The sequence below is a fragment of the Micropterus dolomieu genome, linkage group LG02 (assembly GCF_021292245.1).
Source record: "Micropterus dolomieu isolate WLL.071019.BEF.003 ecotype Adirondacks linkage group LG02, ASM2129224v1, whole genome shotgun sequence".
Classification (NCBI taxonomy): domain Eukaryota; kingdom Metazoa; phylum Chordata; class Actinopteri; order Centrarchiformes; family Centrarchidae; genus Micropterus; species Micropterus dolomieu.
In genome coordinates, this window is record NC_060151.1 from 17694618 (window position 1) to 17766706 (window position 72089).

The 72089-nt window shown below is 42.3% G+C and overlaps 4 protein-coding genes across 7 annotated transcripts in view; 1 reads left to right on the forward strand and 3 right to left on the reverse strand.

Annotated features, from left to right (window-relative positions):
- The window catches only part of LOC123957000 (adenylate cyclase type 9-like), a 32431-nt gene extending 4463 nt beyond the window's left edge, over positions 1 to 27968 (reverse strand). For both annotated transcript variants that reach the window (XM_046029597.1, XM_046029589.1), the window contains exons 1-10: positions 24616 to 27968; positions 6161 to 6333; positions 4443 to 4556; positions 3744 to 4000; positions 3499 to 3601; positions 2555 to 2763; positions 1077 to 1236; positions 649 to 791; positions 435 to 458; positions 1 to 143 (exon numbers count right to left, since the gene is read on the reverse strand). The exon at positions 1 to 143 is cut by the window's left edge. In XM_046029597.1, the coding sequence (XP_045885553.1) occupies positions 1 to 143; positions 435 to 458; positions 649 to 791; positions 1077 to 1236; positions 2555 to 2763; positions 3499 to 3601; positions 3744 to 4000; positions 4443 to 4556; positions 6161 to 6333; positions 24616 to 26425 (3136 nt within the window). In that variant the 5' untranslated portion in view covers positions 26426 to 27968. The remainder of the gene's footprint in view (positions 144 to 434; positions 459 to 648; positions 792 to 1076; positions 1237 to 2554; positions 2764 to 3498; positions 3602 to 3743; positions 4001 to 4442; positions 4557 to 6160; positions 6334 to 24615) is intronic.
- A 3769-nt stretch (positions 27969 to 31737) lies between these two features.
- On the reverse strand, positions 31738 to 46102 carry srl (sarcalumenin). 2 transcript variants are annotated; one of them, XM_046029618.1, is made up of 6 exons: positions 45926 to 46102; positions 37327 to 37425; positions 36815 to 36910; positions 34543 to 34659; positions 33400 to 33633; positions 31738 to 33296 (listed from the first exon to the last, which is right to left on the reverse strand). In XM_046029618.1, the coding sequence occupies exons 1-6, from the start codon at positions 46053 to 46055 to the stop codon at positions 32485 to 32487; spliced, it is 1488 nt and encodes a 495-aa protein (XP_045885574.1). In that variant the 5' UTR covers positions 46056 to 46102; the 3' UTR covers positions 31738 to 32484. The 2 variants fall into 2 exon arrangements, with proteins under 2 accessions (XP_045885574.1, XP_045885564.1); XM_046029608.1 differs by having other exon boundaries at positions 45914 to 46102.
- A 3103-nt stretch (positions 46103 to 49205) lies between these two features.
- tfap4 (transcription factor AP-4 (activating enhancer binding protein 4)) lies at positions 49206 to 59377 on the reverse strand. The gene is made up of 8 exons (XM_046043054.1): positions 59362 to 59377; positions 57954 to 58074; positions 54782 to 54947; positions 54573 to 54671; positions 54274 to 54444; positions 54005 to 54154; positions 52422 to 52589; positions 49206 to 52281 (listed from the first exon to the last, which is right to left on the reverse strand). The coding sequence occupies exons 2-8, from the start codon at positions 58040 to 58042 to the stop codon at positions 52123 to 52125; spliced, it is 1002 nt and encodes a 333-aa protein (XP_045899010.1). The 5' UTR covers positions 58043 to 58074; positions 59362 to 59377; the 3' UTR covers positions 49206 to 52122.
- A 3911-nt stretch (positions 59378 to 63288) lies between these two features.
- The window catches only part of glis2b (GLIS family zinc finger 2b), a 23479-nt gene continuing 14678 nt past the window's right edge, over positions 63289 to 72089 (forward strand). For both annotated transcript variants that reach the window (XM_046038588.1, XM_046038604.1), the window contains exon 1: positions 63289 to 64132. The gene's annotated coding sequence lies outside the window, so the exon portion shown is untranslated. The remainder of the gene's footprint in view (positions 64133 to 72089) is intronic.

A 72089-nucleotide genomic window follows, 5' to 3' on the forward strand; every position in this document is an offset into this window, starting at 1 on the left:
ACCAGACCAGGAGAAGAAGCAGGAAAAAGGCCACGCAGGCCTCAGGGCCCAGTAGGTCCTGTGGGTTGGGCTGTGGATCTGGGTCTGCTTGGCTGTCAGACATGACAGTAGAGCTGTTGCTGTTATTGTTCTGGCCTCCCGACCTGGTTTAGAGAGAGATAATGAAATGCAGGAAAATAGTTAAACAGAAGGTTAGACTAAATATTATGAGTCTGAAAATATATTTGCAGCTTCTATTGCGGTAAATAAACACCACAACTATGGAAGCATTTGGCAAGTTGCTTGCACATAACAAAATTGTCAACTGTGCATCATGCAGGCAACATACAAGAGTGGTTACTAGCAACTGTCTAACAAAAAGAAGTAAAGTGATTAGTCAATGAGCAGGTACAATTTATTAAGGAATAATTACTGACAGTAATCATCCCACTTACCAAGAAAACAGACTCTTAGCGGCACTGGAAGAGATGAACACAAATAGCACAAATTAATGCAAGTTCATCTAGAAATCCCACACTTTCAAACACTGACGTAATATTTTCTTAAAATTCTAAGGAGTAACCCAGTGTCACCACATTGTCTCTACACTATTACTGAACATGCATTTCATTTAAATCTTTGGACAATCTTCTCTTCAGTATTCCATACCTGCAGGGGGAGCTGAAGAGCAAGGCAAGCAGTGCTAGTCCCACCAAAGTTGCTAGAGTTGAGCGCATCCAGTAGCTGAGTTGGCAGAAGTTGCAGTACTGAATTATAGCTATGATGACTGCACAGCAGATGAACATGGTGAACTGGGGAAAATATGGGGCACATGGAGTCGTTAGTCAAAAGAGCCCATGAGATTATCACATAAATTACACTGACTGTAAACTATATTAACATACTATACAACTAAAGACATATGCTGAACATAATTCAGTCAGAGATGGAAAGCATGGTAGCACAATAGATGAGGTGCTCTACTGGTCAGAAGCAAAACTCACCTCTTACAGTACAGAATTTTAATGAGAGGGAATAAATTTCAACACTCGTGATCCATTTCTAAACATAGAAGAAATATCACATTTAAAGTCAACCTGGACGGAGAGATGCATGTCACAGGGTACGTGGGAGAAGACGGCCACAGTGGGCAGGGACACCAGGAATGCTCCTATAAAGTGACGCGCTATCCAGCCTGAAACCGCTCTCATCAGCACCTGAGTGCAATTCAGCACACTGTCCAGGTAGAAAGCCATACTGGGGAGGAAAAACAGGAAGCTGTGATTTATATACAGATCATTACGATGTATTAAAAATAATGTCAATTAAGTGTTTATCTGATACTTGAGTGTCCCTGATCCCAACCTGAATAATAAATTGATTCCAGCCTTGGAGTGTATTCACAAAGCTTCTCAGTACATGAACACAAACGTAGGGTCAGTTTAAATTTAATATCAGGGTACCAACAATTTATTCAATTTATTCAATTTATTTATTGTCGCTCCGAGACCTGGTCAGGTTGTTCTCACTGAGGGGATCACTTGGAGGTAGGAAAAACAATAAGACAACAATAACAATATATTTTAACTATATACCATTCCAAAACTGAGCAACTCTCTTTCCCTCTCCTCTCCCCTGTACCTCGCATACTAGTAAGATGTGCTCCGTTCGATTGTTTTCCTGGAAAAATCTTTCTCCTTACAGATTACACAAGTCTCATTCAGCTCCACAAAAAAATAATTAATAGTCAATTTCTCTTAAAACTATTTTTCGTCCAGACAGTTTCTAAGCCTCTATTCTTTATTCTTCTTATATTAAGAAGGACATTTGTAAATCACAGTGCAGTTTGTCACAGCTGAACTGTTAAAGTTGCACAGTTAGGAGCAGCTTGCTAAATGTCAAATGTGAAGTAAACTGACAGTTTTATGCTGTGTTTTGCCTTTAAATGAAGTTACTCTAAAATAAAACAGGAAAAAATTAAAAACAGAGAAAAAAAAGATTTGGTGCCCAGATGTAACGATAAATTCTAATCATGTGGAGGGTCCTCTGACATCGTCTCGGAGGGTAGATCTGGGCCATTAGTTTAAGTTCATCTGTGACTCCTGTTATATTTTGGTGTTTGTTCTATGTGTTTTGTTTTTCCCTTGTGGCATGTGTGTATGTATGTGTATGGGCGTGGTCATCATCTCTGGGCAGCTGGTTCATCTTCACACCCCCTGGCAATCATCTCATTAAGCCTCCTGAAATATTCCTGGTCTCCAGTCAGTTAGTGCAAGATTATTTCTGTCTTTACTGTGCTGTGTAACATACTGTCAGCCAACTTAGCTTCTAGTGTTTCTTGTGTCTTTTGCTAATGTGTCTTTGCCAGTGTCTCCCACACTTTGAGCCACACCACTCTGCACCAACTCAAACCACCATTTCTCTGCCACACTCTCCACTCCTGTGCCACACTTCCCAAATCCCTCAGCATTATTTTGTTATTAAATGACCGTTTCTCCAGCTCCCATTCTTGGGTCACTGCAAAACTCAAACCTAACATTCAGACCTGTAGGCTACTATATATTCAACATCTCACCGTATAGCAAACAGCAGAGCAACAGCCTCCAACAAGGTGGCCACAGCTGTCAGAATGACTGCTGGTGTGGACAGATTCTGCTGGGTGACAAGTGGTCGAAGGAAACAGGCCAGTGAGAGAGCCAGAAACACTAAACAGCAGAGCAGCATGTCCAGAAAAGAACTGAATGTTGGACTGGCAAAAGTCTGAACTGCTGCTTGGGTTTCCACCTGGGAGGGAAAGAGAGACAGACAGAGGTATGTTAATAAACATACAAGTAAGTAGTAATTAAGAAGGTTTTTCAACCTAACTAAGGAGCAGCTGCATAACTGCACAATCAACAACCATTTAGGATGAGTTGAAAATGAATTCTCCAGCAATCAACAATGATTTAATTATTGATATAAGACTCCACTGAAATCTATCCTAATTACCATGTCAATGACTCAGACACTAGACTTAGAGATATAGCAAGAGTTGCAGCCATCAGAGATGCACATCTGAGGTTACACCAGCAGAGGACCTCACAACCTAATACAAAAGTACTTTCGAGGTCCTGCAGTGATTTCTCTTTGCCGCAGTCCTGAGCAGTCTGGTCATAACACAGGAATAAGAGGCTTCCCAGAGAAAACACAGACACACAGAAAAACTTAAACAGGGAGACAGAAATGAACACACACACACACACACACACACACACACACACACACACACACACACACACGTAGATTTCACGCTCGCAGATAGAGACAGCAGAGATTGGATGACTGGAGCCATGAAAATGCACTGTTGTAAAACTCTGAACAAATGTCAGATCACAGTCACACCAAAGACAACTACGTTAAGCTCATAGCATTCATGGATAAAGTGAAAAATAAACAGACGTCGGTATATGCATGAACATCCATTAAACACAAAATAACCATTTATGCCATGCACAATAAAAAGCTCTAACACACACACACCTCCTCCTGATAGCTTATCCGGTAAGCAGACTCCAGGCTCTTCTCCAGGAAGGTAAGGCTCAGCTTGTTTATGGGAGGTCTGTAGAAATAGTCCTTCATAAGGCTGTCACAGAAAAAAAGTCAGTAGAATGTTCATTTTACATCAGCTTTTTTACCATTGGCTGAAAAATTCACATTAACAACTGAGATTGACAGTTTAAATATTACAGATTTGTTTAATGTATTTATTCTTAGGTCATTCTAACCTGTCCTCTTTGATAACATCCACAAAGTGAGCATCGCTCCTCTCCCTGAAGTTCTTGGAGCGTAGTGGGATGAGCGCTGAGTGGTCCATGCCCATGGCTCCTCCGCTCCACGTCTTCTTCTCCTTCTCCTGCAGCATCTCACACAGTGACGTCTGGCTGTTGTTCAAGGCTTCCAGCTGAGGACTGAGGAGGCCGTTCAGAGCCTTGGGGCCGCGGCCTGCAGAAACCACTGGGGAACACTTTAGATTTGAAGATTCCTAAGGCAAGGAGAGGGGAGAGAGAAGACCTGAAGTTCTAAAACAAAGCTGTGTCTTTGCTTTGGAAATAGGTCAGCAATAATGAATAAATATAAAGCTGAAGAGTATGCTACAGTCACAGCAATTTAAATGCATGTGTCTTTGGCACATGCCCCAGATAGTTCATGGAGTAGAACTCCATGAACTATCTGGGGTTCATGGAGTTCTACTTCTTTGAACTACTTTTGAGTCCTTCTTTTTGCCGCTGGCCCTGAGTGAATGTAACCAGAGTTGGTTCACCATGCCCTGATACGTGATGAAAAAAAAAACTACATAAATATCCTATACTGGACAACACATTAATAGTGCCAAGCTCTTGGTTAAACTGAAAACTCAAAACATGTATCATTTTAGATTAACTATTTAAAGTCTCATCTGTTTCCAGTAACAACAACAGGCTAACCTTGCTGCTGCTGTTGGTCTTTTGATCGTCATGACAGCCATTGTGCACTGGTCCTTCCTCCAGAACCTGATCCTCCCCTGGTACCAGGACCACACTGCAGGATAGACAGGGAGACTGAGGGGATGGAGTATGGAGGACGATGCAAGATATGGGGGCAGGAAAGATAAAAGAGACTTAATAAATTGCGAGATACAGATCAAGGAAAGGATATGAGCAGATAAAAACATGAAAAGATGGCAGAGGTCTAGAGCAAGAGTCTTGGGGATAATAAAATGACAAAACACATACATCAGCTGTGATCCCAACAGCATTAGGGTAGCAAAAACACAAAGCTTGTGACCTAAACTCGGGATGCAGTTATCATAATTTTTGTTATTGGCTTACTATTATTTATTTCAGTGAGTACAATGGTAACAAGAGAAACGGAAAAGGATATGGAGAGTAAACAAGAGGAGGTCTACACAAGCTCAAGGTCTTTATTTTCATCCCACTCATCCTCTTGAAAGAGAATGGAAAGTGTGAGTATGAGAAAAAGATCTGTGTGATAGTTAAGCTGTGTTATGAACAACACTGACATGGGCAAGGTACACTGTATTGAGAAGCCAAAACACACACACACACACACACACACACACACACACACCATATATAATTAGAAACACACAGTGAAAGCACATAGTGTTACACCTACATGCTACATTAAACGAGCAAGCATTTATGACCACGCCTGCCCTATGAATGCTTTCGCACATTCAAATGTCATTAACCTTTTTTTAACGATCCCTGAGTGTGATTCTTCAGCGTGACCGTAGCTGTACTTGTACCTCGCAGAAGTGTAGGAATCATAAGTCTTAGGCAGAAAGACTCGAAAGGGGCTTCCCGTCTCTCTGCTTTAGTTAACTCATTACCATACAAAGGACCCCCACTGATTCTCTTCCCTCAAGTCATCGTCCTCTGACTGTTTATGTCCCCAAGCTCCCCACCACCATCACCATCTAGCCTGGCAGAGAGCTAAAAGGTCTGTGCAGGGACCATGGGGAAGAAGAAGGAGGATTAATTGGGGTGAATTTAAAGCATGTATAAGGGAATAATGTGTTGCACAGTTTTGGTGAGTCCATGACCCAGTGGCACAAAATACAAATAAACTAAAGAGGCCACACTGGATGGACATGATCTGGGTTGATGAGATGAACATGATGATGGGTCAGTAGACTGCCTACTGGGGAGAACACCTTTTCTCACTGTCCAATTATTAAGATATTCTTGTTTTGGTGTCAGATTCTTTGTGATAAGGATTTAATGAGGCCTGAGGTGCTACACAAATCCATGTATGTGAGCACAGGAACGAAGGTACACGCAAAGTGAAGAGGGAAATCAACAATGATGTTCTAACCTTGCAATGTACCCAAGGTAAAAACCATGCAAAAACAGAACAAATTCAGATGCCTGGTAATGACAGGGTTGAAAAACTCTACTTTTGTTTTTCACTTCCTCCACTTGAGACATTCCTTGCATGTAAAAAAATGAAAAATATGTGTTAAAGCTTCTAATACACCCACATAAACAAAACTACACAGAGAGCAAGCAGATGAACATCAAAGAGGCTGTAGCAGAACGTGTTCTTCCTCAGGCAATATAGATATGCAGTTAAAATTCTTACTTCCTCCCCAGTATGGCTGATGTTTCATATAATTTCCCCAGAGATAGCGTGCGCTAACCTTGACACTGTCCGGAGGCAAGGTGCAAGCTGAAGGGGCCCCATCAGGTGTGTGCACCCTGGAAGTCGGGCACCGAGGATCTGCATGCTCAGGCCCAGCCAACCCTGACTGAGAGCAGCTACAGTGAGAGTGAGGCTCCACCTTCCTGCCAGAGATCAGGTAGGTCTTCAGGCCTGAAGAGACAGAAAGAGAAAGAGAGGAGGATGTGACTGGCAGATCAGTTCTTACTCTCAGATGAAACTGAAACAGGCCTAAATTGGGTTTATTCATTCCAGTGTGGATGAAGGTATTGGTGGTTGTGGAGTTCTTTTAGGATTCAGCAGAGGCTCAGTACCCGGCAGGATGCATAACCTCAGTAAATTATATTAGCAGGTTCGTGCATGAAACTAGAATCAAGAGGAGAAGCCGTGAATATCAATCTCTCCTAGTTGAAAAAGCCAAGGACATGAACATAAGTCATTCTCTTTCCTCTAAACATATAAATCGATATGATGTGTGCACATTTGTGGATTTTGTATATTCTTTCTCTTGTCTAGAATCAGACACGTGAGGCAGAGAGAAAGGGGTGTGCTAAAGAGACTAACACCACGACATGATGAGCTAACACTTCTTCAAGGTCCACAAATCCATTTTGCCCAATGTCATTTCTTTTGTACCTTCCTTGTCACACCTATTTCTCTGCCCCTCCTCTGTAGCCTGAGGAAGAATTTCTGTATAGAAGAGCTCACATATATTGCTTTTAATCTGTTTCCTCTGTAATTAGATAATTACTTTTTCATATTATGTATCTTGAAGGGGCACATGCATCTCTGTGTGAACTTGAATGAATGCGGGGTGCCCATGACCATGAGAGTAACAGTTTCAGACACAACAGGCCAGGGCCAAATATTTGAACACCTGCGTCCTCCCACTTCTATCAACATGTTATCATTTCCATTACTCCTATAAGGCATGTGTGTGTGTTTGTACAACCTTTATCCCAAAATTCTGCCTTCTCAAATGACTAGTTTGCCCAAAACGTGGCAAGGCATTTCACTTGCTTTACAACATTGTAGGATGCCTTAAAATGCACAAGCCTGTGCATTTCACACTCTCAGTACGATTTCTTCTCTCTTTTTCACAGACACAGACCCCTGGGTCTCCAGGATACTCCCACAGAGCAAATTTGAATCACCATCGCCAGACATATGGCCCACTTCCTGTGTGGGTTTTTGTTGCCAACTTTGTCACTCAGACAGATAACCAAGGAGTCCATAGGGTTTGTGACTGAACTCCTGTTCATACCCCCCTCTGCAGCAGAGGTCGTTATGACAAGCTACAAGCACAATAACAGGTATCTGTGTGTGTGTATGTGTGTGTGTCTCAGCAGCATAGGTAAGTACGTGTGACTGTTTGCTTAGCCACATAATTCAACTGTCAGTGAAGACACAACCTATGGCTCTAAGTATTGTCTGCCCTAAGTACTTCAGACAGACCTGCCACCACCTCACCTGTGCTGAGCCACCCTGGGGCTACACTCTCTGACACAAACACACACACACACACACACACGTACACCGTCTCATTTGCAACAATACACATACACACAAAACGTATGGGACTAAAACTGAGATAAGCAGCTCAAGAAGCACACACAAAATAAGAAAACATGCACACAAAGAAGCAGATGTAAACACAATTGCAATTATGAGATGCTTGCAAAAAACACCTCCTCCAACCACCTACACACACTGTCAGACACATATACACACAGCAAGCGGAGGTGTAGATGGACGGCCTCACTGTAGCTGGGTCGATAGCCAGGTGGATGGGGATTCAGAGATGGGAAACGAGGGCGGTAAACAGCAGTAACAAAGAACTAATTCCCCGCACCAGTGATGCAGAATGGCATTGCAGCAAGGAGAGGCAGCAGAAAACTGAGGGGAGCTTTTGACTGCCTCTGAGAATGTGTGAGTGTGACTGTGTGTCAAAGGCAGATCCAGGGACACAAACACACACACACACACACACACACACACAACATGCACACACTGCGTTGACTGATGTCATTAGTTTGCTAATCAAATCCTTCCTTGCCTCCCACCATGACTTCTGCTTCTGCACATGGGTCAACAGGGTTACTTTTCCTCCCCCCACCCTCTTGCTTTCTCTTCTCTTCATCTGTCTTTCTGTCAATATCTCTAAAGAAAAACTTACTCCCCACAATACACAGCGTTTTCCCAACCTGCGTAAATACCACAGGTAAGTTTATCTTGATATGATGTATGTAAGGCATCAAAGAAATGTCAAACAATTTCTCATTTACCTCCGACTGTGGGTAAAGTATTTGCGTGGCTTCTTGTTTGTTCACTGAGATTTCTACAAGCCAGATTGAGAGCATCTGAGTAACATCCGTTTTGGGCTGAAACGCACAAAACTACTGAAGTATGTGAGTCACACCATATTATTTATTAATATATTTAGAGACACGATTAATGCAAATCCTATAGCTGTTGTAAAAGTAATGGTGCCTGCTGAGTAATAATAAAACTGTATAAGATGGCAACCAAGCCAAATCCACCTAAACAGAAATCACTGGACCATTCAGCCTCTATTCCCCAAAACTGTAACAGCCAATTAAAGATAATGAAGTGTTTCAAGCCAGATAAAATGCGCACCATCACATTATGAGAGAGAAACGGTGAAAAGGCAGAGAGAGCGGAGAAGATTTGATAGTTGATGAAAGAATAATGATCCAATATTTACATGGATATAAAACTGGATAAGAGGCGAACACAACAGTAAAAAAAGTGCCTCATAACACAAAAATAAAACTCTCAAAACTGAAGGAAAAAATGGCAAGTTGAGAGCTAAAGGAGGTGACAAGAGATCAGCTGTGGCCAGCCTTCTCTATCGCGTCATGTTAGGCTTTGACTTAGAACAAAATAAATGCACTCCTGGCTTGATTTCAGACGTTTCCACGCTCTCCCCCGTTGTCAGATAGAAGCGGAGAAGCAGTGAGTCATGCTTAAAGACAGAAATCCATTACCATCCCTTTCACAGGTTCATGTGGATATATGTTAGATTGATCACATCTTGTAGTCAGACAGCTTGTTTCGGGGAAACACTTCAAATGGCAGGGTTCTGATAGCCAGAGAGTAGCGAGATGAATTGACTGCAGGAGCTTGCAGTGGTGCACAGCATGATTTCTGTGTGTGTTTGTTTGTATGAGGGGTTATATGAGTTCAAGTGTCTGCAGATGTTTGTGCGGCTGCTCCTGGCCATTCTAGGACAATCTCTCGTCTTTCAACCGTTTGGCAGTTGAAAGTGCAGTGTTGTCAGGCAGTAAACTGTGGCTCCGATAAACTTGCTGGCTCCGCTATCCACTTCAACAGGGTCCAACATCATCAGACTACAGCAGTGCTCTAAAGACCTTGTGGCAGGGAAAAAGGTCAGGAAACTTAACATGTGTGTTCCGATTGACGTCTCTTGTTTCTTTCCAGGTGAGTGTGTGTGATCTGTTTGATGATGTGATACAGGTTCATGCGTGTGAGGCCTCTCTCCACCTCTGATGACCCTGGACTAATTGAAGAGCATCATTAGTGAAAGCCTCTGAGCCTTACAGGACTTGAAGTGTCCTGTCCTGTCCTATCAGCTGACAGGGAACAGTAGATAACCTTTCCCCATGAGAGCCCAGTCACATTACCTCCCTCTCCAAGCCACTTTGTTGAGGACAGAGGAGGGTGACATGAGAAAAGCACTTTGCAAACAAATAACAGCGTCACCTCTACTCCCTTCCTTTCGCCCTCTCATTGCACGCCCAAACTCTCTGGGACAATGGCCATCCCTGAAACCCTCTTTGCATGATGCTAAGAGGGGATCAGTGCAGAGGTTGCGAGTGTCGCAAAAGAGGTGGATGCAACGCACAAGTGACAGTAGTGGTCACTTCAGACACTGCTAATATAACCATCCATCGGCCCTGAGCAAAGAGAAGGACATTTAGCTGGAATGCAAATGACCAGGTACAAAGAAGCCTGGCTGCTACGCACCCTTAGACTCTTCTATATACAACAAAGCACACAAAAAGGGAATAAAGAATGGAAGGCCAAATTGATATTCAAAAAATGAATTTGTTTTACGCAAAATAAGAAGAGAAAAAAATAGATAAACTGAGTTTAAAAAAGCACATGAATGCTAAAGGTAAAGTAGGCATAAATTTGAAACCTTTTGTCGTTTATCTCAAAGCAACACCTTTCCTTTTAAACTCCATTTGCAACTCAAGCGGGACTGGGAATCCAATGCCGCTTTCCCATGGAGGTTTACTGAAAGCAGAACACAGAGGACAACGGAGAGGTGACAATGGAAAGGGAAGGAGGGTTGGCAGATATGCTCGTATCAGCACACACACACAAACAAACAAACACAAACATATCATGTGCTTTATCTTCAGATAATGACAGATTGGCCCTCCAGGGCCAGGTATCAGAGCAGGAGGGCAGTGGAGCAGGTGGCGGAGAGAAACTAGCACTGCTAGGCTGGGCAGCTCTCCATGCCAGCTGGCACTGCAAGTTAGCAGCCCCCTCCTTCTCCCTCCACTGCGTCTCCACCCTGGGATATACTGTACATCCTGTCCCTGTCGTGAGGAAGAGGGCAGGAGGAACAGGAGGAAACCTGTCCAGAATGACAGGTTGTTTAGGAGGACTTCATTACTGCAGCATGGTTCGTAGAGGAGAGGAGGAAGAGGCAGAGATTGCAGAGAGGACAATTATAGTAAGAGAAAGACTGGACTAAGAAAGAAGCGTTGGCTAGATTGAGTGTGTGAGTTGGTCGGTGGTGGTGGTGGAATGAAACATTTTTGTATGTGTTTGCTGTGAGTGAACCCATTCAGTCAGAAAACATGAAAGAAACTTTATGCATTTTTCATAAGGAATCACAGAGGGACTCGCACTGTCATTTCTGACAGTAGAGGAGAAGCAGAGCGTTTGCATGTGGCTCATAAGCTGAGGACGGGTGGTATTGTTGGAGGGGAAGCACTGACCTTCCTTTATAGAGCTGATCACTTCCTCTGAGCCCAGGTTACTCCTTAGGAATTAAAGGGCATGCAATTAGGCCATTGTTGGCTAAATTGCAAATCCATGAGTAGGACTACTTTATGGGAGCAGTGCACATTGCTTCTTTTTCAATGTCATGGAACTGGGACCCCCAGCAAGGGGTTGCAAGATGATTAACTTAAGAGGAAAGCAGTGAAAAAAGCATTTAGATGTTTTTAAATTGGACTATTTTTCTTGTAGGTTCCTGATTGATTGTTATGTTTTGGGACTCAAACATTATTTTATAAAACAAAGGGGATGGATGTGTTTTGTGGAACTCAATCAGAACTGGTGGACATTTAACTGATGAGGATGGGTCGCATGGGGTATGACTGTTTTTTGTTTTTATGGGGGCAGAAGGGTTTGGAACCACTAGAGAGCATGGCTTCCTGCACATTGAGCATATAAGACACACATGTATTACTTTAACATTTTAAGCCTAATTAAAATGCCAGAACCCAAGTAACTTAACATTTTCAAGTCCCACACACTGGAACAAACAAGGTGTTATAGACTGGATATAACTAAAGCCATGCCTACTATGTACACAGCCATTGAAATGTAGCTAAACCTTCTTCTCTGCTTACACACAAACACACTGTCCCAGCACAACAAGCCATACTGAGGTCTCTCTTCCCGTTGCAATTAACAAAGTCCGTCAGTATCCTTCCCCTCTTTCTGCCCCTCAATATTGTAAACAAGGGTAGGTCTAAAACAAAAGTTCCATATTTGGCCGGTGTTTTTTTTCCTGGCTTCAATCCGGCCCCATCGCGGCTCACTCAAAACGACAATAGAAACACTTGACATCTCTCCAAAGTCTTTAACTCTCGCTTGGCTGTGCCTGTCTCTTATATACACTGCACTCGTTTTGTATTCTGTGCCTCCCATCCCTCCATCCTTGACAGTCCCAGGCTGCCATGGTCTGCTGGCAGAACAATAGATACAGTTGACATCCCTCCAAAATCTTTAAACCTCCCCTCATCCTTTGCTCAGTGGCCTGTATTTTCACCATGTTCTGTCAATCACTGTAACTCACTGTCTGCCTTCCTCTCCCCCTCTCTCTCTCTGTCCCAAATTCAACTATCCTCCCTGCTCTTTTGTGTCCAAGCCGATACCCATTTTCTTCATCACCATATAGGCTTTTAAGGGCTCTTCTCTGCAAAGAATTGCCATGGCTGACATCATCCCAAAAGCTCAAACTCACTTTCCATCTAATTTTTTTATACCATCTTCCTCTCCCCTGTCAAACGCTTCTCCCTTGCATGCTCCCCTGAATGTTAATGCCCCGACTCTTTTCATCACTCTCATAATAGTGACCATATGGCTCCTTCTACAATGCAGCACATATGTCCGATCTGCAAAAATATCCGTATGACCAAGACTCTAGCACTTGACTTGACCTTTTTCTTCCATCACAAAACCAGTAAAGAAATTTGCCACCAACATTTTCCTGAATCAGTTGTTTTTTTAAAATAGAAATGAGATCACCCTCATTCAATCTTTCACTGGTGTTAATAAGTAAAAGTCCAAATGAGTGTGAACTCCTTTGGAGGTGAAGCACAGCTTGAAATCCTGAGGCAGGACTTATCGAACTGTGCTATGGAAAATGAAAAAGGGCATTACAATTATGATCAAAATCCCTTCTAAAAATGTACTTTTATAATTTATATTATGTCCTATTTATTTCCTTTATACATTCCTCTTTTCATGACCTTGTGATGCTCTTTCTTCTCCTTCAGCACTGACATTTTTTAGGAGATTATGTGTAATACACTTTTAAATATAGAGTGAGATATGTATGATTATTAAACACTACAAAGAGACATCTTTTAAGGGACAGTTTTTTTCTCACTGAAATTTGATTTCATGACATGCTGAATTATCTTGACATGAGGTGCTATTGACCCACAGCTATGAGCAGCACTCCCCTAATGATTACGGTGAACGAGTTTGTAAATGATCGAAGCAAACAGCCAACAGAGACAAACATCTCCCTCTCTCATGTTCCAACTTTTTATCATATTACAATTTCATACCACAGAATTTGCTAACTCAACATTTTGAGTAATGGCATCTTCACTGGGGGTTTATGAGGAAAATGTGCTGGATCTTCTCCTGAAGGCTGCTCCTCTCCCTGAGGAATCTTTATCTAAAGCAGGCTAATGATACAGCAGGGTGTAATGAGGTCTCTAACTACAAGCTCAGATTCCAACACAGAAACCTGTGAATGATATTCTGCCAGACAGAGACACAAGCTGTGTGTTTGCTGATGGTTGTTTGCACCGTTGACCTCCATCCTCTTAAAAAGCAGAATTGACAGGTTCATTAAATCTCATGGTCAAGTACAGAAAGGAGGCCTGGAAACCATTTGATATGCAGCCTGTTGAGATAAGCCTTGCTGTAATGTTTGTTGATGAAGGTGTCATTTACAAAACAGCGGAGGCAGCACTCTGACTCAACAGTTACAGAATGAGACAAGAGCAAGATGGAGGGTAGAAAGACAAAAAAACTAAACAAAAAGGGAGACCGAAAGGAGAAGTGGCACAAAGACCGACAAATCAGTGATAAAAGGATGTGGAATGGCCTCTGCTGGGAATATATCAGCCACACACACATACACTCAATAAGTCAGGAATGGCCTTTAGGAAGGACAGAATGAGGGATTCCTGGGGCTATAAAGTATGTGATGGAGGAGCAGCTGACAGCTGAAGGGGACACAGGAGGGATGTCCCACACTGAAGCCAACAGAAGGAGCTAAACGAGCAACACCAGCAATACACTAAAGCCTAGCTGATATTACCTTGTGGCAGACAGATTGGTATATGTTTATATGTCAGCCAATAAGTAACAAGAAACTCCATTAGAGAAATGCCAGATGAAGATATTTTAGGTAATTTGTAAATAGTGTCACCAGTACATTTATCCAATAGAGGACATATATTATATATGTATTATATATTGGTCAAAATATCATCTGATATTTAAAAAAAAAAAAACCCCGACAATATGACATCTGTATCAGCCCCAAACAATCTGGTCAAGGTATACAACACACTAGGGTGCAAACATCATTTTCATTTCACTTTTAATCTAGCAATAGATTGATAGTTAGTCAATTTTGTAATTTGGTCAAACAATTACAAAACTAATAAGTGCTTCTCACCAGTAACCAAGACTGATTGCTTTATGTCTGACAGATGCCTGATGATTATGTGACAGACAAAGGCAAGCAAAACCTTAAATGTAACCTGCAAATTGTTGGTATGTTTAGTTTAGTTATCCCAGTCTTGGCAATGAATTAACAAAACTGTCATGAATTAAGTTTCTGTTTATTTATCTTGTCTATGAAGATTCTCAGTCATCCAGGTCATAGTTATCCAACGAAGGTTAAAATCAAGGGCAACTGGACTTGGTTGAAGATACTGGAAGACGTTTCGTCCCTCATCCAAAGGACTTCTTCAGTTCTGACTGACTGGCAGGGAAACTCAGCTATTTAACCTCAGTGGGGTCGTTGGCCCGGGTCATCGATACCGCTGGTTCGTTAGTGTTCCTTGTTGCTGTGACGACAGTCGTTACAGTCGTTAAGACTACCTGTGGCCAAGACTGAACGACCATCGTTGATATCTTCTTTATTTATCTTCTGACTGAATAATAGTTTACTAATAGTAACTACACATAGTAATAGTAACTACACATACACACAAACACAGTCACTTCCTCATGCATTTATTGGGCCACCTAAGAACAAATTATTCATTATTTAAACTGATTTTAAAAATGACAGGGAGATTAAAGATTGAGTTATATATAAGTATAAATAACGCACAACAGAAAAGACCATAGGAAAGTGAATAGGAGACGGTCTGTTGAGAGACAAAGAAAATGACTGTTGTGTCTTGCTATGCAGGAGAAATATAGGAAGAGGGTGTGAGAGATCAGCATTTTAAAATAGAGGGTTCCTCATTCTTAAAGTAGGAGAGAGTTAAAATTGGCCTTAGAAACTCCATTTTACAGCCTGCACTGCTAATAATAAAATACTGCATGCATTTATAACATAACAGACACACATATACACTTTTCACACACAATTCATGGGGGGGGGGAACACACTTTTACTGTACATCACACACACACTCAGTCAAAGTGTGCAGACTGAGAGCAGTAGGCTTCAGGGTAGACTTGCTCCCCGTCATGTTCTCTCATTCATAATTCACACAGCCATTTATCACACACACACACGCGCACACACACCCGCTGTCCACACCGAGTCATAACAGCCCAACATAGACAGGGTGCGGTTGCACGTGTGAGCATTTACTGTAGCCTACTTGAACGGAAACAGCAAAAAGTGAATGTGTGTAAGTGAGGGGTGCAAAGAGGTTATTGTGCAGGTTACCTTAAGAGAGAGCTTTATCTGTCAGTGTCATTAAAGGCTAGTGTGTGCCAGTTAGGAGAATTGCTGGCATTTTCTGTACTCTTGATCACAAAGGAAAAAAAGCTTAGGACTGCATCAACAACTCATGATAGCAATTTATCACCCAAGCATCTGCACGACGGGAGAGCAAGCTTAGCCCCATGCACAGCTCCGCTCAGACTATACCAGTAAAGATCCAAACATACAGCGAGACAGCAATGGCAAGAGAAAGGCACACATAGATGCTTTCACATTACCTTTACTTTGTAAAAGGTTTACAAATCCTTGAGAGTCAGAATGTGTGCAATCTGTGTAGGTGTTCTTTAGAGATGCAGCGGTGAAGAATTGCTGCACATGTTTACCTTATTCCTGCTGGGCCTGCACCTAAATAGGCCTTGCTTGGCTTTTACAACAACATGAAAGGCACAGCTTTAGCTGAATAAAGTAAATTTGGCCCCTTTATACCAGTTCCAGCACCAGTCCTTCCATATAAAAAGAGCCTCCAGTTTCAAGCTGACCCTTTCCCCTTTCAATAGGCCGTTGCTATGGAAATTAGCCTTGGCAGGCCCAGGGTGCGGGGCTGGAGTAAGTGCTTGTGTTTTGCTGCAGATGGGAAACCTTTCCCGTGCTGAGGCTGGTGTTATGACTGTGAGCCAGGTGGAGCCACACAAAAGCCCTGAACAGGTCGAACCTGAAGGGGCAACTCCATCCATCTCCCTGCTACACTTTCTATTCATAACCCCTTTCTTAAATTCATAAACCCTTTCCATTTTTTCATCTTTCTCTAAAGGATTTTCTTTTTCCTTTTCTTTTTTTTACAGTCTGCAGAAGGGGATTTTATGTTTGCAGGAAGATATACAAGCAGATCTCCCAAATACATTTGCACACAAATCCGAGTATTTGATAACAGACTGGCTTGCTGTATGCAAAGAAGGAGAGAGCAGCACGATTCCTTTACAAATTCTGGCTGCGTAGAATTTTTTTTGACATTATACCAAAGCATATCAAGATGGCATGATATTACTGTGTCTCTCATACTGTAAATATGATTTTTGTTCCCTATAGTAGTTAAAAGAGTCCTATTCTACTTATTATCATATTTGCATGCTTCTTCTATTCAGAAGCCTGATAAACAGTGTAAATGCAAATACTGCAAGGAAAACTCTGTGCTAACTGTGCACTTTAGTTTGATAATAAGAAACAATGATCAATCAACAATGAAACAGCAGATCAACACGTCCTCCACCCTCCATTACCTCTTTGAGTTAGTTGCTAATTATACGAGAAAGTAAATATCTGTCCCCACCTCCACACAACAGACCAATGCATTACCCCATCAGTTTAATGATAGCTAATGGAGAAACAGAAACATTCCCATTTCACCATACCAGATGCCCAGCAGGAATAAGTGGACAGGTTGTTTGTGTTAAACGATTGTAAAGGCCTTATAAGACTATATTCTTTTCAAACACTTAGAACTAGGTCTACCAATTGTTTGTAGACCTATTGCATCACGGTTATTTTCATTATCAATATATCTGTTGATTGTTGTTTTTTTTTATTAATTCTTTAATCATTTATATTATGAAATGCCAGAGAGTAGCAAAACATTTCAGTCCTTTACGATCCCAGAGTCCAAGGCGATGTCTCGTTTCTGTCTGACCAATTCTTTAATTTTGCTCGGCTACAATGGTCTAATAAGTTCAGTAAAATGTAGTACTTTATGGCATTTATCACATTCAAAAAATCTGGGACAGTCTACTGTACATTTACTATTGTTCTCACCAAACTATTGTTATTAAAAGACTACAAGATCACAATGTTACAATAATGACCTCTGCCTGCAATATCACAATATTATCAGTTGACGCTGACTCTGCTGCAGTGGTGCTGACTTTGTAAAAAACTGTTTTGTAAGCAGCGGGAATACCTTCATCCTACAACGACTAGGAGGTCACCTGAAGATTATCCTTTGTTCACACTGCCATTGATATTGATTTGTGTGCTTACCTTACTAAACAAAAAAAGAGACTTCCTAACAAATTGAGACTGTGTGTACTTGACACAGACACACACACACAGCATGTTGTGTAGCATGTTCTACTCCACATGCAACATGTGTTGTGTTTGTACTACATGCTCAGCCGTGTCAGCTGCTGGTGTGTGGCTCCTTATCAGACAGACCATGGTGGCGCTGATATCAGGCTCTCTCATCCACCTCGCCCTGGGTCATCTCTGTCAGAGTAGATAGAGCCAGGACACTTCACCAGCGAGCCACTAGGACAGCTGTCCCCTATAGGGGGACTGGGAGGTTTACAGGGTCCGCGGACACTTGTCAGGATTAAGTGGAGCACAACAGGATACATAGTTCAGAGGAAAATCTCTATTGGATGAATATCATGCCTTATCTCAAAACTGAAAAAAGAAATGAGGTTGAAACTCAGTTTTAGAAAGCTTGAAATCTAATAATTGAAATTTAAAAAGTTTTGCAAGATTGAAACTACGTTTTAAAGGCTTATATGAGGTCTCTAAATGCAGTCCATTTGTTTACAGTATAAGTAGCATACCTAGTTCCATGAAGGTATTATTGGGGCAAAACAACCGAGAAGCTGTGGCAGTGAAATTTGTAGACAAAAAATACTTGGAGTTGCAAACTTGTAGATTTTTTTCTTTCCCATATACACAACAGTTACACTTTCTCAAAGTTGCACTCTCTCTTGATTTCAGGTGGACAAATTCTTTGCTATGGATCACGAATTAAGAAACTCATAAGCACACATTTTTGCGAAAATTGGCCGGACCCAGACCTATACACAGCCTCTGAGACCGACGAAGGCCAGTTTGACAACAGTCAGCAATAATAGGTTTCACCAAAATCAGTGAATAAAGCAATAAAGTTGTGTTTTTTACAGTAATCAGGGAGGCCAAGCCCCCTAAAACAATTTTGAAACTCTGAAAATGCGTTGCAGAAACACTATATAAAGAGTGCTGCAGTTGTGAACTTAAATACAAAATTATGTTTGCAGAGATTTTACATGTTCTTTCAGCCTTTCAAAACATTATGCAAGCCATCAAAACTTAGATTCAACCTTACAAAACCTTTAATATTAGATTTCAATTTTTCAAACACTGAGATTCAACCTTTCTGAGCTTTCTGTCAGTTTCGAGAATATGGCATGATCTTCCCATAAATCTCCAACAGTATCAGTCCAATAGAAAGCTCACTGGGTTGTGCAGATGAGATTATTTTAGCAGCCCTAATATGCTTTCTGTTTTTCTGCTCTTGATCCAGAAACTCATTACACCCCCTGAGTAAAATCTTTTATTGCTTGCTGGGTCGAAGTAGCAACCACTACCTTTGCTTCACCGCCCTCCTGAACGAGTACAGGTAGTCCAATCCTGCTGAGTAACTGTGCGACACAGCAGATAATCTAAATGACTGCAGCTATAAAATCCAGCTAATCACTACATCGTAGACCTTCACTGACCTTGCCACAATGGCCTCATGTCTGCAGAGCATGACAAGGGATCCTGAAGCTTTGCAGACTTGCTCAATACGATAAGGCCAAAGATGATTAATGACGAGATTGTGTTGCTGCAGGCTACAATGCCATGCTGTGCTGAACCATAACACGCAGCACAGGGCTATATTGAACATTGCAGTGTGGTGTATTATGCCATTACTCTCTCGGCAGGGCTGTAATCTACCATGCAGAGCCAAGGTGTTCTAGGCAGGGCTCAGTCACTGCTATACAATATAGCAGCTTAGAGTCCCTCTGGCTGTTTTTTCCCCCCTGACAGCCTCTGAAGAGGCACATTCCCCTCCCAGATATCAGATGAAAAGACTGCTAAAGAACGCAGTATGCTGCATAACAGTTATCCCTGCATCTATTAACCATTGGTTTTATAAACCATCCCTACAGCTGCCACCACAGCCTAACCATGCTCCAACTGTATTTCTGGCCGTCCTTAACCCTTCCTAGTACTAAGCCGCTCGACTCAGAGCCCTCCACTTCACTATCAACCCCCCGTCTTTCAACATTATGGTCGAATGCTGTGTGTGCATACTGATATGGACTCAAGAGGCTAGACGAAAATTATGCCAGGTATTTTGATAGTTGGCAGGGGGAGAAGACAGCTGTGTACATATTAGGGTGAAAAAGCCAATCTGTTTAACTTTTTGTCAAGTACAGCAGTGTGTAGACTGACAGCACGGGCAAACACACACGCAGTACTTTAGGTGTGAAATCCAGAGGCTTAAATGTGCACAGCCTCCCTTTCTCTGCATGTGGTTCACACTAGAGCTCAATGCTGTGGTCCAGTTACATGGTGGCTTAACGAAGTAGTGGTTAGGCAATGCTGCTGCAGTTCTGCTCTTTAGTAGCACCATCCATTGGACCAAAAACCGAGTCTCAGGGGCCAGAACAGGACCACAGTTAAAGGCTGTTCACTGATTTCCATGTCTAGTTCTCTCTCGCCTTAATTTCTCCACCCCTGCTTCTATTCATGTAACCTCAAAACCAGCCCCATTTATCGTGATCAAGGTCACAGGTAGCAGCCATTAGAAGTAATTCTCCATTGAGCCTCAGGCAAATACTGTACACTTTGCTGACTGACAGTACATCCCTATGGAATGGCATTCAAAGGGTAAGAGAAGGGATGTGTGAGTGTGACTGTGTACACACTCACACATCACAGTGTGTGTACATGTCCCAAAAAGCACAACTGGCTCTCCCAAAAATTAATACCTGCTGCAGAACTGTAATAGGGTCAGAGTGAAGGGGACACAGGACATTCATCACCAGCACAATTTGCAGCCAAGTTCTGCTCTGTGCTCAAAATCAATCCAAATGTAGCTAATCAATTATTGTTCTGAAGGCTTAAAGGTGGACAAGGAATTGAGGCAAATTAATATCAAGAACCAGAAAATCTCCTATTTAATAGCCACCACAACCCCTGGCCTCTCTTTGATTCTCTTTGATGTCGCATGACATGAAAATCTCTCTCTTTGCTTCATCATAAATAAACACAGCCGTGACAGGCTCATTATAGGCAATCAATATCATTCGGTGTGATAAAAACGGCTTGCTGGCAGACGGCTGATGTGTTCGTGGTCGGGATAACACCAGGCCAATGTGGGAAGATAAGATGATGGAGAATTACTAACATTAATCACTTTAGCCAAGGAGATGATCCAGTCTTGCTTTATTAGAAATCTCCCACAGGGTAAAGGGAGGAGACAGCAGGTCGCGAAGGGATATACTGTACACAGCTGCCCAGCACGGCTTTGCTCAGCAGTTAAGTTAGCAAAGGTCATGCTCACAATTTCAAACTGAACCTGAGAACATGCCTTACCTTGAGGTGGCTGGTTATTCAGAACCTGGTACATAATGAGTATTAGTGGAAAGGGGCTGTGCAATTTTACAAAAGAGCTGTCAGAAGCTCAAATTAATGAAAGTGTTCTTTAGATCTTCAAAGTGGAGCAGCTAATGTTCATTTGGTTAATTTGTCTTGTGTTTTTACTCATTTAAACTGAGTCACAGCAACAGCCTGGAAGATTCACAGCAGGAGAGAGGAGGGAAGATGCATACAAAACAGCTAGCCGCTAACTGTGTCTGTGTCTGTTTGGTGCAGCACAGGTAGTGTATAGTGGGTTTATAAAGCTCAAAACAGCTGTTGTGTGGCAGAAAATTACTATATGTGAGCGGTGAGAGTGAACCAAAAACAGTTAAGTTGCAGGCAGGATAGCTAAACAATGAGCTGAAACTATCAAGCTCTGTAAAGCAGAGGAGAACTGCAGATTCAAGTCAATTCTCTGTAGATTCATCACTAGGAGCAACCTTGTTTTCATTTTGTCATTTGATACATTGTTTTTGTAAAAAGATAGATTATGGCCACTGTAATGGTTGCCACTAAGCCACTGAAGCTGTCTAGGCGAAGATACTGTAAGCAACTGTAATACTATTGTAGTGTTGCAGATTTAACTGGTAATGCCTCTAATTTTCTCCATTCTTTTAGTAACACATACAGCCCCACAAAACCTTTAATTTCCCTTGGAAACGAACGCTGCTTGAAAGAGAGAAGAACCATCTCTGGCTCTGTATGGTCATCAACAGAAAGATAATAGGGCCACTCTGACAGTCTGGCAGGTGCCATCATTCTGCATTAAGCACAAAAGAAGGACATAGACAGGGATTTTACAGGAAAATGGAGGCAAATATAGCTCCCATTTCCAGTAAGGAAAATGCACAACACAACCAGATCTTGCCTCATGTGCAGCCCCTTGACAAACACACAACAAGAACGTCGTACAGAGAGTGTTGTGGGTTGGTGTGGGCTCAGATCAATTCAGTAAATCCTTCAAATAGGCTATGTTGTGGTTTATGATAGGACTGCAACTAACCATATCCCTTATTCTGCAGATTATTTTCTTAATTAATCATTTAATCATCTATATATCTATATATACAAATGTAACAAATAAGGATAAATTTAATCAAGTAATCAATTGGCAGAAAATCAATCAGAGGTTATTTTGATGATCAATTAATCATTTAAGCAATTTTTTAAGCAGAACTACAATTCTCTGGTTGGTACATCTTTCAGGGGTTTTTTTTTGTTTGTTTGTTTTTTGTTTTTTTTTTACAATTAACAGAAAATAATTAGCACATTGATAATGATAAAAAGTTGTTTGTTATTCTTTATGCTAACTAGCGGTGAAATAATAAATTGGTTAATCATCAGACCATTTATCAACAAATTTGAAAGTGACAAAATGTATCCACTATTATTAAACATTCACTGATCCTAGCTTCTTAGAAGTGAGATTGCTACTGCTTTTCTATGTCCTTATATCCTTGTAAATAAAATATTTTGGGGTTTTGGACTGTTGGTCGGACAAAACAATCGATCTGAAAACATCATCTTTGGCCCTGGAAAACTGTAGCAGGTATTCTTTCACTATTTTGTGATTCTATAGACAAAATAATAAATGATTTAGAAGAATGATTGTCAGATTAAGTGGTAATGAAAATAAGTTGAGAAATTAAGTTGATTAGTTGAGAGTTGTCAAACTGTCTTACTTAACCTTGAACACCAGCTACTGCCCACTGGAATGTAAATAGACTCACATGTCCATTTGTTGCTAAAACCACAGTCCTTGGGACAGTGATGAGGAGCCAACAGGATGCGGCTGTAACACTCAACTGGCCACATGTGGCTGCACCCCATGTGAACCTTTGCTACAATGAGCCACAAATAGCTTACAACTACACAGTGGTAAGATATAAGTAAAAATAACACGTGCACTTGCAGGATGAGACAGAAAACTTGACTCTATAGGCTCAGTCTGAAGTTACAGTGGAACTATAAAAACACTCATGAGCCAAAATCTATTTGTGAGAAATTGAAACATCACAGTAACTCCAAAAGGACATCAAAAATACATAGGAGACAGCTGCGCAACAATCAGTGGCAAGGTCAGAACAATTTACTTCTGAGTCAGGCAACAGGGACCAGTCGCAGCAATGATCCATGCCTGGCTGCAATGTTACCCAAGTGATTAACGCAGACAGTGAAGGGAATTTTACAGCACCGGAGAACAACTCTCTCCTGACAGCCAGCTCTCTCACTGGCACAGCAGATCTAGAGAGAGAGGATAAATCTTAGGAGGGGAACTGTGATGGAGGCAAGAAAGGAGTGGAGGAGAAAGAGGGGGGTGATAACACTGTAGGTAACACATTTATCCTCTCAATAAAAAAAAGGCACGAGTGAAAGTCACTCATTAATCTAACAGATGAGGGTGAAATACACTCATGTGGGCTGGTAAACAAGAGGCACTTTTGCTCAATCTTGTTTCTTGACTGCTCACAGCACTGATTTTCAAGTTGAAACAATGGAAATCTGAGTCATATAGGTATAACGTGTTTTGTATTGCTTGTATGCACAAAATATCAACGTTCATATTAATACCTCCCTAAAATGCGCTGGACAAAGTATGACAGTCTCCAAGGAAGCACATTCTGCATCTACTGAAACAAAAATAAACCTAAAATGCTAATTCAGAAGGGCAGATGAACGCCATCTGCCATCCCGTAGTCAGAAACTGTCACTTCACTTACAGTGGGTGATAATGGATCAGCAAGCGTTAAATGATGAAAAGAGCCATTAAGCCAACATTTAGTTACACTGGAGTGATTTGCATAAACATATCAAATAAAAAGCTACAGTCAAGCAGTTTAGAGGCAAGGAAAAAAGAGAACAAGATGGCGAAGTGAAGATAAAGTTGCAGGCAAATCTTTATTAGAGAAGGTGACAGTTGTATTAAGTTGTAAAGCAATCCCTGGGGTTCAGAGCGAGGTTAAGAGAACAGGACACACTGAGGATGTCTGGAAGGCAATGTGATTGAACAAGAGAACAAAGAGTGGGTAGAGACGGGGTGGAGGGGAGGATGGGAAAGAAGATGGTGTCCCTCTGTGAACAGTCACATAATATCAACACCACAGAGGGCACTTATAACAAACTCAAACTCCTGCCATCTGGTCCTGGGTACGATACATGATGCTAAAACCCAGTGTCGACCTTGACCTATGCACATGTTACCCCTGCCACTGTTTTGATCCACCTAGGGAGTGAACTGCTGATATGCTGGCATAAGTAGGCATTTCCTCTAGGGATGGCTGAGAGGCATTATACAACATACACACTACCCAAATAATGCCTTGGAATGTTTGTGGGCTCATGGGGGAATAATTGCAGCCAATTTGTAGCAACTGCTGCTGGCCTTGGAGTTATATTATTCTTGTAAGGAAACAACAACAACAGGTCTATCTTTTTCATACTGCAAACCAAAATTTCAAAAAAGAGCTATAGACATAAAATAAAACTGCAAAAAGCAGCAACATTTACTCAACTCACTCACATTTACTCTACATCTCATGATCATTCATACCATATTTTCACAGAGAACCTACCTTTGAGCTGATCAGCCACCACACTCTGTCCTATTCTCTCAATGACTTGTCCGCTTTCATGCTGGTAGCGGTCATCTAGGAAGTTGGCAGTGGCCTGTGACAGGTGGACCTTCCCAGCCACGCCCAGCTGCTCCATTAGGTTGGCCAGGTTCACGTCGTTTGACCAAACATCAAACTTGAAGCGTTTCATGCCCAGTATACCACACAGTACAGTGCCCGTGTGGACTCCCACCCTCATGTTGACCATCTCCCTCTTCTCCTGGCAGAACTGTTCAATAGCCTGAATCATCCCGAGGCCCATCTCCACACAGCAGTAGGCATGGTCTGATCTTGGTTCAGGACAACCAGCCACACAGTAGTAACAGTCTCCTAGAGTACTGATCTTTTCACAGCCAGTGAGCTCACAAAGTCGATCAAAACGTCCAAATAAATCATTTAGAAGCCCAACGAGGGCATGAGCAGACTTGTTGGCAGACATTTTTGTGAAGCCCACAATGTCTGCGAAGAGGATGCTGACGGGCTCCATCCGTTTCATGTTGAAGGGTCTGAAGATGATCTGGCCTCGAGGGATGGAGGTTTTCTTGCGCTTATTGTTTTTAGGGCTGGAGATGACGGCTGCTGCACCACTGGTGGAGTATCGTTTTACAGAACTATCACCTATCTCCTCATCGCCCTGCTTCATTAGCTCATCAGCCACGATTCGGGGCATAACAGAGTGGATCATTCGCTCCTTCAAGGCTTTCTCCACCTCCAGGTCTTTGCCATGCATGATAGCTTGTCCCACTTTAAGGAAGGTGCTGCGTGACCGGACCTCAGACATGATGAATAGGTGGATGCCAATGGCATGGGCACAGAGGTGGAGCAGGGCTTTGGCTGGGCCCAGCCAACTTAATGTATCCCAGTCTGATTGAGAGGCTAAGTTCCAGCTATCGCCTACCTGTGTCAAATGCAGCCAGCCCACACTCTCAAAAAAGACAGAGTAGAGAAACCCGAGCAGGAGAGAAGCATAAAGGCGAACGTGGAGAACACTGTATAGCAACAGAAGAACCTCTATACAGAGGGAGAAGGTGCCTACAGGAGAAAGACAGGGGGACCAATTGCTACCTCCCACAAGCTTATCAGACAGGTTATATGTGGGTCCCATGCCACTGAATTCCTCCACATCTAGTGCGGGTGTGGGACTTTCCAGGTCCCTGAAGCTTGACGTCTGGATCTGGGGGGCCAGGGTCAGGATGAAGGTTACAAGGATGAGCAGCAGGGATGCCTGGTTGTAGCAGCGAGAATAGAGCTTAGTAAAAGTTAAGAGGAAGAGAAGGAGGCAGAAAACAAGGAAAGCCGCGGTGGGAAGAAGAAAGGCAGTCCTGTCACAGCGGGAAGGGTTGGCAGCAAAGTACAATCCCCACAGGAGGCCAGCAGTAACCAGGTAAAAGAGCACATAGCGGAAGCGCCGTTGGGTCTGAGGGAAACACCGTTCCCTGCAGGCCTCTTCCAAGATTGAAGAGTCAAACTTTGGGTCCCAGAAATGACCAGCAGATCTTTCAAAAAGCTGAGGCATCTTCTTCTGTGTGCGAAAGCTCTTAACCGCTGGCCTCCTGACTCCAGACTCTCCGGAGCTGCAGCTGGAGGAGATGCTGTACTTGCAGTGCTTGGATCCCCCAACAAAGCCTCCCCCGATTGAACCCAGCGGTCCGCCTCCATGCTTGTGTTTGCCACTACTGCCAATCCTCACTGAGACACCGCCATCTCCACTTGAGTCACAGCTCACTTCTGTGTTGTGAGGCAGCAGTTGTTGATGTTGGGGGGACGCCATGCTGCTTTTTAATCTATCCAAATTCAAAGACTTTGCAGAAGGGACAGTTAGACAAAAAGTAAGGCAAAGTATGTGGCCACAGTATAACACCTAGGGCAATGACTGTTAACTCTTAAGAATGAAAAAGGAGAGAACAAACAAAAACCTTGTCAGAAATTCCACTCAGTTAGCAGATTTTGAATAGTTCATTATTGTCCCTCTTGACGTCAGTCCCTGCATTCCTCTACATTCCCGTCTGTTTTGACACACTTGAGACTGCAAGGTTCACTCACTGCGTGCTCTGTTCCAGTCCACACAACACTGTTTCCCCCATTTGAAAAATACTTGGGAAAACTAAGAAAATTACAAAATACATGTGCATAAAGAGAAAAGATGAAAAAGAAACACCACAGAAGTGAAGAAATTGTTTTAAAGGGTTCTTCAGAAGTTCTGGTCACTGCATGTGGAATATCCAATCCAGTAAAAATGTGTTTTGGAGTTTTAATGTTGTTGTGTGTCAACACCGTTCCACTGGGAATATACACTAACACCTCCTGAACTGCACCACGTTTTGTTTACAGGGTTGAGTAGAACTTCATCCAAAACACTTCCTCTGCTGTGCTTGCTTTGACTCAGCTCTGCTGTTTGCGGTCTTGATCGAAAGCGCTAGCTTTGAATTTTAAGGCGCAGCTCAACTCCACATTACTGCCTTAAGAACGTTATTTATACCCACATGCTCCTTACCTCAGGGCCTAATCGTAACTATTTCCGTTGACAGAGCCCAGTCCTTTCCTGACTTTTTATATACTCCGGAGTCTCCACCACCGCTACGTCTCCTAACAAGAGAGGGTATGGTGTGCGCGGAGGTCTGCAATAGACAAATGCATAAGAGGTGGTGCGCAGTACCTGATTAACTGATTGTTTTTATTGCAAGAGCTTTGCTTTCTCGTGCGTAAACGCGCTCCTCCAGTGCTACCAAACAGTCACGGTTCATTGTTGATTGGTATTGCTTTGGTATCCAGAGTCACACCAAAAGTCGCCAATTCATCGTCACAGAGCGCCCCAAGAAAATAGCCAGATTGTCCGGATGTCCTGACCATGCCGGTTCCTGGTTGTAGCTTATTCTGTGTCTCCCGGACATCTGAGAAAAAGAAAATGCATCCCCCAGCAGACTACATGAATTATGAATCCTTGTTTTTGTCTTAAGTAAAGTTTGCTCACGGCAGCTCGCCTGCCACCCTCTCTAAATCGCAGACGACGAAAGCCCGGAGAGAGTCAGTAATTAAAAGATCTCCACCTCCGCTCCACGACCCCCTCCCCACACACACCCACCAACAGTCCCACAGGTCAAACCCGGGTGCTGCCTTGATCCAGCCACTTTAATTGAATTGCATGGGACACACAAGGGAATATCTTCATACCTTCAAATAATCCTGCTGTAATCCAAGACAGATATGATGGATTAGTACGGCTGCATTGTCCAGCCTTTCCATTCCCTGCATCACAGTGAGATGAGATTGTTTTATCTCCGTTATCTGACCATGATATGTGCGCCACAGCAGCGTCGACACCTGCATGAAATGTTGTTTGCGCTATCCAGGCACAGTGGGCAACGCAGTGGCCGCAGCCGCCACCATCTTCTGTGCGCTGACAGCCGTCCAGCAGGCGAGGTGTGTGTGTTTGTGTGTAGCCTTTGTGTGTGAGTGTGAAGTAGGCTACGCCAGAACATAACCAAAATATTTCCGCCTTTTTCTTTCAAAATAAAACCCCATGTGCGTTTAGGCTAATAAAACTATACAGTAGCCTATATGGCACCGCATTTAGTGAAGGCATGATGATCTCTGTAGTGTTATTGGTCTTCTAAATTAGGCTACAGCAAGTATTCAAATTTACATTGCCAAACATGTATATTTAGAAAGTACTACAGCCCCAACTAACCCTTGTCCTAATTTAAGCCTCTCACAAAATGGATGAATAGCCTTCACATTTGAGCACAGCATCTATATTTCTTAAAACAAACATAAACCCTACAAGTCAAGCAACACTTGCCATACTCTGTTTAAGGTTATTTCTGGAAATTGTTTTTCTATCCAGCTGGAGGAAAAAAATATTCCAACTGCAGCTGAGTAGTTGTGCTAAATGGTAACTTACTACTACTAAACATCATTGTATAAGGGCCATAAACCCCAGATTGTATTAACTTTCCTCAGTGCGACGCACATGTCTCTGAAGGGTCTAAAATGTCAACCCTAGAAATAGTGATTTTTAAAAATGTTTTTTTTAATTATTATTTAGGCCTAAGTGCTTCCGTTTTGGTGGTTACCGTTGACTTGACGCTGCTGTCTGTGTTTGGTGAGCAGAGAAAAGGAAAAGCAAGGCTGACTATTGCTGGGACGGGAGGGGTACGGCCGAGGTACGTGCACGCACTCGGTAAAGACTAAAATGTAACGAGCACGTGTTTGGGGAAGGGGGCCGACAGCAATGAGCACATTCAGTTCAGCTATGAACCTCTGTCGCTACCCCTTATACATTTGGAATAAAATCTGCTTTACGGATGTAAACATCTGCCCTAGGATGATAGCAGAAGAAAAAAATGACCGTTTTCCTTGGAGGAAAGGGAAATATAATTATATTTTCGTGAAGCCACAGGAGAAAAATAACCCTAAATACAGAGTCACTAAGCTGCTCTGGACATTCACACTAAATGTCATAGGAATATCTGTTTATATTAAGGTTATTATGATTGATGAAGATGTTCAATCAACAAAATCAGCACATATTCAGTGTGACACAATTTCAAAACCCTCAACATAATAACAGTGACTTTTCAGGGATGAGACAATATATTCATATAGTATGTGCAACATTGTATGGTTGAACTTGGATAAAAATTTAATGTTTTATTCTCAACAGCCTGAGATGAACAATTAACAGCTGCCCTCTGTAGTCAGTACAGTGGTTTCAGTATATTGAGGGGATCAACAAGAGGGACTGTGCACTTGCAATACACCTGCATGTAGCCTACTGGAACAACAAAAGCATGTCCAAAGAGTAATGAAAATATTTCCTCCATCAGTGTGTGATTTACAATGTGCTGTGCTTTTGGGGTCAGCCATTCTTGTAATAGAAGTTCTTTGCATAGCAAAGAGAACTGGCAAGTTTCAAAGTATGAGATTTACTCTACAGGTACAAAAAGGATGGATAAAAAGACAGATCATTCACACCGAACAAGACACAATACAGTATTTAATGTGAGCATGTGGCAGCGCACTGTATATGTGTATGCTATGTGCTATTAGTAGCCTATATTATGATCTTTGTATTTGTTGATGCCAACATGTCTGTTTTGTGTGTGCCTAAAAATTAATAAAAGATCATTTGTCTCATGATGTTCATGGAACATGATTTCTGGGAAAAGTCATTGTGTTTAAAATGTATAGTATGTATATATATATATATATATATACTTTATTTACACAAAGCCCTGGTATTTAATTGTGTTTGACTACTTATGAACTTTAAATCCTATTTTCCACTTGCTAATTAGTCTCTTCAAAATCTGTGCAAAATAATGTTCGAGGAAGAGTAGAAATACACTCACAGAGAAACACGTGGGTTTAAGTCAATTTGTCAATTTGAGACGATATCCTACGCATACACTCACACCCCAAAATATACTACATCCATCACACACACCCCTCCCCACTTCCAGTCACGACAAACTGGTGGTGCATTGCAGCTACAGGGGAAAAAACATCCTTTCCAACCCAAAATTGAGACATTGGACCTTCAGAGTGTTCAGATTCTTGATCACAAGGTGTAAAAGAGTTACAGTTTTAATCTCTCTACTTTCTTGTTAGTCTTTCCGATTAAGGATTGATCATTTTATCAGAATAACCACAAAGTTTCACCACCAAGTCAATCAGATATTTTTTTTTTATTCTTGATGATCAACTTCCATAATTGGGCCAATATGAATTAAATTTTATTTCAGAACAAAAAATGTGAACTTTAATGGGACACACATCCATTCCAGATTGAATTCACAGCTAAATTAAGATAACTGATACTGAAATATACCAAAAGCACAACCACACAAGTCATTAGTCCAAGCTATAACCCCACCATAAACTGTTGCCATGATGAGAGATCTGTAGAACTTTTTACACTTTTACACAGCACTCTCTAGTGGGCATGTTCTGGATCTGCAGTGTAAACTTACTAAACATATTCAGTGAAACAGTCACACTCAAAAAAAGGAAAAAAGTGAGATTCATTTTGTTAGTTTTCTTTTCTTTTTCATTATTCTTCAGATTCTAGTTGGGAAAAACACTCTTCACTATGGGATTAGTGAGGGGGGACAGAGAGGGAATTGGAAGTGTATTTGTCAATTTTTTTTCTGATATTTGATGATTTAGAACTCTGTATTAAAAGCAGTAGTTTGACATTTGGGTAGATTTATACCATTTTCAAATCTCTACGTCCTGTTAATATGTAGCTGGAGCCAGCAGCCGATTAGCTTAGCTTAGTTTAGATTGATTAGCACATTATATCTCATTTGCATGATACATACAAAAACGCAGTGTAAAAGTGTTCTGTGTTATGTTATGACTATTTCTTGAGTTACTGTGCCCAGCCAAGAAAATCCAGTGCCTCATAAGTGTATTTCCCAAAATGTCAAACTATTTTAATAGTTTTACCATGCCATAGTCCTGGGAAGTTCACTGAGGTAGGCTTACATAAGAACTCGCAGCTATGACATGTATCACTGCAAAACCGTCGGGTGTAAAGGTTAGTATTTGGGTCTTCCTTCTTTCCACAGAGGTCAGGGATCAGCTCATGAGTCCTCCACTTCACCTTTACCTCCAGCCCACTTTTTGCAAGCTAAGAAATCCACTTTTATAATCTTGCAGTGGTGGTTTGTAAAGTTGCGTAGCAGGATTTTTTAGTATACATTCACAGCCTATTTCAATGCCCATTTGGAAAGTTTACACAGAAAAATCAATAAATAGCTTTCTAACAAATGGCTAAAGGCAGCTATAATCCAAAGGCATCCTTCATGTGTCATTTTTTATGGTCATTCAGCTTCAAAAAGCTGGGAAGCTTATCGTTCAAGGACAAAAACATTTACAACACGGTACTGAATTTTTGCCAAAGACTGGCAAATTTATAGACGCAGAAACGCAGAAACAGAAACAGTAAGATCAGTTAAGAAGTGAAGCAGAATGGACATACCAACCCCGCTTTGAAGACTCTGACCCTTGAACCCTGACCTCTGCTTCCATCACAGTGCTCATCTTACAGGTTGTCAACAACCAGGACTGACAAGCATACAAAACTAAGAAAAAAGGCCGTATTTGTTGCATGGCAGGGTTCTAGTTTCAGTTAAATGAGGAAATATTACTTAAACTTTATGTTAGAAGGAAATGCATGCATTTGTTTAATACGACGTGACACCTAACATGCAATGTTAATGTTCTATTTATGTCAAAAGCAGATTTCCCAAATACAGACGCTTTGTATAGCACCCACAAAATGGCTACTTAAAAAACAGCTTCTGAAGCTTATGGAATTGACTTTCTGCAATGTAATTCTCAAGATTTTACAACACAAATTTGTAACTCCTGTTTCCACTTTTCCCGTTTTATTCACATACAAGGGAGCTGGTATTTGATTGTTTTCAGTCTTGGGATTTTAAATTTTTATTTTTTCTGTGTCTGTGTTTCATCACATCATCACTTCCCCAATCCCCCAAAAATTCCAGACAGTCCACTGTGATTGTGCAAGGGAGAGAGGAGGGCGTGTATTTAAACGAAACTCAGTGATCAGTGGCATGTTCTCATTTCTTCAGCACTTGTGTCCTTAAGCTGCCTTATCAAACAATGACCCTTCCCTCCCTCTATCTGCCTCATTCCCATGGTTCCTAAATGCACCTCCCCATATTCTCCTGAGGAAAAAAACAAACACTAATCTCCTCTCTTCTGTCTCCTCAACAATACAGGCATTCTGACAAAAACAGGGTTGGCTTCCATCAGACACTTTCTCTTCTTACTTCCCCCACTCAAGTTATTGTGTTTTCCTCAGTTCTTCCGATAACGATTCTTTGGCTTTTCACCACAACCAGTGGCCTCACAGGAGGACAGGCCAGGCTGCTTGCCAGAGTTAATGCTGCTCAGAAGGGCAGGCAGCTCATTGGTGATTGCCCTCTCAATCTTATCCAGCAGACAGCCTCCCATGTAAGAGCACTGAGCCGTCAGGGGCTTGAAGTTGGTGACTGGATTAATGCCAAAGAAGTCACGGTAAGCATCGCGGTTGGGCAGGTCAAACTTGCTGACATTGGTCTTGGCTAGGATGGATTTGAAAATGTAGAACTTGTCTGGGTCGTCCACAATCTCCTTGAAGACTAGATCAGGGTCACTGAAGAAGCTCATCTTCTCTTTAAAGGTCTGGACGTAGCGGTCTACCAGCAGGCCGTGGATGCGCACGCGGATGCCATGTTGCCGGATGAAGGCGATTTTGTTTTCCATGCGGTTTTCAATCACCTGATTCAGATCTTCCAGGAGGGAGATCTCTTCTCGCTTGAAGAGCTCACGGCTGGTGTCAGGGGCATAGTCATATGGCCAGAAAGAGCTGACGTAGACGCGGGGGGGTTCAGTCACATTGATGAGAGGAGCTAAGCTCCAAAAGAGCGCTCCATAGACTCTCATTAAGTCCTGGGTGGCCAGGTTGTCAGCCTTGTTTAGGATGATGCGAATCTGGGATTCACGACCCTTCAACTGCCGGAAGAGCATCTCCAGCTCCAGGCCAACGTCCAGCTTGGTGGGATCAAACACCACGAAGATCAGGTCAGCACGGTCTATGAACCACTGGCAAACATCATTGAAAGGATAGCCTGGACGGAAGAAGAGAATAAGTAAACCACTGAATACAGACTGCAGCCAACTACTTTGTATAAGAAGTGTAATATGTGAAAATCTGCAAACAGAAGGTTTTACCTCTCTCCTGCTGCTTCCTGTTCTCAATGATTCCTGGTGTGTCCACAAAAGTCACACGTTCCAGCAGCTTGTGGGGCATCTCAATACCAATCAGCTTTTCCAAGAAGTTTTGGCCAAACTTCTCCAGGGGAGAGAAGGACCGAGAGCTGTCTGCTGCCATAACAATACCCTCAACAGAGCGGATCTTCTCCCCGTGCATAATTACAGTGAACTCAGAGGTAGTAGGCTCAGCTCCTGAAGACAAGTTGATAGGACAAAAGAGAGAGATTAGCAAGAACAGTCTCAAGAAGGAAAATAGATTGGGAAACACTGAGTAGATTTAGGCAGAGATGAGAGATTTGTGTATACACTGGGGAAACCTGCAATAACTGATCTTTGGCCACATAGGGTCAGTTGTGAAGACAACACTGACAAATCATCACCTTTTAAGTTGATATGGCGAACCTGTTAGCAACCAGTTGCTTATTTACACATTCAGTAATTATGGAGCAACATCTCTCATTCGGAGTCATGTTTGTTGCCACGGCGAATGTAAGTCCAATTTTCAATTTTCTCTCTTTTAGCTCTGTTTTTAGTCTCTACCAACTCCTGCCTCTTTATATGCTAAATGTTCCACTATGTTCACCAGCTGGTGACTACTGTGCACTTTGGTGCTGAGCAGGTAGTGTACAGTTTTTAGAGAATTTCTGCTGAGAAAACAGCCCAGTAAAGCCATGGGCCAGACAGATAAACAATGAGCTGAAAGCTGTTATGAAACTCCCTAAAGCCGAGGGAAGCTGCAATTTCAGGCCGTAACACTCCCTTTTTTATCCCTTTCACATTACACATTGTTTTCACATTGTTATTGTTATTATAAAAACATCAGTTATAACCACTTTAAACAAATTTACAGTTGCCAGAAATCACTGTTCTAATTCAACAAAACCTCTGTGGTGCTGATTGCCACTTAATAATCACATTGATAGTGTTGCATTTACACATTAAACCATGTACGATTTAGATAAGGCAGCTGCCACTCTAATGGTCCTGTAGATTTATGATAGCTTTTTAGGGTTACTTCATCATTATTGGATTGTAGTACAAATGATTTCAACATTAAACTTTGTTTGTTGCTAATTTAAAATGAAAATATGTGGAACATACCTGTGTAAAGCTGATAGGGGCTGTCGTGCATGCCCAGGAGGTAATTGATCATGGAGGACTTTCCTACACTCCAGGGTCCCAGGAACAGCACCATGGGTTTAGAGGTAATCTCTCCATCTGTAAGGGGAAGGAGAGACAACAATGATTAAAATCTCAAATGGATGGCTATATGATTCAAAGAACCTCTCAAGTTCATCCCAAATATTGTGTGAAAAATGATTTCCTGTTGATAAGAAAAGGTGTGGGAACTTGAGCTGTTCAATATTGACATGTTGCCAAAAGAAGCTGGTGTTTGCTACAGTGTCCATTCCTTTTGTGCCTCATAAGAAGAACAATGGTTTCTGGGGTTACTTTGGGATGAACCCCTAGTGCTATTCTGACATGCTTCAACCAAGAAGCAAGTCAGAATGGCACGTACACTCCAGAGCACAGAGGAGTATTTTGTAAGACTGACATAGAAGAAAAAAGACAGATAGGCAACGAAACGTGTTTCAAAGCTGTTAGAAAATATAAGAATTGTAAAAAAAAGCATAGAAAACATTTCAATGAAATGCTGCAGCCATATCTCAGTGACACACGACAAAGCCGGGCCATTACTCTTGATATAAGACTGAACAGGCTTTCAGAGCAAGCTGAGTGACAGCTGTCACGTGTGTTGTGAGTGGACATTGTGTCGTTTTGGTAGTGCACAGGAAAATTGTGTTATAGCCTACTGGTCCAAACAGAAAATGAGGATAAAAAAGAGAAAATGCCATCACTGAAAAAAACTAAACTATTCATCATTTTAAAATAACCACCCCTGAAGTGGATTTTTAAATCATTTTTTAAAAAATGAGTGTGAAAAAAAGTCAGTCAGCTCACTCGTAGTCAAACACTGACCACCATTTTCCCACCAGTGTCCCCTCCTAAAACTTGTGTCCTTTGCTGAAGCCAGAACTGCACATGCAACCCCCTCCATATTTTAAATTTTACACTCAAAACTAAACAACTGAATGCTTGGTCTCTCTGTGAATGCTGTAGACAATGTGCTGCCTAAACACTAACAAGCTAAATATCCATAAGTTAACTTTTTGTTTACATTTCTTCCCTTTTAATTCTTTAGTATGGAATTGGAGTTTTGGTTGAAATAAGTAAATAAAGAAAGTGTAAATCCATTTTGAGTAAACATTGTGTATAAAACTGTTGCGCCCTGCCCTCGATGGGTTGAACCTTTCACCTGTGGATCACTTTGATGATGCCCACTCAGTGATAGGTGTCACTCAAAGTGAAACGTGCTTGAAATGTTTGACCCACAGGGAGCAGTGCAGTGTTTATATGGATCTAAGTAGCTCACAAATGTGTGAGGACAAATGAAGGGGGGAAAGGAAGGGGCAGAGCACTTCAGGCAGTGCCATGCACAGATAAGCCTCGCCCACACCCACCTGTGGCTGAGTCCCCCAGGGTTCGTCCGGGGTAGGCTGTTAGATGAGGGGAGTGGAGGAGATGGGGATGGACGGGAGAGGGTGGAGCACAGAGAAGTGAAGGGAAGAGGACGTGGAGGAGAGTGAGGAGTGAGGGTGTGAGGTTTTTTAGAAGAAATAGGGAGGGGTAACAATGTGCACGAATGGGAATGAGATCTAGTCCCATATTTGACCTAATGTGTCAAACATGTCTGTCGACAAGTGGATGGTGTGCCTCTGTGGTCAGGCAATTCAGGGAAATTTTTTGTCTGTAGTTTTTAACTCTCTTCTATAAAAAAATAACTGTTCATTTGTTGGCATGATACATTTGACATGTTTGCATGTATGCCAAGCCTAAGAAGCCACAAGAGGGCGGGCTTTCTTGCACTGTGGGGATGTAGAGTTTGTTCTTGGCAGTGAAGAAACCCTGCACAGTGCAAAATCATTTGAAAAAACAAACAGGGACATTACAAAAAATATTGGGGGGAAAATTAAGAGAAGAAAAGGGGAAGAAATATTTTAAAGTGGCATGAATGGAGTGATTTAGACAAAATGATAAAGTACTACTTTTAGCTTTTTCCTGGACCAACAATGTTTTAGTGTGCCTAAGAGCCTACACATGACCTCTGCATGATCATAAACATATCACACAGCCCATATTTTCATATAACAGTGAGTCAGAGAGCCCAAATACAAAATAATAACATACAATAAAAGCTCCTAAAATTTAATGTGTGTACAAACAGATCAATAAATCAGTCAACAAAGCAACCCAAACAGAAAACCCCACACATCAGACCACAGTGCAGACGTAGCCGAAGCCTCTGTGATACCTGAAATCTCGTGCTGCCTCAGCTCATTGTATTTGTAGGCCTGCTCCATCGGCTTGATGGACGTGTGGTAGATCTTCCGCAACCTCTCCAGAGCCGCTGGAGGATGAGAAGCAAGAGGAAATGATGATAAAGATGAAAAAGATGTTTAAAAATAGGTGAGGGGCAATTTCATAGCCAGCTTATTACCAGCTCTTGTGGTATCTAATGTTTGGAGGCCTGAATTATCCAGCAAATATTTAAAATACATCACAAGAAAAACTTTATGTTGCAAACTATTTTCATATTGATTCTATTTTGTTAACCATCTCTTAGATTTATTTTGTGACCTCAGATTTAATACACACTCTAATAGTCAACCGCCTTCCTTGATTATGTGTTGCAATAAAAATCCTAAATTAGGAAGAAACTTGTAAGTTTGTAAGAAACTTTTAAAATTGAACTGCTTAACATGCTTTCCCTAAACTGTTGTGTAGTCTAAGCAAAAACACACATCTGCTGAATAATGACCTCACCTGCATAGTCTCCTGCTTTTTCCTCAGTTGCAAGTCGCAGCGTCTCGTCGATGTGAGATCTGTCTCTGAGGACGGTGGTGAAATCTTCCACTTCTTCATCTGCAAAAACAATATTAACAAAATTGAACTTGGTTAAAGTCCTCAGTGTACGTCTTTAATGGTCTGATAAAGGTGTAAAGGAAGTGGACCCAGGTGGCCAGACTTGGTGCAAACAAATCCAGTGACAGTTTCATTATGAAGCTCACACCGGGGCTGATGACATACAGTACATGTTCAACAAAGCTTTGCTACAGAGGCAGACGGTGCTGCTATTTCTGGATGCTCATCAATCACCACATCAAGCGTCTCAAAATGTGTCACCAGTGCTGGGAATTTTAGTGTGACAGAGTTGATCGAATAAATGCTGGGTGACAGTTTTGCATTGCCAAAATTAATTCTGACATACAGGATATTTGTGCTGTCACATGATCAAATGTGGCATGTAAATGTTGTACAACAAATTGCTTTTCCAACATCGTCTTTTCTGCTGTCTTCACTTCCATCCATCTCTCTGTCTTACTGTTATCTTTGTAAATACAGAATGTATTTATGAGTAAAGAGTGTTCACTGCATGCCAGCACCCATCAAATGTTTGCCAAGTTTCTGGCAAGAATGACAAGTATCAGTGCATGAATAAGTGATACTTGTTGGTGATTACAATGTGGCAGACTTCCTTGTTTCATTCCCTGCCGTGTGATACTTTTCAGCACAGAACATATGCCACAGGGAAATCCAATCATCCCCTCAGTTATTTTCAGTCAGTTCTGAGAGACCCTTATTTATGTGCTTTGAACATGAGAACACTGGGAACACCTAACTTCACCATGTGTGAGCACTACAAATTCATTGGTTATGTTTTTTATGTTTTATTATTTACATAATGTGCAGAAATCAGTGTCACTTTTCTTAAACACACAAAACAAATCTAAAAAGATGACAATCTCTGTTTTCATCAAAATGTATTTTCATGAATTTTTGGAGCTTTGGAGTAGAAGTCTTTTGTTGTTTAATTTTTTTGTAGGGTTCTCTATGGAAAAATGGGTTACTTTCCTTCAATGTACATGCATTATATTTGGAGCTTTTTGTTCCCAAAGTGGCTTACATTTTGGCGCCCTTCAATGTTGTGCATGTGTGATAGAGAGAGAGAAAATCTGAGAGAACATATCCGCTCACCAGTGTGCCATGTCAACTTAGATCACAGCTGTTAGTACAATCAGTTCTTAATTTAGAAAGCAAACTCTGGAAATAAACAGACACAGACGTTTGTCTGGCATCACCATTGGCTGTATAACAACAGCAAACATAAGAAAGTGACAGAGAGAGAGGGGGATTTCCCCAGTTTACCCCCCAGCTTACCGGGAGGAGAAATCAGGGCTGGACTGACTGTTCCCATCAGTAATATACATGATGAGACAATGATCTGCAATCCTCTGTCTTTTCTCTTCTATATTTACCCACCTATCACAGACTTCTCGCGCTGTGAGGCCTGTCCTTGTGTGCCCAGGCCTCCCTGTAATGCCTCCCACACTGTCCTGCTCCAGACAATCCTGCTACGGCTGTGAACTATATATAGGAGCAGTTGGGAAGTCTTTCTTGTACCCCCTTCCATGCCCTAGTGGGTTATGGGTCTTAGTTTCCAAGCAACTAGACACTCCCCTAATAGAGTTGTTTGGGAATTTTAAAGGATGTTAGTGGAATATTAAAGCTGATTGTAGCAGATGTAGGGGTGATTAATTGTAGTCATTCCCTAGTAAGTTACACTGTGTAAAACACATGGCATAATCTGAATATTGATTATGTTATATAATCACATCTTCTGCACCTGTCATAGCAGCCCAGTTAAATTCAGTTTAGTGGCACAGAAAACGTACTAATATATTTCAAAAGAAATCCTTGGCTTCATCTTAAAACAAGATTGAAAGTTTGATATAACCTCCCCAGCTGCACATCTCTTGACTTCCTTGAACTCCTCCTTTCCAACACTGAAGTCTAAAAACTAATTATATGTCAGAAATAATGAAAAGGTGGTACTGTTTACCAGAGCGTGATCCTTTGATCTCAGGCGCATTGATCCCTGGGCATTTGTGCAATACACATTTCAAAACAGGTGTAAAGTTTAAGCATTTGGTAAGGGAAGGTAAAAGATGTTTTACAAGGTTACAACTGCAGACATCTTAGGCCAGAGGGACACAATTTTAAATTACACATCTACAGTCTTACTTCAGTCACTTTGTTTTGTAACAGCATATTGATCTGGAACTTAACACCACCATGAATAACTATTAGGCTGTTGTTCCAAGAGCTTTATATATATATATATATATATATATATATATATATATATATATATATATATATTTCATGTTTTCTGACCATGTCAGCACTCCTCACAAGAAGGTTCTGTCTGGATCAACAGAATGTAAACACTCAAGCTTACTCTCCATAAACCCATTTCCAGCAACTTCACCAAATTCCCTTCAAATACTACTTAATTTCATTCACATGTTTACATACTTTCATAGCTGTCATTGGTTGGTGTTTCCTTCTGTGTACTAAGCAGAAAAGTGTATCATATCGAAGCAATGATTTACAAAATTTTTCCCCTTTTGACTGATCTTTTATTAATGCTGACATTTGAGAAGTTTTTATGTTTACAATATAACAAATGGCATAATCAAAGCGACCATTTCACCAAATATTTGTTTCTCATTGTATGCCACTTATTAATGTGTGTGTGTATGTTAGTACTTGTAAAAGGGCTATACAATAGCAGGGTAACCTCATCTTTCACATTGAGCACATTTCACAGTCTTGCTTTGTGGCTGTATCAATATTAGAAGACTCAAAACTCTCAGAGGGTAGCACTGTCATGGCATCCTGCACTTTTGCCTGGAGTGCAGCCACTGTATGTCGTCAGTGATTTCTAGTGTTTCATATCAGGAGTCAGAATGGCATGTTACTTTGTCCAAAAGTAAAATCATCTGAAGGCCTGTTTGTTTACAAGCTTGAAGCTGAAACTTGTTTACATTTATGAACCAAAGGTATTTAAAGTACAAATAGATTTACATTCAATAAAATTAACTGGGTTAAATACAGGAATTTGCCAACTGAGGCAGAGATAGCAAGTGTTCCCCATTCATGAAAAATGCATGAAAAAAGTCCAAAAGCAGCATTTGAGTATGGGCAATGATAAACAAAAATGTAATGACCATAAAAGACCCCTCACAATAACATATTGTATGGCTTTCCAACAGTTGCTCCTTTGCAGTGTGGCAGTAGTGACACACACTGCCAGTTAAGGAACAGTGTAGCACCACTGATTCTCCCCGAGTCAACCTGCTAAAAATAAGTCTGTGTAATGTTGCTCCCAGCACGGTGCAAGAATAAGAGAAGCCAGAAGGTTAGCAGCCAGAATAAAAGGAGGGTATGAGGGTGCAATCCCTAAAAAGATTCTGTAACTAATCTATGTATATGACAGTAAGTATTTAAACATGTAAAGGGCTTTGAGTTTAGTCTTTATTCTTAAGGAGAATTCTCAAGGGCGTAGGGTGGGGCCATAAGAGAAGAGGATGAATAGCAGCTATTGCCAAAACAGTGCAAGAGAAAATGGGTTAATCTGTCTCTCTTGCAACTCCACTCAATACAGTGTCAAATAAAGTTAACAAACTAAACTAAATAAGTGAGGTTATCGTGTGCCACTATCTGTGATACATGGTGGCCATTTAGCATCCCCTGATGCTCAAAGAGAAACATTGCAAGGACAGAAATTAAACACTGAGTAAAGAATAGATGAATTACACAACGAGTCAGTGTGAGTCAGCTTCCAGATGATACTCAAGATGATTCAACTTGTAGGCTGAAGTGGCTTTTGAGGAACACGGCCCATCCCTGCAGCACACAAAGCATACTCAAGCTTCTGTAACTGGACTCATCACTCAGAAGAGTCGTGTCTTTTAACACTAGCCTCTTGAGTGGGCCTTAACTGCTGTGAACGTGTTAACACCTCCCAATCCCTGATGGAAGCCCTGGGACAGAGCTCCGGAAAGATCAGAGAGGTAGTGTTGCCTGCAGAAGGCGAACCTTGCATCAGCGCTCAAATTTAACCCTGCAGGCGCCAGGAGAGTTGAACCCTGGACGTCTGTACTCGGGACCATGTGTCCTCAGTGAGCCCGTTGCCACACGACCCTCCCTCAGTTTGGAGAAACATTCTGGCGGCATCAGCACATCCACTAGGAATGTTGGTGATATAAGACCACGGCCTCAGCAGCTGGGTAAGTCATGCCTCAACTATAGATCCTAGTGTGGAGGTTATTCAATCATCAGAAGAATGCCAATCAACTACTGTAAGAATGAAACTTCTGTGCAAATATGCTGCTCATGTTCAAAGACCACCTTTCCTTTCATGAGATATTTGAATTTTACTACAAAAATAGGAATATATATAAACACATTTTCATATGACTCTGCCAAGAGGAGAGGGCCTCGTACTTCTTGTACATGCAACAGTATGGTTTGTGACATAGTAATAAATACATAGCAAGGAACAGTCAGATGAAATGGAGACAAATTAAAAATTTCTTGAGAGGTGTCAACTAATTCAGACAATAATAAGCACATACCACAGCCAGTGTTAAACAAAAGAAAATGCGTTATTTAATGCAGTGAAAGTATAAAACCAGTGATTGTGGCCATGAATGTGTGCTAGTGTGGATCTGCAGTGCATTTACACTGTATATATTAGGTATATGTGTATGTGTAAAACCCTAGGATCATGTTCTGCTTGTAGCACAGTGGAGGAAAATTGAATTAAACTGAACATGATGAGGCCAGCAGACCTGGCAGGGGATTTATCCTGAGCCCCGGGGGATTCGTGCAACCTTAAATGAAGGCCAGGGGGTTCCACTGGATAGATCCATGCAGAAGCATCAATTTAAACAGGATGGGCAATGTTTACTGTACAAAGTCACTGGTTTTCAAAATACAAAATGATTAAAATTGCATGTGACAAACACAAGCAATTTTATTTTTATTTTATATTTTATTTTAGAAGGACACAGCAGCACATGCAGTTCTCTAAAAACAAAGCCTAATTAATGCTAAACGAACCTATAACCATAAAAATGCAGATGATTCTTCTATTAGCAGTTAGGTCAGTCAATCTGAGATGTGAGAGCAGTGGTGGTGAGGGGAGGCCACGGATGGCAACAGGTGGCACAGTTTGTGGAGCTGATACTCCCCCATAGTCAAAAATAGACCCACAATGGGTAAGAAGATGGACAGAGGAGGAGGCAGAATGGCCGTCTCCTATTTTAGGGTTTTTTTATGTTAGTCAGTGTGGAGACCCAGAGACATTTACATCCCTTAGAACTGACTGTGTATCTACGTGCAGGCTAAGCGAGAGTTACTGTAATAGGACCACTCCCGTTCTGGTACAGTAGTTTCAAATACAGCACTATTCAATCATCATTACTTCTACAAGGCAGACCCCCTTTTAGGTTCAGTGTATTTTGTTTTACAGTAAAATCAAAACAACCTGACTTTAAGGTTGACCCTTACAGGCCATCTTACGTGAGCCATATCCACAGTGTAAGTCCTCTAAGGGCTCACTGACAGCTAGACATTAAGTTGAATAACGGGCTCAAAGGAAGAGGCAATGGCAAAGGCACTTTAAGCTGAGGTGTTGATCTGATGCCTCTATCCCTGCTCTCCTGTTAGAAAGCCAGGAAAGGACGTCAGGTGTCCTTGGGACTGGGGGGCTCGTCTTAAAGAGGGGTGTGTAGTAAAGCAGTTGAGTATGACTGGTGTGTCCCTTCTACTACTACCAGCGGAGGGATGTCCCAGACATGCCACATGCCATCACAGAGGATCACGTGGAGACAGTGTGCCTTTAAATTTCAATGTCTTCCCCCTGCTAAGTGAGGAGGCCAAAGATGTTTTTACTGTATCGAGGATGGATAGTATTACCACTCAAGTATAAACACACTGGTGTGAAGAACTAATCAAGGTCCCAAAGAGGTTGTGATATATTTGTATATCTTAAAAGTCAGCTCTCGGATTCTGATAGTTGTATTTTAGCAATATGCTGTAATTACATTTGCACTAATGACATTTTTGTCTATCTCTCTTCAACGCCTTTCACACTCAAACACCGCATATGACACCGGACACTGAACACAGCTTCAGTCCCCATTTGGTCAGTCAGCACCATTCACACAAGACCTGGTTAGTGTAAGGTTTCTTGCAACCTTATAATAACCCCACAGTTACAATAATGACCTATGTTTACCCCCACATTACATGGTAGTGAGCAGATTTGTGGAACCAGGTTAGTCATGTAACGTATGTTGAACCATTCACACCACCCAAAAAAACACAGGTTTCCTGTGCGCTTTGGCATGAAGATGGAAGTTATTTACACCTGCAGGTAAATGACGGAAGGAAATATTGTGGCAGAGTCAGATAAGCTATCTGGGAAGCACTCCATACCTGGCAGATGAAGGTGTGTTCACACCTTAGATACTTACTTACCACACCTAAAGGTGTGTTCACACACCTGCACCAGAGCCTAATGATACCCAACCATACAAAGAGGAATGCAAATCAATGTTATACTAAAATTATTCCTTCTAGCAAGTCCACAAGTCATGTTGTCAATCAATTGATTCAGTGCATGTTGCTAACGTAATCTACAGGCTTCAGCCTTGAACCAGAGACACGTGACAGAAATGAGGGTAAGATTTCACAACATCAAGATTATCATGTCAATGTGTAGTCCCTGCTCTTGCTTTCAGTTTTATTTCTCTTCATACACATATCTCTTCTACAAAATCGACAAAATCTACTAAATTATAGTGTTAGAATATTTTTTGGACTTGTAAATCTGCGCAGTCAGGGCTGTTAGACAACCTGTGATGAAATGATAGCAAATCAATTTTACATTTTTTTGGAAGGAGATTACCCTTTCTGCTCCGCTCTGCAGATTCAGCTACTTCAGTGGAGTTCCTGACAGCGATCGAGCCAATCAGTAACACAAATAATTACACACTAAGTGGCGAGAAGTTCATGATTCTCATAATTATTCAGAACCTGCAGGTACTGGAATCAAAATTCCTGTGTACTCTTCAGCAAAAACAAATCAATACGCACATGCAGTAGATTTAGAGATGACCAATAGACACCTGCACGGGCCTGCAGATGGGGTCTGTAAAGGCATGAGTTGCATCCAAAGCCCGGCCCCTCCTGCCTGGAGAATGCATGTCCCTATAAGGCCAACTGCTGGGAATAAATTGCGATTGTGACAGTGCAGAGTGACAGCAGCTGTGCAGTGTATCTAAAGGGAAGCATAGGGCTGGGAGGGGTGGAGAATCAGGAGGGAAGGAGAGTCGAGCAGAGGGAGGGAGAAACTGTAGTGAACAGTATTGAGTTTCAGCACGCCTTCCAATCTTAGGCACCTGACAGCAGCCTGGAATATGGAGGCCTGCACCCTGGGCTCTGGAGCTGAACGCCACCCCAAGGACGGACAAGGGTGACAGACAAGGGTAACGCCAGCCGCTCCAGTCCAGACCCAGACCAGTCTGCATTTTTACAACGGGTAATCTGGGAGAAGTTGTTGTCACTATGACAGTGAACTCCATGTATGCCATGCAATCACATTTATTGTGGGATTGTCATGATCCCTGTAGTTTATGATGCTATGAATTATCATCACAGGAAATGTTGCCCCTGCAGGCATATCAAGTCTGGAGAAATTCTTCTAAACCAAGTTGTAGAAAATAGAATTCAAAAATGAAGAAAAGAGATCAAATCTTCAACTGTAGAAGTATAGGTGACAAAAAGCTCAGCGTCAATTCAAGCTCCCGCGTGGCTGTTCTCTCCTTGGTTAGACTAAGACTTTCCATCAGCTGGTGCCATGCTTAGAACAGCTGACATGCTGTCAGTCCAAAGGAGAGGCAGAACTCAAATTTGAATAATCCTCAACTGCTCGCCTTCAGAAAGTCCCCAAAAATAATGAGAAGATATTTGTCCATACATTAAAAGCATTAGGCATTAAAGTGCTGTGTTTGTTTTGGATTTTTATAATTAATAAAAACAAGAAAGAGCCCCTTAAATCTTTCATTTTGTACTGGGTGCTATCTGTTTAATTATAATGTGACAGATTTTAAATAGTCCTGCTTGGTGGCAAAGAAAGACCGGGGTAACATTTCTGTCTCTTTCTATCCTTGGCTGGTGCCTCCATGACTGTCACCGTCCCCACGTACAGCCAGTGCCATTCATGACAAACTGCCCACACAACGGACACAAGATCCTACCTATACTACCTACTTTTGGCCCATTCCTGATCCCTATAACAGTCTGAATCACATCTCTGAAGAGTCACTGTATGATCAAGCTAACATAGCAAACATTCATTAAACCAGCCTCTAAAACCTACACCACATCACTATTTCATTCATTGGCAACACTTGTACACACACATATCTCGTTCCCGCAGTGCACCACCCAACATAAAACAGGAGGAATCCACCAGATGTTTGACCAAAATGCTTACCAAAACTCTTACCTGCTGTGGCCTGCAAAAGCAGCAGGGAGAGGAAACAGCAGATCAAGACTGTACCCTTCATGATGGCTGCCAGGAGAACTCTGATAGTCACAAAGACTATATATACCAAGGCAGGAAGGTTAAAGGGCATGCAGAGAGAAGGGGCGGGACACAGAGAGGGCCAGCTGGTGGAGGGGCTGAGATCTCTGTGTTGGAGGTATTGCAGGAGTCATAGCATGCCACAGGGACTCTACTTGTACAAACAGCTGACTCTCCTTTTTAGAGAGGTCGCAGCTTGGGCCTCGGCATCAATGCACCAAGACCTGGCTTTATGTTTCAGTGCTGAATCACTCAACTCCTCAGTGAGGATAACTTTACATTTACATTTCCTCATTGTAATTAAAAATTTGTGCTTTAGAGACTGGAATATGTTTTAAAAGGACTTATATTTAACTGTGACTGGCAAAGAAATAAGTGGTCCAACTCTAAGAGGATTGCTATTAAAGGAAAAGTTCAACATTTTGGGAAATATGCTTTTTTCTTTCTTCACAAGAGATGGATGAGAACATTGATACCACTCAGCATATGAATCAAGAGCCTTTTGAGTATTTCAATTTCCAATTAAACAAACAAAACATAAGGTGAGTTTTAGCAGTGTTGGTTTAGCAAGATGTTTGAACTTTGGAGAAAGGGCAGGCTAGCTGTATGTTTCAGTGCGCTGAGCCTTCAGGGCAATAGTTTGACATTTTGGGAAATGTGTTTTCTTGACACGCTCTCATGTCTGTGCATTAGCTTAGCATGGCACAAAGACTAGAAACAGGGAAAAACAGCTAGCCTGGCTCTGTCCAAAGGTAACAAAATTTGCCTACTAGCACCTCTAGTTCACTAACTAACACGTTATATTTAGTTTGTTTGAGCCGTACAAAAACTGAAGTGTAAAAACATAAGTTCACTGTTTTACGGGGGTTATGTGGCATATTTCATAGCGTTAAACTTTTTGTACAAGATTAAACAGACACAACATAACAGGCTATAGCTCCAGTCTTTGTGCTGAGCTAATCTAAGCTAAGATAACCAGTTCATAGTCTTATATTTACAAATATGAGAGTGGTAATCTAAATGAGTATGAAAGTGCATTTCCCAAACCTACAGTGTTCTGTTAAGATGCAGTTACTACAGGTAAACAGACTGAAAAGGCACAGTGTCTTCCTCTAAATGAATGATGAAAAAAATAAATTAAGAATTGCATCCTTCACAATGAGCTACCATGATTGCTTTGCCTTACAAAGAATGATGATCAAATGACTGTAAAAACTTCATCGCCTTCATTTCACAAACTGTTTGCAGTAAATATGCTTCAAGTAAATGAGGGTCTGGCATTGGAGGGAGCTTCCAAACCTTTATTCTACTAAGGCAGACACAATGCTCACTTGGCTGCCATGCTGGGAAGAACTCATCGTAAGACTGTGTGATGAGAGCTGAGGAGAGGGTGTTTGGAACGTAAAGACCCCTGAATCAACCTAGAATCCCTAACATAGCTAAATGCTAGGCGGATTACTGCTTTATCACACTCAAGCAGACACACTGTGCTGAACATAATCTCACAGTTCCTTGGGAATCAACATCTCAACTGTAAATTAATCTCCAAATATGGCAGGAGTTTCTTACTCGAGCATGTCCTTCCCAAATGACTTGGGAAGCGTGTCCAAACAATACTGCATGTTCATTTTAGTGAGTAAAACTGACTTAATCCGGAGGACCTTCACTGGTGCTGGGATGCGGCTGAGAGGCACGATGATTTCAGAACATCTGTACTTTTGAGGAGCTTTCATGAATTCTGGTGAACATTAATTCTTTCTTAATTACAGATGACAAGCACTGGTATCCGTTGCAGTCTTTTTCCAAGTGCGCCTTTAAAATGTTAGCTGCAGCTTTGATGTTGATCACTGGCAATGAAAAATAACAGCATATATAAACAACTATCAGTAATGAACCATGGCTGATAGTCTGTAAAGCCTCAAGCCAGTTCATCAAGACACATAGAAACTGCATGTACTATACATTCACGGTCTTCACGGTGTAATGTGGCTTGAATTCAGTGTTTGGGGGACGTCGGACAAACTGTCTGCGGCCCCTAGACCCAAAAAGAACAATCTTGCTTTCATCAGTCCACAAAAATGTTGTGCCATTTCTCTTTAGGCCAGTCAATGTGTTCTTTGGCAAACCTCTTCAGCACGTCGTTTTTTCATAAATGGGACTTTGTGGGGGCTTCTTGCCAATAGCTCGGCTTCGCATAGGTGTCTTCTAATTGTTAACAGTACTCACAGGTTCTTCCCAGTCTTTCTGGTTTTGGTTGCCATTTTAATGCATTTGAGATCATTTTAGCTGAGCAGCCTATCATTTTGCACTTATTTATATTTTTCCCCCTCTCCAATCAACTTTTTAATCAAAGTATGCAGTTGTTCTGAACAATGTCTGCAACAACCCATTTTTCTCCGATTGTCAGAGTGAAATGCATTATAACCAGCATGTACAACATTTGCTGCCTTTATCCTTAAATAAAGGCCACCTGTTTGACACCGGTTTTTTCACAGAATGAAAGACCTCATTACTTAAACTTCACACTGCTATTATTTTGAACATGCTCCTTTCAATTAATGATTCAACTACACAGACTCAGCAACATGCATGCCGTGACTGTTGGGTCTGTTGGTTTTCTATTACTCTACTTCACCTACTAGTAACTTATTTGACATGTAGGAATATAATTTGTACAAAAAACAGTGATTGGTCTGGTTAGTGATATTGGACTGCTATCATTTTGAACACAACTGTAGCTGTGCTATTTGGTCCAAATCCCACAAATGAATTTCAAATATAAGTGCCAGTGCACATTTTGGACAGATATTAGGAATGATTGACCATCTGTGGATACAAAAACAAGAGACATTTTTGAAAGAATGTGTGATGGTGTGAACAAGAGGCTTGAAATAAATGTCCCTAGTGTACATTTTAACTGTCCCAGAGAAGGTGGTCGGTCTTAATTTAGCAATGAGCTGCTGAGCAGCGGGAGGGGGAAGGCTTCAAAATCCCGGCCACCAATCAGGAACAGACACTTGGGCATCAACTGTACTGCCTAGTAGTGACAGCCAAGCAGAACTGGAGAGGAGACAAATTCAGCTGGTTATGTCATTATTAGTGGTATAATAACTGTTACTCCCTCAAAACAGTCAATATTTAGAGGGAAATACACACACACACACACACACACACACACACACACACACACACAGCCCAATGCTTAAAAAACAAAGTACAAACTTTATTATTCTGTCTTTACAAAGGCACAAGCCTCTTTATCCCCAAAACATTCCTCTTTAAAAAAAAAACAACAACAAAAGAAAATAGCTTCTCGATGACCATATATGCACCAACAGGTCTAACACAAAAAGATACAGACGTAAGGACAGGAAGAGGAGGGAGCTTCAAAATGTGATGGGGGACAAGAGATACTGACAATAGACAAACAAAGACAGCATAAAACAAGAAAACAAGAAGAAGATGCAAGGGGCAAACAGGACAAGATGTAGGAGGACCGGACATGGAGGAAAAGGGAGATACACAGCTGTGCGGTTTTCACTCATAACCCTCAAGAGCTTCAGCTGAGGAGATGCCCCTTTATAAACAAGAAACAGGCGTACTCCAATATATTACAGTAAGTGCTTTGCAATCCTGACCCCATTTAATGAACCCCAGGCCCACCCCACTCATCTGACAATTTGATATGTCCACGTAATGATTCCTAACACACAGAACAGACTGTAAAACACAGACGGCAATGAAACAGTTCTGGGATTCAGCAGAAAACTATCAAATGCAGATACTCAGAGGAAAAAGAAAGGGCTCTACAAAAAGCAGAGCTTGCAAACCACATTTTCAATATCCAGGAATCCCCTTCCTATAGTGACGAGTATTAGGGAAAAGGTCCCATGATTTAATTTGACGTCACTCATTTCAGTGCAGCTGACATCGATATTTGTTTAAAGGGCAATTCCATGACATAAATCATGATAGATGAGGTGTGTTCAATTGAACACAGTATCTGTCCAGCAGTTCAAAGCTCCATCTATGCATTGATGCAGGAGATTCTAATGAGTTTGTCACTAAATGTATTTATAAAAATAATATAAAATAGCAGTGATGTGTCAAAAGCTCTAAATGTAATCTCTATTTAAACCAGGTTTAACTTGAAAAAAAAAAAAGTAACCTGAAGAGATGAGTTAAACTTTATGGAATGTCAACATTTCATTGTGGAAGCCCCTCCCTCCAGACACACACACACACACATCTGGCTTTAATAGTGCACACGAAGGGGCCAAACTGTTCAAATCTACATGTAAATCAACCTTAAGTCGGCATTCATTTTGAATACTTTGGGGGGGGGAATATTAGGAGTGCTTGAATGTAATTAGTATTCCAGCAACCTGTTCAATTTTTAGGCTAATATTAAAAAATAAACAAACATAAGTGAAATAGACAATGACTGGGAATATATGTTCTAACACACTCTGTGTGTTTACGGGACTGTTTGGAAAAATAGGATTCCACTGGCCACCAAACAAACAGCCCAGATCAAGTGTTGAGGTACGTCTCTCAGACCCCAGGGCTGTGTTAAGGCTGGCTTCACAGTGCCACCCTGCACCTCCAGGCTTTTAGTAAGGCTAGCTGCTGCCTCTCTCAGCTACATGTCTTAATGTATGTCTGTCAACAAACAGGTCCAGGTGGAAAACCGCATTTTAAAGTATGAGCTAAACAAAACATGTATATAGCATGGTACACTAACGAAAAGAGCACACAAAAAGGACAAAAATTATCTATGTAAGGAAATGCATAGAGCATGTGGGGCCAACCCAGTCACCTCCGTGGCACATTCAAACTATCTCACAGGGCATTTTCTTTCTATTTGATAAGATGTCCTAACATTTGGACAATAAACTACACTTTTAGGGCTCAATAAAACCAGCCCTTGAGATTGAGCAAATGAGTGATTGTATGTCAGTTGTATTTGTATGTGCGAGTGCTGTGCGACTTCATTTCAAGGCAAAAGCAGTGCTGTTGCAGACTGCCAGAGTCTGGGACACCGCTAAGCCCTGCTGAAAAGGGACACACACACACACACACACCCCCGTGGAAATCACTCAGGAGTGCCCACAGATTTGCTTATTTAACAAGCCAGGTGCTTTTGTATTCAAGAGGGGAGGGAATAAAGAAATGTCAAAGCACTGATTTTTTTTTTTGTCAGGTCATGAGTGAAACATGCCAAATACATATATGGGATTACTGGGAACCCAGCCCAGTAAAAAATGGCAACAAACAAACAAAACAAAAGAATAGAGTTGTGAAGCAGTAAACCCACTCTTTCCTCCCGAGCTTTGCTTCATTTCCTGTGAGCGCCAGTCAGCCATGAAAACAAGCTTTTAAATTTCTGTTGTTGTGGTGCTTTTTTTGTTTCTTTTCCCCAGTACAAATCACTTTAACTTGCTGGCTGAGGGAGCCTTAAAGAAACAAAATATGAAATAAGAGTGAAATAACATTCTTTCATCCAGCAGCCTGAAAAAAGGCGAGACAGTCCTGTTAGCTCACAGTGTCTCTCCAAGAAGCCCAGAGGAGGAGGTTTAAAGTATGTTTATCTTAATCGGAAATACTCTGGTGTTGGGTGGTGATGACGCCACACTGCTGGGCTCTTCACTGACTTTGCCTCCTGTTTTGTGGACCAGTTGTGTGGCTTCAGGGCCGAATAAAGACAACCATCCTGGCTCAATAAGGGTGATGTTGAGCAGACATGAAATTATAGTATCAACTATGACAGACAGTTATAGATCAGTAGTCGCTGTAATAACCTTTCTATAGATTAATAAACATGAGTTTGTGTGAGTGAGACCTGGGGGCAAGATATAAGCAGAGAAAAGACACAGAAGAGACTGCATGTATGAGTGTCTAAGTGTAAACCTATTCAGGCTGCCTATCGCGGTACAACACGAGTGTGTACTGAAGAGAAATAAAACGAGTGCTTCAATCGGTCTACCAGCCCTATTGTCCACTGAACAAAAGTGCTGTGGGTTTGTAGCCTCTCCTAGCCCTAGTTAGCTTGGGCCTTTCGTGTGTGTAAGTGTGTGCGTGTACGCAAGTATACGGCGTGCAAGACGTCAGGGATGAACTCAGGGCAGTGAACAGTCATCAGGCCCGTCGCTGTTTGAGGCTGTGTCTGAGCCCGCTGCCTCAGAGAGGACACGCCCTGAAGTGACGATGACCGCCCTCCGTTGCTCGTCCTCGCCGACGCAACCCTTCCCCTGGGTGCCCTCGATGTGCTGGATTGCCTGGAGAAAGAGGAAGGGGGACAGCATAGGAGACGAGGGATGTCAGAGACAAAAGCACCCTCTAGTGTTCAGAGCTGAAACCCTCTCCAACCAGAAAATGTTTCAATAGTAGGCCTTTGACTTCTGTTTATCAGTCTTACTTGAACAATGGTGTCCAGGTTCTGTCGAGATGTGGACACTGTATTGATAACAGATGTCGGGCCCATGGTTACCACAGTGACATGATGTGGTAGGGGGGGCTGGACAGGTGCAGGTACGATGACCGTAGCATGGTGTGTAGGCGCAGGGGGCGTAGCAGGGGCCAACACCTGATAGAGAGTAGCAATTATTATACATTATTCTCTTGTCACCAGTATTCTGTGATGTTAGTACACTCTGTATCATTACAGATCTGCAAAAACAACCATTAATAAATAAATACATAAACACACACACACACACACAAAATTGGGAATACAGCTGGGTAGCATACTTAACCAGGCCAGATGTTAAAAGTCAGATGTTCATCAACCTAAATTTTCCTCATGTCCTTATGTTTGGGAAAAACTTTTTCTCGCTGGGTGTTTTGAGCTGCTTCTAAAACACCAAGCTTATATGAGAGCTAGTTTTTTCCTGAAATGGCACAGGTAAGGAGTGTTTAGATTTCTCAGGAGAGTGTCACTTACAGTGCAAGTGCACAGTCTCTAAAAGCTACTTGTGTTTCTATTAATTATTTCCATATATTAAATGCGTTTATTCGTGATGATCTTGGAAACAAACAAACAAAAAATCTTAACTCAAGGTCCATTTACTTCCAGAGTTTTTTCAACCACATCTCAAAGCCTGATGTTAGTGCTAATCTAACATATAACATCCTTTCACTGTGAGATGGAGTTGAAAGCTCTAGACAAGGGGTTTTTTGATGTTATTTTTTTGTCAAATTTCCCTACATTGATGACATGGTGCATATATTATATAATATTTATCTGTTTCAATAATTTTATTTCCAGTAATTTATTGTTACGGAGATCATTTAGTCAATTCACAGCTACACTAATTTGGATAATATCGCTCAGCTCTGCTTTGGGAGTCACAAAGTGTTACATGACATATCCAGAGTGTATCAATCATCTTTCATTACCAGCGCCCAGCTGCCACAAGTATTGGATGGGCAGACGGCACATGCCGATTGATTTGGCATCATGTTCAGTGAGGTTTAGCCTGCAGCAACAGGATACTGCGGCTGTCAGAGCAGGAGACAGGCACAGCAGAAAGATGTGTGAGCTGCTCATTTAACACACTGTAAATGCGTCTTAGCTGTTGACAGCTCTAACTCTGGACACGGAAGAGGCCGTCAGTGTGACATGTACAGTACAATGTGAGGTCAGTTCAGGTGTGTCTTTTAAAATGCAGTATGCTTCAACATGATTGACTCAAAATCTATAAAGGTGGGGAATTCGGTGCCAGCTGCGTGTTGAATTTGGGCTATTGAGCCCAAAACAAACAGTGGTTTTCAAAATATACTGAGCTGAAAATGTTTTTTCTGTGTGTTAAAATCAAGAGAGACAGCCCTATGTTGAATAAACTTCTGAAAATGTCCATTTGAGATTAAGTGCGAAATGTGTTCTGGATTTCGATCAGATGTAGGCAATTCACAAAAAGATGAAATTCATCATCCCATCGGCATTACTCTCAAAAGGATTCCACTGTTTATGTGTCAGACTCATATGCAAATGTTTCCAACCTGTGGGCTGTGAGCTGGAGTAAGGTCCCTCTCCAGCTGCTTGTGCTGCTGCAGATGAACAAGGCCCTGTGTTGGGGCCTGCTCTTCCTGGACCTGCTGGGTTATCGACTTCAGTTTCTCTGGGTACAACTGGGCATCCAGGGAACGCAACTAATACAGAGCAGGGGGTAAAAAGTGTGAGTTAGCAACTCAAAACTCTGTTAGCAACCGCGTTTGTCCGGACACAGTTTCAGACACGTAAAGTATGCTGCGTTGCAGCTGATCCTCACCTGATCTTCCAGGATCATCCTGACCGAGCGCTCTTTCTCCAACTGCTGCCTTAACTCAATCATCTCCCTCCTCAAGTCATCAGACTTCTCCTCCTCCAGGATGTCTGGTGAGCCAATGCCTTCATCTTTCTCCTCTGCACGCCTCCTCTTAGGGGAAGAACCACTTAACTCCTATGGAGAGCAAACAGAAGGTGGATATCTGTTTTAGACGAATATTAAAAACAGATGATGACAGAGAGTAAAGAAAGCCTGGAAACAGCTTTGGCCACAGTTTAAGGTTTGGCAGGGTGATGCTTTACTTGTATGATTCGTTTGAGCTGACTGTTCTGCTGCAATAGCCGCGTCTTCTCCTGCTCCAAAGTAAAAATGTACTCTGCTGTTTGTTGCAAGATGGCAGCCTGGGGGACAAGAGAAGAACAATGTTACAGGTCTGTTATGACGGTGAGTTCAGACCCTTGCAGCTACATCCAACACATCACCTAATTCAAATCTCTCTTTAGTGACCTACCTTACTGAGCTTCTCTCCATCGCTGTGTGGGATGAGTGTTTTAAGTGACTGGAATCCAGCATTGATGCTCTGCATACGCCGACGCTCGTTGCTGTTGGCAATCTCTCTGCGAATTCGCCTCTCTTGGTCTCGGGCTGTTTCTGGGGTCAAAGGAATGTTGGCCAGACTAGGGGGATGACGGGAGGGGGACACAGCAGTCCGTTGGACATGGGGAGAAAATAAAACATACATTTTCAGCATTAGAGTTAGAACCATACACGTTACACAATCATTTTTCCCACAAGTGAATCATTCAACAAAATAAAAAACAAAACATTGCCAATAATACACTTATGAGCACCAAATACTTCTGTTAGTGGATGGGCATGAAACTGTTGTTGTCAACCAAAAGCTAAGGACATAAATATAGTATTAGGACTGAACGATTTTGAAGAAATAGCTAAATGCTAATTGACATTGCAATACGAGTTGCGATACTAGGGGGATACTAAAATGAATTATGGTGTGATTTTTGTGGGGATCTGTACCAAACAAAGTGGTTATCTTAAGTCTCTAGAATGTGATGTGTAGGCTAAGACATCTCTGCAGCAGGACAATCTTTAATTTAAAATGGTATTTTAACACACATATCACCATTAACAAATATTGAGCGTCCTGCCATTTGAAAATTGCAGTAGGCCCTATTACTCAGCCCTATACAGTATTCCGGTGACCACAATCTAAGTCAAAATGTGACATGTGAGATTTTAGCATTTCTGCCAGTATCTTTGCGCCTTGTTTCTGGGTGACTGACTGTCAGCATTTTATTGGAACTGCTTTATACATGAGAAAGAAAGAAAATACAGTAAGGTCTGTGGATTATCTTTGAAAGACACATTGCTGTTGTGTTTTCATTCACCTCCACTGTAGTGAGATTTCAGAATGAAACTATCTAGCATGGCTAAATATAACTTGTAGTTACTGAGAAAATGTGTATTATTTTTAGGATTTGGATGAACAGATCCTTTAATATCTTTATTTAACATCCCATCACACCACTAACATCCACCTTGTATGCAGACACAGAATGAGGCCATGAGACTGCTCTTTTAACCCTGTGCCATTTCTTAACAGGCATTAAAGTGTGTCACATTATTATGTATGCGGTGCAATCCAAGTTCTGATTTTGAAAGGGCTTAAGGACTGAGAATGTTTCCTGCCATTGAAGCAGTACTGACATTTCACAAGACGCCTTACAAGCACCACACAAGGTGAAAAGGTATCTTTTCAGTTGAGAGGGAATTCTAAGCGCACTTCCTCTAACATCCTCTGTGTCAATCTCAGTATCTCTGGGACCCTCTCTGGCCCAAGCTCTTATCTGCACTGACTCAGCTGCCCCATTGCAAACACTGGGAACAATTGTGCAGACATACAGATGAGAACAGGAGTGTGAGTGTGTGTGTGTGCGCGCACACACACTCATGTACTAACACTGCAGAGGCACACATCCAGCATCCACGGCCAAAACATGACCAACTAGGCTTGGACTTTATCATATCACACAAGCCACTAAAGAGGAACAAACAGAGTCCCAGTTACAACAGATTAAAGCTTGAATAAGGAGTTTAAGAATCAGGCAACTAATAGAACTCAACTGGCTGGACAATTCACTAATTAATTAATCAAATCAGAAAACTATTTCACAAGTATATTGATAGTCAATACATTTTAAGTCATTTTTTTTAACCAAAAGTCAAATATTTGATGATTCCAGCTTCTTAAATGTGAGCATCTGCAATTTTCTTTGTCTTAAATATTAATATATTATATGACATTTTTTTGGACTGTTGGTCAAACACCACAAGACTTTTGAAGACATCACATTGGACTCCAGGAAATACCGTCTATGGTATTTTACCACCGTTTCCTGACATTTTACAGAACAAACCGTAAATCAGCATAATCAATAACGCAAGCCGTTAGATTTTATATTTCTTAGCCATTATAACAGTAACACAACTAAAAAGTTAGTGACAGGGTCTACAGTGAACTCAATCTATGTCCCCATTAATTTAAGTCTAATAAGTTAGACTGGGGAACATTTTTCATGCATAAATTCTCGGCAGACTCACAATGAGGAAATAAAAATAAAAAAAATAAAAATTAATAAAAGGACTACATTTCCCGGACTGTCCGCGTCACCACCAGCAGAAGATCCCTCCGCCCCTCTCTTCAAACAGGGCTGCGGACGCATCGAAGGGCCTTCCGCGACATACACACACACACCCCCTTATTAATAACACCACTTTTAATTTTCCTGCCTCTACGCGAACGCCAAAATGTCCCTTTACCGGATACACTGGGGGAGACGTATTTGTAACAGCCCAAAGAAACCCCCTTCGCCATCACAGTGTTCGACACTACCTCCGTGCTCCAGGCAGACTTTTCGTGTCCTCCGCCATTATAACAATGCGGCAGGCAGCATGGCAGAGGTGCGGGATGAAAAGACGCAGTGGAGGCGACTCGATTGCGCGATCAAGACGCGGAGAGACGTCTTTAAAACTATCGCCGCGTCAAATGGGGGTGATTGTGACAGCAGTTGTACATTTTCACGTCAGAAATAAACGAATACGGGGCGACATAAATAGGAAACAAACGCCAGACCCCCTCATCACGTTAAGCACAAGCCACAAGCATGGCCGCACTACCCACAATAACTTCGGATAGCTTTGAGCGAAATCGGCAACCCTCTCGGCATGTGCGGCAAAAATAGACCCTTTCGCACTGTATGACACTCGCTTGTATAGCCTTTCCCATTCTTAAGCAAATCACAGCACCTTTATGTGACACCTGGGGGGTAATTTCAGGATAAATAGAGCAGTGATGCGCTCAGGAGCGGGGTAGCAGCGTGGTGTGCACGGAACCACGTGGTTTATGTTTGTTAGCCACAAAATACACCAATTTCGCAGCCAAATGTGCGAAATATGATCACGGGGATGCTGCGGTGGTCCGAGCCGAAGACCCCACCTGCTCAGACACAATGTGATTTCACAGTTTGATGGTAGTTGATCCCCGCAGCTCCCCCGTGAGTGGATCGTGTACACAATAACAGATCGGATGAAGCATGTTGCCTCAGCGCCGTTGCTTAATAATAATACATGCGGCGTGTTAGATGAAGAGCGTGCATACATACCTGCAAAGACCTCCAATCACTTCTTTCTCCGTTTTCCTGAAATGTTGCAAAGAGGGCACCTTCTGAGCTGGTACCATGAAATACTCCATACTCGCCTCTCGCCAGTTTGGTTCCCCCCCTCCTCAAAAAAAGCCCCGAAAAAAACAGCAAACAGTCACCGTAGAATAAAAGGAAAATTGTGACGTTAGAGAGCAGAAATCCCGTGATCCGACGCGGGTTAAATCCTTAAAGAAGGTACGAATCCCTCGTCTGTGTAATGTAGTAGTTTCAGACTGCTGAGAGTTGTAATGTTACTCGACTTCCAGCTGATGGGGTTCCCTCGTTGTGTGTGGCGCTCTACCTCTCTCTCTCTTTCTCTCCCTCCCCTTTGCTTTTTCCCTCTGCATGACCGTGTGTGTGTGTGTGTGTGTGTGTGTGTGCAGCTGATCGGATGGCTTTCAAGGCGGGAAACAGCTGGTAGGAGTCTCACTGCACTACCAAAAGCCTCCTTCCGCAGAGACGGGGGACTGCATGTAAACAAAGGACTATTTAGCGCTGAAAAACACCGACAAGGAAACGCACATGTGGGAGGAAAAGCGGAGTGTCTGGCTTTTAACAGCTAATTAAATGTGGGGTATAGTGTCGAGTAAAAGCAATCCACGAATCCTCCACACGTGGGAGAAGTTTGACTTAAACGATTTCTGCCTTTCTTTCCTCCTAACCCAAACCAAGTTGGTGCCCAACCGAGTAGCCTATGATGTTCTGGCAGAAAATCCCGAGGGCAAACTTCTCCCATCTTAAAATCTTGCTGTCGATGAAGGCTAAATAAAAAAATCTTTAACCTCATCATGTAGCTTCCGTAAAATTAATGCAACTTTTTATTTATAGGCTACTTGTAGGCTAATCCATAAAAACATTAAATATTCCTAGCAGGAGGGTGAACATTATAGGCTTTAGCCTTACGCCATTTATAAACATATATTTATAGCAATAACCCAAGTGTATAATGCACAGTGATAGGTTACGTGTATAGCTTGTATACTTGTATAGTAAATAAAGAGCAGGGTTACTATAGGGGCGGATACTCCAACAGCTGCGATAAGCGAACAAGAGGGATCAGCTGACGAGTTGGCAGAGCTGCACAGCAACAGCGCACCGGGGAGGGTTTGCAGGGACTGCTGGCTGACACACAGCACGGCTGGACGTGTACGCTGTTCACCATTTTGGGTGTAACAGTGGTTGTACGGGAGGATAAATTGCCGTGACCTCTTTTTCAGTAGGTTTGAAAGAGGCAGCGACGCGCATGCAGCGAAACCAGACACAAAATGGGAGCAGCGGGTTTGTTTAATAAATGCACCCGGAAATGTGAGAAGAAGCAGCCTAGTGAATATCCGTGGAGGCACATGGTAGCTTTTGTTAATTAGTCTACCCGTAGCTTAGCGGTGCGGCAGTATAGAGTGTTCACTTCATAACACCTTTAACGCTGGTTCTCACACAGTTGTTTACAAGATAGAAACTTTGTATTTGAAAAAAAACAACATATTATTCAACTTACAAATAGCCTATAGTTCTTAATTCTAGGCTAATAAACACAAACGATGAGCCCACCCATAGAATTAAAAAATAGGAAAATAAAATATAAGATAGACCATAAAACATAATTATGGTTGCCTATTTGCTGATATGACTTGTGGATCTCACATGAGCGTACAGTTTACATTACTTTGGAATATATTTCAGCCAATAAAAACTAAGAAGTATGTTTCAATTTCATGAACATAATTGTTTGTTTTATATGTCCTAAATTTCGACCTGTAGCCTTTATAAAAGCAAAGTAAAATCCAGAATACAACGTGGTTAAATACTACATAAAATACCTAAAAGAATGGGCTCCTCTCAATGGCTGCAAAATGAACATGTCGGAACTTCAACAACACAAAGTCATTTGTGCAGGAGTGCTTTGGTCTTATTAGGGGCCACTTAGGCCTAATTGGCTCTGTCACTGCACATGACAATACCTATGGTCAGTACACATATAATGGGTTTGGTCTTTATTTTAGAAATAGTAAATGGTTAGATAATTGTGGCTTTTCCTCAAAATGTTAATATAAAATAAATAAATGAATACGATCTCTCAGGCTCCTAGGTTAATCAAGTCTTCTTTCAGGTGGCACTATGCCCTCTAGTGGTGGCATGGTGAAAAGGAGAAGAGGAAAATCTGGTGCACAGTTTAGCACCCCATCACTGGATGCCACATGGGAGGACAAAAGAGAAACATCTCACAATGAAATACAAAAACTCTGTCACTAAATTTGTCAAAATGGTAGCCTTGAAAAACCATGTAGCCTATAAAACAGGTGCTGATGGTTGCTTTTGAGGTACAGTTGTCACTACCTGAAGTGATGGTGCATCATTCATAAATGTTACAACATTAAAGCAACATCATGTAGTAGTTTTATATTAAGATAACAGCTTCAAAATCATTTTGATGGTACACTGACTTGTAACAGGGTGAATGTCGTCCCTGTCATTACCACTCCGGGCTTCCTATGCCAGCTGTAACATTGGCATCCCGGGCTGGACGTTTATTATGACGGCATAATAGTTAACAGCACCAGCCCTACTCTTCAGCAAACTATAAGAAGCAAACACGTACAATGTCAGTTCTTTGGAGGAAGCTAGCTTGGTAATGAGTATCATGGCAGAGGCTGTGAAGAGACCGAAGAAGACGTTGACGGAGGAAGCAAGGAAGAGAAAAATAAAGAGTAACCAAGCAAGAGACCAGGACAAGAGAGACATATGTAGAGCTGGCCTTCTTTCTGTTGGACCATCTTTCTGCTATGTCTTGGGTTGTTGTTGTTTGCCTGTGTTAAGCCCAAAGTCAACTCGAGCAGAATCAAAGGTTTCACAGACAGAGGTTTAGCCGCTAGCTATAAATCTCAAGTTGATGTTAACAAACTTATTAGCTAACACCCTTGGACACTGGTAACGTTACTGTAAGTGTTCTTGCGTTGGTGACTGTCTATCGTTGTTGGCTAGCTTGCCACCCAAGTTTCAAGCAACATTATGCTGCTGCTGGTGGAGTGCGGCGCCGGTCGGGCAACATAATCGGGCTCAGCAGCCTCTATGGAAAAGAGACCAAAGAGGACTTTGACAGAGGAAGCTAAGAAGAGAAAAAGAGAGTGACCAAGGAAGAGGCTCCCAGACAGCTTTGAAATAAAAGGCTGCAAGACAGATGCCGAGCTGGCCTTCTTTCTGTGTATACAGATGAAAATTGTATACAGATGAGAATTAGATTAACTCTCAACTCAAAAATTTTATCAACACCCCTGAACATCTAAACAAAAACGTAACATTACGAGCTTTACCAAATAATTGTTAATGTGATATGTGTTATTGATGTGTAATATACATGTTTGCGTGATCTACACTTATGTCATATATTGCTATTAAAGCCTGGAAAAAAACAAATCAAATAATTAGGCTACATAATAATGTCTGTGTATTTAGCATTTCCATTTTGTATAAATAGAAAGGTTAAATTTTTAAAATCTAATATTTAACCTTTATATGTAACATATTTTTTCTGAATTCAGTTACTCATCTTTTTTTCCAAACACAATCTTTTAAGTGTAATCTTATGATGTTGTTATTGTGGGAAACAAATAAGATTAGGAAAAACTTTAAAACTTTGACTTAATAATTATGTGATTTGATAAATGGGTATCTATGAAGGACTGGAAATTGTCAAAAGGCCAGAAAGAGAATCATTTAATTTTTGACATTTTATCAGATATTTTAGAGAGGCATAAATATTTATGAGTTAAAGTCATGGTATTTGTGGTTTTGGACTTAGGTTTTTGTTCTTAACAAACTGAAAAAAATTATAAACGCAACACTTTTGCTTTTGCCCACATTCATCATGAGCTGAATTCAAAGATCTAAGACTTTCTCTATGTACACAAAAGGCCTCTTTCACTCAAATATTGTTCAAAAATGCGTCAAATGGTGTTAATGAGCACTTCTCCTTTGCTGAGATAATCCATCCACCTCACAGGTGTGGCATATCAAGATGCTTATCAGACAGCATGGGTATTGCACAGGTTCCCCTTAGGCTGGCCACAATAAAAGGGCACTCGAAAATGGCCTCACAACTGCAGACCATGTGTAACCACACCAGCCCAGGACCTCCACATCCAGCATCATCACCTCCAAGATCGTCTGAGATGAGCCACTTGGACAGCTGCTGCAACAATCGGTTTGTAACCAAAGAATTTCTGCACAAACTGTCAGGAACGTCTCAGGGAAGCTCATCTGCACGGACATCCCAATACAGTGAAACTGCACATTTTCGAGTGGCCTTTTATTGTGGCCAGCCGAAGACACACCTGTGCAATACCCATGCTGTCTGATCAGCATCTTGATATGCCACACCTGTGAGGTGGATGGATTATCTCGGCAAAGGAGTAGAGCTCACTAACACAGATTTTGACTGATTTGATAGATCAATTGATTAATCGACTAATCAGTAATCGCTTCAGTTTTACTTTCTTTAGGTCAGACTTTGGATTAGGGTTTCATTTACAAAACATACAATCTTTGCTTTGCTTTAAAATAAATTTGCTCCACCAGGATCAGCAACATTAATGCATCTTTATTATTATTATTATTATTATCGTTATTATTATTATCCAACAGTAGCTTTGGAACAGAGTACTTTTTTACAGTATGGTATTGCATTTCTGAATACTTACCTCACCTGGCCCTGACCTACACCCAGCCTGTCCTGTCCCCAAAGATCAGGGAGGCACACCTACACCTGAAAGCATGTACGTAGCCACAAGTACAGAAAATAAATGCTGTAAGTGAAGAATAAATCGTGCTTACTTTTAATGAAAAAATATCATATTTTTAGAATATTGTCTTAATACTCTGTCGTGGAGTAGTGTTTACTGTAGCACATAGTTGAAAGTGTTGTTTTGATTATTAATTTATAGGGTTGGAAATGTACATTATTAGTAAAAGCGATGGCTGTCTGGAAGTCAGAACCTTTCACTTATAACACTGTTTTGAATGACAGCTTGGTGAGGCAGAGGTGGTGGCCAGCGAGAGAACAGAGATACAAAACTCTGGAGAAGAAGACATTTAGCAGGACAACAAGCAGATGGGTATTAGGCTACCCTTCATGAAGGCCTGTTGATGGAGCGAAGCTGTGGCAGAGAGATGGCCATGAGGACAGAGAGAGAGAGGGGGGAGAGTTTGGAGAGAAGCCGGGGACTGCCCCTGGTGGAGGGGCGGAGCAGTAAGCATGCGCTGAGCTGGCAGACTCTGAGCTGGTCCTGACGGGCTGGCTGGGCTCCGGGCGGCTGTCTGTGCGCGTCAGACGGCTGTGGGGGAGACTACCATCAACACTCACACAGCGTGTGCTCGAGTGCTTAGAGGAGAAAAAAAGGAGAAGAGTCACGGGGAAACTGCGAGAAAAGACAGCAAACAGCCCCACCTCGGCATCTGGAAAAGCACCGAAGAAGAAGGAGACGATCCTCCCCCTCCACCCCACACCCCGTCGCCAACCCGCCCTATCTACCCTACCCACCACTTCGTGCCATCCCTCCGGTCTGAACTGCCCTCCCACCCCGCCAGGAGAACCACGACCACCCATAGGAAACCCCCACTTGACCAGCGTTGCCATTAAGCGATGCGCTTTGAATTTAGGGAGAAATCATCTTTGCGTTTTTTGATGCACAACACAACCAGTGGTCTTCATTTTTCCTCAGCGGGAACAGTTAAGGCTACGGATTTGGGTGTTTACACTTTTTGACGGGTTTCCAGTAGCATGGTAACATGCAGAATATATCATCCCACGGCAACAGACAAGGCTGTCATACTATAGATTAGACTTTATTTAAACAACCAGCTGTCACGCACGCTGCGTTTGCGCTTATGTTTCATTTTTCCATGCTTAGAAAGAATCCCGACAATGGTCTGGAAACGGACCGCCTCTCCAGACACCTAGTAATATTTTTTCAAGACGCATCAGCACTGTATTTCATTTTTATCGAAGAAAAAGCGACACACTGACGAGGAGTCATTTGACACCGACGCCGCTTGAGCCATAGGACTTTGTGTGCGAAGTTTGCACCGGGAAGAGGGGGGCCAAGTCGGAGATATCTCGGCCATATCCGCGGCATTTTCCCTGTAAGGTAAGCCTGGAGCAGCGTGCATGTCAGTCCCTGTATATTGTTCCTGTTGTCATGTGCGTCCACGTTGACCTGAGTGCGCTGCTACAGTGTGAAAAAAAATCTCGAGTTCAAACAGGGTAGTGACCTATTTTCAGAGACTCTCCAGCGGTGCACCCGTATCCTGCAACCTGGACTCCCCACACAGTCGTATTCAAGGCCGGTCGTGGCGGACGTGCCTATACCGGCGTTTGTGCCATTTACGCAAACACTATGTCAGTACCTATTTCAACATGGGAGCGACCTTCTCCGCGTGTCTGCGTCCTCTCTTAAACTAGAGTCCACCTCGTCAACCCTGAGAGACATTTTTAGAGCAGCATCACAAATCCTGTCCTATACAGGGGCATACATCACAGCTCAGCCAGCTGTTGTGCAAGATGCAGGCTTGCATTGAGCTCTCTGATGTTCTGTCACAACATCTGATAAAGAGTTCAACGTCTACAGTCTACAGACTGCTGACAATCACTTACACCAGTGATGTATCGGTAAATAAAGAGGTGGCTAAACTGTGACCACCACATGAGGTACACATCCACCAAAAAACATAATGTTGAGATTTACTGTGTGTTTTCCACCTGAAAGACTAAATATGTTATTATTTCATGTCACCACGTTTTATGTCAGAAAGTGCACTTGAGTTTCTGGTCACAACAGCAGATACATGTCTACAGGACCACAGCCTGAGTTATTTCTGCTTAATAACCGCTTTTCAGTGTGGTCCACATACCTCTTGCCATTTTATCATTTTTGTTTAGACCAATTCTAAGTTAGCTGAGGCCAAGCATGTAGTGCAGGGGGCAAGGATGAGCACAGGCAGAGAGACCTAGATAAAGAGCTATTTTCCTCCAATTAAGCAATTCCACTGTCCCTAAGCCTAATTGTGTGCACACTGGGACAGGGTTCAGGATGGACCTTCTCCCTATTGGCTGCCTCCCATGAACCCATTGTTCCAGAAGATGCCAGGGGAAAGAGCAGAGCCCTGCCAAGGCAGACCTAACAAGCCCCGTGCTGGAGTGGAATAAGGCCTGATCATTAAAAAGCATTAGGCTACAATGCAGATAGAGGCACACTCAGGGGGCTGCAGTTGTATTTTGGATCAGATTAGGATGGCTTTATATTTCCAAGGTGAATGTGAGGTACTGCATGAACAATATAATATGTGGGTACATGTGTCACACAAATATTATATGAGGCTGGAGGAGGTCTGGCTATGAGCCCACCGGACCCCTCTCAAAGTACATTGGGAAGAGGAGCAGTGAAAGAGGCTGCACATGCTTTGTGCAGAGGGAAGACTTTGACTCCCTTTCCTCCCTCCCTCTTCCAGGCCCCTGCTATTTAATCCATAACCCCTCTCTGAACTGTGAGCACAGGTGCTCCACATATCCACAGCCTGCTCGCCGCATTGTTTATCCAATCAGCTGATGATCAGTTCAGTCACAGGTCAACCATAATATCCATTTGACAGAAAGACCAGGGTATGTATCACCGCCGGCACACCGGTTATCCTCTCTTACACAGCACTTAGTCACTGCAGAGAAAAGGCTCTCAGCTCCACCATAAAGCCAGATGTCCGCTGGGGTCCAGCTGTGCATCCCTATGGTGGCATTCCATGTTTACAGGATGTGTGTGTGTGTGTGTGTGTTTTTGTATGCAGCCTTTTTTTGCTGTACATTTTCTCATCCTGACTGCATGCTTTGGCCAGATGTGGATACTCGGACAGCCTGCACAGAGTTTTGGTCAGAGTTTGACACCAACTTGCTTCATCTACTGCAATTAGTACGCAAGAAAATATACCATAAAGGCATTGCATTACGCCAGTCTCTGAAATCAAATCACGGATGTGGTTGTCACCTCTCCTCCCCAATTTCCCTGTGCCTGGCGATTTTGCCCCACACCACAACTGTGTGACATCATACCCCTGAGGTCCCAAACTGTGTAAGGGAAAGCCAGCTGCTTTATGGTGGAAAAGGTGGACCCTAATGGCATATTCCTGCGTCAGAGCGCAACCACGAGGCATGTGGTAGAGGGATGGTGGGAACCCACAGTGCACTTGTACTTATTGCCTTAAAACCAGGCTAATAAAGGTCTACCGCATCTGATAAAAAGAGAAGCAAGTTCAGATGATTCTTACATTGTGAGCATGGTGCCACAAAGAAACCGATCTGAAATCCAAGTTGACAAGAGTAAGATTTGTTTTTCACACAGTGTAGTCAGCCTGTTGTGAAATATATGTAAAATATGTCTGCCACTGGAGGAAAAAAAAAACTAGGACTGCGACCAATAAGGGGGTGGAATGTAAGTGGTACAAACTACACCGGGAGAGCCAGCGTGAGTGTTTGAATTGATATCACAGTGGGGTTCCATAGATGCTGGGGATTACTGTCAAGCTGAAAGGCAATTCAGCAGCAGGGGAGGGAGGATTATAGTGGTCAGTGAACGAGGCAGCACGCAGTGAAAACAAGACACCTGATACACACTTTCATTTATCTTCACAGGGACAAGAGCCACTTTATTTTAGATTCCCATGGCAGGTATGTCCTTTCTGTGGTTACACTTGTAGAGAAGCACTTGGTAGCAGTTAATGCTAATCGGATTTCTAATCAGACAGTTTTGTGATTCATCAATGAGGGTGCTAAACAGATGAAATATAACTAACATTTAGATTATGTCATGTTGAATAGAGTTGCACATCCCGGCATCTTGAGCTTTGAGTGTGCTCAAAATGTCAGAGGACATGCATGATGTAGCCAGATCAAGCCATACAAACAAACTGCTATCATTCAGGTTCACAATTTGCTGGTTATTGCTAACATCACATCCTTACTTTGTAATAATACTTGGTTATTTTGCAGCTGATGTTGGCCGTATGGTATTCCAGTGGAAATCATAGGAGCCTCAAGGCTGAAAAAAATCAATGTGACTCATTAAAATCTAAGTAGAAACAGAGCTGATTCAATAGCTGAACTAAAGTTAAAGTCTAAAATCACAGAAAATTACTCTCTCAGCCCTCATATATGACAGTCTAGCTCTGTGCATTTTTTCCACAAAATATTTTATCACAAATCATTGCCACGTGTGCGGCTGTGGAGGTGACACACTCATACTTTGAAGTGCTGCCATGTGATGTGTCTGCGTGGGGTGATGGCCAAGCTCCTGAACCCCATACATTTAGAATAGACAAAGCGGATACAGAGCTTGACTCACACCAACTTGCAAACCGAAGGCAACCAGTGCATACCGCTTTGCTCCCTGGCTGGCTGGGCTCACGGACCGTGCATTTTTCTCCAGTTAAACTGTAACCACTAATCACCTCACGGCCTCACTGTTTCCTCCTGGAGCAGACCATTCCTGGGTCCCCAGGGTGGGTTAAAATGCCCCCTCGGGGGAATACATGGTCTGTGCTGTTTAAAATCACCTGTGTGGGACATCCCAAATGAGCACAGGACTCTTACTCTTTCTGCGAGGATCTGACACAGTGAAGTTTAGGGGTCAGTTCCTCTGTTGCAAGTCTGCAGAACTGCATTTCCAAAATAAACACAGACAACTCAGTTCCTCACTCCAGCTACCCCACCCTACCTCTTCTCATTCTCTTTAATGCTCTTTCTGCACTCTCTGCTCAGTGTTTCTATCGTGAGAGAATTTCAGCTCGCAGAGCTCTTCAGACAATATGCAGACCATGTCTGGGGCAGGGCACACAAAGTTAAAGAAAGAATACAAGAGTAAAGCCAAGGCTTGAAAGAATAACAGCAATGTAAAGGAGCTGTCAGAGAATGGGTGGAGGGAATAGACTATAGCCTGTTTTCACGAAGTCCATCTTGGCGTAATTTCCGCAAACATACTTTAGTATTTTACTTATAGATGATAGTAAACTAGGATCTTGCTAGAGCTTTTAGATATCTGGGAGCTCACTTCAAGGAGCTGTGAGTTGTGGAGTAATAGGTTCACGGCAATCCAGTTTAAGTGGAGACACAGCTGGTTTGTATTATTATTTACTTACTTGGCCAACACCCTGGGTTCTCTACCCTCAATAGCACTACAGCAGTTCAGTATGAGGTATGTATGTGTGTGTTTGCTTGTTTAAAGAGAAAAGAAAGGGAGGAGTCGGACAAGAGGGGCTCTGCGTGTAAGCACGGGGGAGGAATAACATGCTGGGAAGGGACAGAGGGATTGATGGTGGGGTTTTTTAAAGAAGGGGATGAGGGAGAGACGGGTGAGGCATTTCTGAGACTCAACTAAGGCTCTCAAGTCTGGGCCTGGGCCTGGCTCCCTGTCTGGGCATATCCAGTCCTGTCAGCTAGCTTCCAGACTTTGCCCCCTTCACCCCCCTCCCTCCTCCCTCTTTCCCTCCATCCCTGACTCCCTGGGACTCCATCTCCTCCTCGCTTTTTAACTCCGCTTCTGTTCCCTCTTTCCCTTCGTCCCTCCCTTGCCTTTTAGTCTCCCACTTTCCATGAGCCCCCAGTTTCATAAGTGACGCTTACATTATATAAGACATTCTCCATCTTATACATGCAGTTAAAGAGAGGGAGGGAGAGAGAGAAAAAAGTTTGGCCTGTAAGTGTTTACCTTCTCTGGTGTTGTGGAGATGGTGCCAGCACTAATTCAATTCATATGTACCGTGGCTGTTTTTTTTCTTGTGAGGAAGCCTTATGTAATTTGAAAATGTTTTAAGTTTGAGGTTACATTTTGTGAAATAAAGACTTATTCTGACCTCAGATAATTCTATGAATAGCTTAACTGTTTTTATATGGTTGCTAAAAATCTTAATAATTGACTTTTAGTGGCTATCTTGAGTAATGGCCAGTCACTATCTTAACACAGGGCTCTCTCTTTTACTGTGTCCGATTGCCTCTTAAGTGTCCTTGCTCCTTGTTGGCTTGGGTCTAAATAAATGGTGCTGTCAGTCACAGTAAGCTTGACTATTCCTTAATTGATTCTAAATGTCAGTATTGATTCAGGACAGAAGAGTTTATAAGAGCATGAGTATCGCCCTGACCTTCAACACTAATTGAGCTCCTCTCTTAGACTCATTCTTTGATTGTGTTTGTCCACAGCACATTTATTAGCCCTTGCTATTCAGTGTGTTTTGGAAAATGAAAAGAGAAATCAGCTCCAGATCTGTCTGAAGCTCTTTTCCAACAGATCGCCTACATCGGATGTGCCAAAGAATTTAAATCAAGAGTTTAGTGCTACTTCATTTTTCAGCATTATGCTCAACTCTGTCTGTCACCATCTCAGTCGCCCTCCATCTGTCCCTTTGCATCTGTCTCTCTGCTCCCTTTTTCTGTTTTTCTCTCTCAGATGGAGCCACGAAAGATAAAAGCTGTAGGGTGGAGCCTGTCACTTAGTTGAGCTAGAACACAGAAATACAGAGAGAAAGGGAGAGGGAGGGAGATAAAGGGAGAAAAGGAGAGGAGAGAAAAGACTGTCATATTGACCTTGTCTTATTGCCAGCCATGGTGGGAGGGGGCACAGGGCGGAGGGTTACTCAGAGAAAACAGGCGCTCCATGTGAGGAGGGAGAACACAGGGCTGCCTTAAAGTTGGCACAGCATCACAAGGAAAAGACAACACAAGCTTTGTGTGCACATATATATATGAGATCACTGGTGAGGCAGGGAGGAGGGCTCAAATGGAGGTATAGCAGACAGTATGGGGGGGGTGGGGGGCACGCCCAAATTTAAAGAAGCAGACACACACACACACAAATCACGTCACTTTGTCTGCTAATTGCTCACTGCTGTTTTGTATTTCTCCCGCTTCCTGTTTTCATCCCTTTCCAATATGGTTTGGTTTTGGAAGCTGCACCGTTTCTCCTCTCTGCACATAAACACACTTAATGCACACATATAGACGCACATGCTAACAAACACACTAACAGAGACACTCCCTGTCCAGAGCACATCTGGCACTCCGTGCCCCCTTGGCTCTCTCCTGCGCAGCGTGGCTGGTGCACAGGTGTCACCCAGCCCTCTCCAGGGACAGGGAGTGGCCATCCAGGAATTCTTCTGGGGCGAAGAAGTAGGAAAGTTATGACACTGTAGACATGTCCGATAGGCCTCAGCAACCCCATACAGTGATAAAGAGAGCACCCTCCACCCCACCCCATGCCTTGCCCCCAGCCTCCCGGAGGCTGTGTTGCATGAAGCTGTTGTTGGTATCATATTACCTTGGCTAGTGAATAAGGAGACTCGCTTCCCAGGGATTTCACTGTGCACTTATTGAGTTGCAGGCAAACGAAAGTGGCTGGGGCCAGTGTGTAGGGCGAGAAGGGGTTTGTTTCTCATGCGTGTGGTGCCATAATATTCCTGTCCAGGAAATGACTGTGAGACAGGCGCACCCCTCCCAAAGCTGGACCAGTACCACAGCGCTCTGAACTGGTCTGAACTCTACAACACACAACCAGCATGCTGTGCAGTGTGTGTATGTGTGTGTGTGTGTGTATGCATGTCTGTATGTTGGCACACAGGGGTGTGTGCAGTCAATGTGTTTATGTGTGCATACACTGTATGCCTCCATACCTCTTTCTCTGATCCTTGAAGTGGTCACTGGGAAGAGAGGCCACATCGGCCCTGCAACTGGTGCTGAAATTTAGCCCGGCTTTGCTGCTTATCTTTCCATACGTATGTCACCCCTATTAATCTGTCCTCAGCTTGCTGTTAACTGTGTAGGAGAGAGGGAGAGAGAAAGAAAGAGAGATTTCTGGCTTAGAACTGGTGCTGGCTTTTCACCAGTGAGGGAATATAACAGACATCTCCTCTTGAGTTCAAATGCAGCTGCTTTGTACACTCAGTTATGTATTGAAGCTGTGGTGGTAATTCAGTGATATACTTTCTTACATCCTCAAGTTTTGGGGTGCACGTCTGTGTGCTTGGTTTTTGGGTGAAGTCATTTCTCTAAAGGCTTAAACTCTACCCTGAGTTTTAGGGAGTGGCCCCCAGTGGCCTTTTGTTTGTGTGTGCGTGCTAAGAGAACCTGGTATTTTAAAGATTTAGACAGGTGGCAGTTCTTTGCATTCCTAACCTGACCTTGTGCACGTTTCTGCTGCCATTAGGGGAGATCTGCCTCTACAAAGCCGATGTGTGTGCGTGTCTGTGTGCATGCACATCTGCGCATAGCCATTACAAGGTTTCAGCTTTTACATGGCCCTTTAAATTCCTATAACCTCTCTTTCCATTTATGTCTAAGTGCACTGCGTTTGATGAGATCACTCTTTGCATGCATGTATCTCTACACTTATAAACAGTTTAGCATAACACTGCATATCCATTGTACACTCTGCCAACACATGTCACCTGCACTTCCCCAGCAAGGAAAGATGGAGAAAGGGACATTTTGAGTGTAGACCTCCAGAGAGTATGTAAAAATGCCAGATCTAACAATATTATACCTCCACAAATAATACTTGAATTTTATACTGCCAGTATAGCTGTTAGAATAATGCTAATGTTAGTGTGAGTCAGCTGGAATGACAGCGTTTAGTGTGGGAGTAGCAAAGAACCATCACTTCCGAAACACAGACCCTATCCAGCAACACTGGCAAAACGGACACAGCTGGTTAGTGGGCTGATGAGAGGACAAGGAGCTGGGGATGTTGTGCTGTTTGATCTAGAATCCAATTCATTCAGAAGTTCCACTGGTACTTTTGCGATAAACCCCACACACCTCACCGCATGAACACAAACTTGTTTTCCCCAAGTTTAGTTGTGAATATACACAAACTGTAAAACAGAGCTGTTAACTTCTATCACTGTACTTTTTTCCTCTATCACCCACCACCAGCTCGGACAGCCTCAGACTGCTTTTCTTCTCTCTCTCATTGGCTTCATTTCTTCTTTTCTTTCTTTCCCCCCACCTCTCTTCTTTCCTCTCCTGTTGCTTTCCTACTGAGCGCGGTGTGGTGACGCCCCTGCTTGGCTGGC

Coding starts and splice junctions, on each gene's coding strand:
- srl (XM_046029608.1), bottom strand. CDS start 46,055: ATGCCCTTTAACCTTCCTGCCTTGGTATATATAGTCTTTGTGACTATC. Junction 33,634..34,542: donor CCCCTATCAGCTTTACACAG/GTATGTTCCACA, acceptor ACTTGTCTTCAG/GAGCTGAGCCTACTACCTCT. Junction 33,297..33,399: donor CAGGAAGCAGCAGGAGAGAG/GTAAAACCTTCT, acceptor TCTTCCGTCCAG/GCTATCCTTTCAATGATGTT.
- tfap4 (XM_046043054.1), bottom strand. CDS start 58,042: ATGGAGTATTTCATGGTACCAGCTCAGAAGGTGCCCTCTTTGCAACAT. Junction 54,672..54,781: donor ATGGAGAGAAGCTCAGTAAG/GTAGGTCACTAA, acceptor CTTGTCCCCCAG/GCTGCCATCTTGCAACAAAC. Junction 52,590..54,004: donor CTCCAGCTCACAGCCCACAG/GTTGGAAACATT, acceptor ACTCTCTATCAG/GTGTTGGCCCCTGCTACGCC.